This window comes from Capsicum annuum, chromosome 2, assembly GCF_002878395.1.
Source record: "Capsicum annuum cultivar UCD-10X-F1 chromosome 2, UCD10Xv1.1, whole genome shotgun sequence".
Taxonomy (NCBI): domain Eukaryota; kingdom Viridiplantae; phylum Streptophyta; class Magnoliopsida; order Solanales; family Solanaceae; genus Capsicum; species Capsicum annuum.
Genome location: NC_061112.1, coordinates 74,499,861 through 74,571,949, shown reverse-complemented (window position 1 = coordinate 74,571,949; position 72,089 = coordinate 74,499,861). Strand labels below are relative to the sequence as shown.

The 72,089-nt window shown below is 31.3% G+C and overlaps 1 protein-coding gene and 3 non-coding genes across 4 annotated transcripts; 1 reads left to right on the top strand and 3 right to left on the bottom strand.

Moving 5' to 3' along the window:
• Positions 1-33,370: 33,370 nt before the first annotated feature.
• Positions 33,371-33,474, bottom strand: LOC124896446. Its single transcript, XR_007052809.1, has one exon. It is a non-coding gene; the product is annotated as a small nucleolar RNA Z107/R87 (small nucleolar RNA).
• Positions 33,475-34,418: 944 nt separating this feature from the next.
• LOC124896444 lies at positions 34,419-34,525 on the bottom strand. Its single transcript, XR_007052807.1, has one exon. It is a non-coding gene; the product is annotated as a small nucleolar RNA Z107/R87 (small nucleolar RNA).
• A 74-nt stretch (positions 34,526-34,599) lies between these two features.
• On the bottom strand, positions 34,600-34,697 carry LOC124896349. The gene has a single exon (XR_007052708.1). It is a non-coding gene; the product is annotated as a small nucleolar RNA R30/Z108 (small nucleolar RNA).
• Positions 34,698-37,448: 2,751 nt separating this feature from the next.
• Positions 37,449-45,005, top strand: LOC124896190. The gene is made up of 3 exons (XM_047407713.1): positions 37,449-37,799; positions 38,031-38,306; positions 44,991-45,005. Exons 1-3 carry the CDS (start codon positions 37,449-37,451, stop codon positions 45,003-45,005), a joined length of 642 nt encoding a protein of 213 aa, XP_047263669.1.
• The last annotated feature ends 27,084 nt before the right edge of the window (positions 45,006-72,089 follow it).

Here is a 72,089-nt window from a genome sequence, read left to right as displayed (position 1 = left end):
CTAAAGCATTTAACATCCGTGTTTGTTCCAAAATAACGAACCCCAATTAATCAAGATTCATCAATATTCATTTTTATCAACTCCTAACATCTGACCCTAAATTATATTTTTTATCCACAACTACCACATGAGACAATTATCAACACATTAACACCAAACTCGTATCATAATCAATGGTTCGACATCAAACATTCACAAAAACATACAATCACATCAACAAACACATAATCATAATATCAATCCAATAAATTAAAATAAAATAGAGAGAGAGAGAGTTAAAGAAATGGTCCTTTTGATAATTAATTTTGGTTTTATAATAATGAGTTAAAGAAAACTCGAACTCAAAATCTTCAAATGGAGAGCCTCACCAACAAATAAATCCAATCAGTATCAAGAATCCACACCCAAATTTTGATTCAAACACAAATACGAGAAGAATATGAGAAACCCAAAATAAAGACACCCGAATCCACATAAAATACTGACACCAACATGAATTTGGATGAATTTTGGGGTAGAAACGGGATTGGTGAACCATCTAATCTTGCCAGAACAATAATGAATGGTACGGGCGGTGTTTATCAGTAGTTAATACGGTGAATTTACGGCGATAAACTCATTGACAACCATCAAACCCATCCATTTTTTCCTTCCATTCACACTCTCTCTGTTTATGCTTAATTTCTCTTTCAATTCACTCTCTCTCTCAATTTTTGTCTTCCCTATGTGTGTACCTTCCATGTATGTGAGTTTTTGTGTGTGAGAGTCTCCTAATGGGGAGTTATGTGCACTGATGAAGAAAGAATAAAAAAAATAGAGGAGCTCCCCTTTTTCCACAATTTGTGTCCCCTCTGTTTTCCCTTCTCCCCTTTTTAATTCTCTATGTGTGCATTGTTACTGTCTCTTTCTCAAAGAAGAAAGAAAGAAAGTCAATGTAGTTGTTGTTTATGGCATGTGGGGTTGTCAGGTAGTAGGTGAGATAAGGTACGGGTAGAGGATAGGTAGGGGGTATGGTATGTAAATGAGTAAAAATTATTTTTTGAAGGGACAAAATTATGTGTCTACAACTAGTGTTATACGATATATATATATATATATTAAAGTTAACTAAATAATAATTAAATCTAATATACCTTAAACTCTTGAAACATGGCTTGTTTAAAGACTATTGGAATGTCCCATCACTCGTGCCAATGATATGTAAAAAGTCTCATAACGCTCTCCCTTACAGCTTCATTAACTTCTTTTGACACAGGATACCACTTGTAAAAACATAATAAGTATGTAAGTTTAAATATTTTATTAATTAAAAAATAAACCTATCAATTAAAAAAAAAACTTATGAAGATCCATCAGGCTCGATGAATATTCTACCAAATATGTTCGTATCTCCAGGAATTAGACCAATTAAATCTGCATCAATATCTTCTTCTACAGAAGCAGGTGGAGGTGGAGGTGGAGGTGGATGTGGTGGTGACTTGATCATTTTGAAGTCACTAGTACACATTTCAAAACACTACACTTAACGATTTTCAAGTAATGAATTCACATTACAAATGATAATGCAAATCATTTTCAAGTCATGAATTGACATTTCAAGTGACAACACTAAATCAATTTCAAGTCATGAATTCACATTTTCAAATGATTGCACTTTACTAATTTCAAAACACAAGTTCATCTTTCAAGTAACTACACTAAACCATTTTCAAGTCACTAATTCACTTCTCAAGTGACTACACTTGATTAATTTGAAGTCACTAGTAGACATTTCAAAACACTATACTTAACCATTTTCAACTCTCTAATTCACTTCTGAAGTGACTAAACTTAACCATTTTCAAGTCATGAATTCACATTTCAAGTGACAACACTAAATCAATTTAAAGTCATGAATTCACACTTTCAAGTGATTACACTTTACTAATTGCAAAATACAAGTTCACCTTTAAAGTAACTACACTAAACCATTTTCTAGTCGCTAATCCACTTCTCAAGTGACTACACTTGATCACTTTAAAGTCACTAGTACACATTTCAAAACACTACACTTGACCATTTTCAACTCTCTAATTCTCATTTCAAATGACTAAGCCTAACCATTTTCAAGTTATGAATTCACATTTCAAGTGTCAACACTAGACTAATTTCAAGTTATGAATTCACATTTTCAATTGATTACACTAAGATAATTTCAAAACACAAGTTGACCTTTTAAGAACTACACTAAACCATTTTTAAGTCGCTAATCCACTTCTCAAGTGACTAGTACACATTTCAAAACACTACACAACCATTTTCAACTCTCTAATTCACATTTCAAGTGACTAAACTTAATCATTTTCAAGTCATGAATTCACATTTCAAGTATCAACATTAAACCAATTTCAATTCATGAATTCACATTTTCAAGTGATTACACTTTACTAATTTCAAAGCACTAGTTCATCTTAGAACTAAACTAAATTATTTTCAAGTTGCTAATCCACTTTTTAAGTGACTGGTACACATTTTAAAACACTACAATTAATCATTTTCAACTCTCTAATTCACATTTCAAGTGACTAAACTTAATCATTTTCAAGTCATGAATTCACATTTCAAGTCATAAATTTTTAGTACCACATTGCCAATCTAATTTGTCAATTTTTAGTTTAATTTGCTCTATGTAATGCTCCTTTGGGTAGGAAAAACAAACAAAATAGTATCTTGGAATGACACTCGACAACCAAAAGACAAACAAAAGAGAAGAAAAATAAAGTTGCAGTAGAATAATATTCTCCAACACCAGTGTATGATCTAAAATTAAAGCAAAGCAAATATTGGCAAAAATGTCCCGTCCAGTGACATACTAGTATAATGTTGATCCAGTAAATTCATTTGAAGCGTGGACAAAGCAAAACTCAAGCAGATAGCAGATATCAGCCATGGCCTTGCAGTTGCTGAGTACAAGCATCTGTACTAAATGATTCTTCATGGGAAAAATTGCTTTTTCTTTGTCATTATTTGTAGCTTTTGAATTCAAGACTCTAATTAAAAGCAAAGAAATTGTATTCATTTCACTCTGTCTTTTGATGGTATTTAAAGCATGATTCACCTTTAATCGCTACTCTAACTTTCTTTTCACTTTTTTCTTAATCATCTACTCTAAGTAACGATTCATCAAAATTGAAGTTTACTCATAGATATCAAAATTTATCTGATTCGAGTCAGGCCTTTACAAGATTAGTTCAATACTCGTTAGAAGTTTACCAGAGGTTATTTTATGTTAAATCCTAGATCATATATAGTTCTCTCCTATATATAAAAGTACATATTCCCCTCAAAAGCCTTCTTGAATATTTCATAAACACTTGGGTATTGATATATTGATTAAGATATCAAATATGATGTTTCTTGAAGCCCAAGTGATAAAGAGAAGATCATTATCCCCAAGAATAACTCGAAATATCAAAATATTGTTCAGTATTCTTGGCACTCAAATTCATCAGAAGAAGGCCTGTATTATACTACTTTCTAAAAATATGTCACTAGCAATCCACAAATCACGAAAGAAATTTAAGATAAAAAAAATTAAGAAAAATCATAAAATTATATTTACGTAATCTTGATAAACAAAATCACTTATTTATGTTTATTTTATAACTATAATTTATCATCAAATTATATTTACTTAATCTTGATAATCAAAATCACTTATTTATGTTTATTTTATTACTATAATCACTTAAATTGAAGGACAAAAATGTGAACCATAACTTCTTGATTGAAAATCCGCTAGAATTCCTGTGACTTGCCTAGAGAAAATATGGAATGTTTCTTTTCTCTAGGCTTGGTATTACATGGATTAAATTAAAAAATTATATTTTTTAAGGATTTTCGGTTTGATTAATTTGGATGATTTTTATGTATTTATTTTTAAAAATATTGTTTAGTGATTTTCTTTGAAATTTTACAAGATAGACATTGAAAAGTATAAAACACAAATTATTTAACAATATTTGATCCTTAGCATATGAACAGCAAGGGAATCAATTAGTATTAAATAACTGTCTACATTTTATTTTGATAACATGTTAGACGTGCGAATTTATTAATCTTATTGTCTTGTTGCATTATGCTTTTATAGGAAAGAAAAATGCCAAGATTGTCCTGTTGAGAGAATTTCAACAACAATAAGCTTTCCCACACTGAGAGAATGAGTACCACATTTTTTGGTCAAGAACTAATTCTTCACGTGAATCAAAAATGTTGAACTAGTAATCAGTGGCGGAGTCTGACTTTTGGTTAAGGGTGTTCATATTATCCCTTGGGCAAAGAACTGTTTAAAAAACAAAGTAAATAAAGCACTGCTGTACCTGCCAAGGTTTAAACCCGGGTTGTTGATGCAGAAATGCACACTCTTGACCACTGGACTATGTTTCTCTAGCTTGTCAAGGGTGTGCAACAACATGTATATAACCATAAATATCTATATTTAACCTATATACTCGAAAAAAAATTCTGACGAAAGGTGTTCATCTAACCACCCTTCGTCGGCTGTGGCTCCACCACTGGTAGTAATAGATAATTATAGATAGCAAAACTGACTATTCACAGAGAATACTTGTGACAGTCGCGGAGCTCACCGATGAAGAAAAGAGCGGTGGCGGTGGCTATTTGAGAAGGAGAGATGGTGGCGATGCTGTTTCACCGATGGCGGCGCTAGGCGGCTGCTATTGGGGGATGAACGGAGGGAGGTGGAGCAGCGACGGAGGTCGAAAATGATTTTATTTTAGAGAGAAGGTAGAGAAGAGAGGGTTTGTAGAGAGAGAGTGGAGAGGCGGTTGTTTTTTTTTAGAATGAAGGATTAGGGTTTTGTTTTTTTTAAAATGAAAAAAGTGGGTGCTTTGGATCTCAGCCGTTGGATTATTTTGATCAACGTCTGAGATAAAACATGATTAAAAATAAGATTAAAATTGAAATTTAATTTATGGCCAAATTAAGGTCAATTTTGACTGTAATTGACACCAATTGAGTATAAAATTACCTAAAAATTAAACACCAAAGAGAAATTGAATGGAATTGACTGTTATTTTAACAATAATAATAGTAGTAGATAATGCATTTAAAAATTGTGAGTGTGCGTATGTGAGAAATAATTTAATTAGTTTCTACTATTTCTATTTTATGTATATTTTCTTATTGTTTAAACCAAAAATCGAACCGTTAAGGACTAAAAATCAATAAACTAAAAACCAATAAAAACACTTTATTGATTTGATTATTGGTTTAATATGTTTAAAAATCGCTAACCGATAAACCAAACCGAACCGACCGATGCACACCGCTAATTTCAAGAAAAAAAATAGTGAAAATTGATTTTAATATTGACCGTTGATCAAATATGATGAATGATTGAGATTAAAATTGAGGAGATGAGTCAAATTGGGATTAGAAATTGGGTTAAAAAAGATTGAATTGGAGATTTCGATTACGTTAATACAACGTATTAATATGATGAGTTATCGGTTAATTAGCTTCATTATTATAACTTCAATAGTGTATTATTATCTCGATCATATGATGTTAATGTATTTTTCAAAATATTTAGATATATAGATTCAGTTAGCTAGCTTTTAACTATTATATACATCACTATACGAGAGATACGTATTTATTTATACATACATACATATATATATATATATATATATATATATATATATTTGATTGACTATCAACTTTGTAATATGTACTATATACATCATATACACGAGTATATTACCTCGTAATACAACATATTTTATTTCTACTCTAACGAATTATCATTTAATTTAGCTTACATTATTATATTATAACCTCAATAATATATTATTACCTTGATCAATCGATCGTATGATATCAATGTATTCAATATATATAGTTGATTGACTATAAACATTACAATATATACTAGATACATCACATACACATATATATTACCTCATAATACAATGTATTTCATATATACAATGATAAATTAACGTTTAATTTAGCTTATGTTGTTATATTATAACTTCAACAACATATTATTTTCTTGATCCAATCATATGATATCAATGTATTCAATATATAATTGAATACATTTAATTTTTTTTAAATATAAAAATTATTTATTTAATAGTAAACTAAAAATATCAAATATCGACAGACAGTGTCATTTTCATAAAGTTAATTTTATTTATTTTTAAAAATATGAAAAAATAAAAAGATATTTAAAAATTGTGACAAATAACGTCGCTTTTCTATAATTAATATTTTAAAAATAAATAATTATAGCGATGTTGTCCGTCGATTTTAATAAAAATAAATTAAAATAAAATTTTAATTTAAAAAGCGACGGACAACGTCCCTTTTCAAAAAATTAATTTTTATTTAGTTTTAACAAAAGAGACGTTGTTCGTCACTTTTTGTAAAAAATAAAAAAATAAAAAAATATTACAAATTACGATAGACAACGTCTCTTTTCTAGAATTAATATTTTAAAAAATAAAAACTATAGCGACGTTGTCCGTCGCTTTTAATAAAAATAAACAAAAATAAAAATTAAATTTAAAAAGCGACGGACAAAGTCACTTTTTAAAAAATTAATTTTTATTTAGTTTTAACAAAAGCGACGTTGTCTATCGCTTTTCGTAAAAAATAAAGAAAAATTAAAAATTATTACAAATTGCGACGGACAGCGTCGCTTTTCTAGAATTAATATTTTAAAAAATAAAAATTATATAGATGTTGTCCGTTGCTTTTAATAACCAAATTTTAAAATTGACGGTCTACGTCGCTTTTCAAAAAAATAATAATTATTATTTTTAAATTAATTACGACGCTATCCGTCGCATTTATTAAAAGAAATTATAAATTATTTTTTAATTAGTTGTCACAATAATCCACAAAAAAAGCGACGAATATTAAGACGTTGTCTATCGATTTTAATAAAAAATAAATAAAAATTAAAATTAAACTATAAAAACGACAGATAGTGTCGCTTTTTTTGCGTCGCTTTTTGACCTTTTTTTTAGTAGTAATGTTTCAAACAACCATTAAAGAATACATAATTACCAAGTAAATTGACAAAATATTGTAATACTTAAAGTAAGAAGTGTGCAACATGCCTTTTTGACAGATGAAATTTGAGAAGAACTTGAATTTAAATCCTTGAAAGTTGAACTTTGGGAAAGAACCCTTATCTGGTGTTCTTGACGGTTTCAGAGAAGAGTAAATCATGTATTTAGCTTAAGGGATGAGGAAAAACACATTAGTATTAGTTGTAGGATGATTTAGGACATAAATGACTTGTTCGCCCTTAAAAAACTAAAGAGAAACATCAGTTTTAGCGACTCTAGAAACATAGGTGTGCTATGCCCTTAACGCGGAGCATACAGGGCGTGACATTCTCTTATCAAGGAGCATACAGGGCGTTCCACGCCCTTGTTATGTACCTTCACTGATTCGATCACAAAAATGCTCATAACTTTTTGCTCGAGTATCCGATTAAGGAAATCAGATGCATTAAAAAGAAGACTCAATTGCCTTTCATTTGGTGGGTCTTGAACTCCAAAACTCAATATATTCTAGAAGTTATATACATATAAAAATGACTCTTGTAGGATCATATATCAAAATTCAGTCGATAACAAAAGTTCTCAACTCAACTTTACTCTAAGTGTTCCCTATGAACATTCTTCACATCGAAAGCACTTTACACACTAGGTAAATGATCATGACACTTATATTTACACAGAAATATTTGTGTTCGTATTTATACAAGTAGAAATGACGGTTCAAATTCTAACTTGAAAACATAAGGTGTTACACCTTAGACACTACATGAGTTATAATAGTAGTAAGGATTTGCTTGACTTTGTACTTGTATGTGAGTTGAAATAGCATTGAGAAGATATATAGATCGCGTGTCACGCCAACATTGTTATGCAGATCGGGTGTCACACCGATACTGGTATATGAACTAAGCTCATTCTTTATAGATCATAGCTGAGCATCCTTGTCGACTCTATTATCTGTGTAAATTTTTCATGCATGAAATAATCATTTCATTTGTACTTATAATTGCAATGATATTATTAAAGAAATCTGCCTAAGTATAATTAATATGCTCAGGATGGCTAGTTGTTATTGGTTCGATTTCGCCACAAATGTCCTCAATATTACTCATAAGAGGAAGCTCGAAGTCCTTATTGCAAATATAACCTCCCTTAAAATTGTTTACAAAATCTGAAAAAAAGATTTAAAAAACATATATTAATGATGTAAAGAAGAGATGGCTTAGCTTAAGGAAGAAGGAGATCGACATGCAAAGACAGAAGCCCCGGCTGTTGAGCTTGATCTTTTATAGAGTCCTCATAGCCACTCTTCTTTCTACATCAATTAAAAGTATAGATCATAAAATGCAATAAAGAGAGAAAATAAAAGATAAGTTTGTTGCTGCTTCTTGTGTGTAAGGTGGGGGGGGGGGGGGGGGGGGTGGGGGGAGTGTTAATTTTTCGAGGTTTAACTAGGGTTTCTAGTTTTTTAAGATGGAGAAGCCGAAGCTCCTTAACTAAATAAACTTATTAGATTATTTATTGGAAGTTATAGCAACTCTTTTTAGTTTTCAGGTTATAACAACTTTTATTTTTAAAAAATCAAATAAATATATTTTTATAAATTTTTTATTTTTTTAAAAAAGCATATCAAAATCATTACAGAAAAGGAAAATATAGATTTAACAACTTAATTGCAATATTTCTTCCTTAAATATAGTTAAACTTAAATAACAATATCTCTTTCTTAAATATAGTTAACAGTTACTAATAGATACCAATCACACCACTATTTTCTCTTTAACCATTTTTTCTCCATTTTTAAATAATCTAATTTCTTTTCCACCTTCATATATTCAGTTTTTTCTTGTTTCTATCAGAAATTATTATTTCAATAAAAAGCTTCCATAAGTTGTTGTTGTTTCATACAACGTTTGAGTATTTTTATTGAAAAAAAAATATTCAATATTCTGTCCATCACATTAATCCTTTGTCCTAATGCAGCTTTCAAGTTTGTCCACCACATGTTTGTTTTAATGCCTAAATGAACTGAAAGGACAAATTCTGAGTCCTCGTCTTCGTATTCGTTGTCGTTCTTGGTTGTTGTTGTGTCTTCTTGTTATTGAATAGAAGAACAAAATTCTTCCCAATTAATTATGGGGTTGTTGTTGTCATTTTTTGTTGTTTTTTGCTGCAACTATGTGTAATAAATTACGTTGAAATCAGTTTATATACTTATTTCATACTTACATAATACTTTTATGTTGAGTTCTTAATGTATTAAATTGATATTAAAATTGGTATAGATGAAGTTTTGCATATATCATATTTGTATTGAATGAGTTTTATGAATGTAACAATCGATAAGAAAAATTATGTTTTCTGTTACATAACCTTTTTAGTGTATGTAATGGATATTACATGAAAAACTATCAATGTAAATATTGAAAATAAATTAATTGATAATTGTTTGATGTCAAATAATTTTTCGTTGCAATGAAAAAATAATCAGTATTAACCATGATTGATATTGATGTTTGCTTTCTGGCAGAAGAAGATAAAGAACACTGTATAAATACTATGTTAAATACCAAAATTAAACTTTATTCATACCAACAATCTTATAAAGACAAAGAGTAATGAGCACCAATAAAAATTAAAATACAATATTCATGTCAAATGTTACTAATTGCAGAATCGAAAAATGTATAATTTGATGTAGTTGATATCACATTTAATACCATCTGATGCGATTTAATTCATGTCAATTTCATTCAACGATGTAAAATACGAAACAAATGTTAAAGTAACATAACATTATATAAATACTACATAAATACAAAAAATAAACTTTGTTCATACCAACAATCTTAGAAAAATAAACAGTAATGAGCACCAAAAAACTAATTCAAATTATTAACTATCATAGAAAAACAAACAGTAAATAGAAAAAATGATTCAATATCAATTTTATACCAATTTAATACAGAAAAAAATCAAATATTTGCAAAGGACGGTGACAATTCAGAGTCTGATAGATGAGGATTGAGTTCTGCATCAGGTAAATATTTACAGATTTGATATTCTTGTGAACCAAAGACGGTGAACAAACTTCATGCAGATACCTACAGAGGATTCTTATTTTAGCAACTAATCAAGAAAATTGAGAAGAAGAAGACGGAAACATCAGTATATTAAACATAGTAGCTATACAATGGCTGACAACGTATGCTCTGTTCTTTTAATGTGCAGATAATAAATTATCTTCTTGCATGTTACACAATGGAATCGCTAAATGTTTATCCTTAGAAAAATCCCTAATGAAGAAACAATACCCTCCTCATTAATCCTTTGTTCTAATGCAGCTTTCAAGTCTATCTACCACATGTTTGTTTCAATGCTTGAATGAACTGATAAGTCAAATTATGAGTCCTAATCTTCGTATTTGTTGTTATACTTGATTGTTGTTATGTCTTCTTGTTGTTGAATAGAACAATAAAATTCTTCCCAATTAATTATGGGGTTGTTGGTGATGTTGTCATTTTTTGTTAGTGTTTTTTGATGCAACTATGTGTAGAAGAAGAGCTAAAAGTGAAAAAACAACACTTTGAGGTTCAGAGAGAAAGTGTAAGAGGTTTCTTGTTCTCGTTGGGACAATGAAAATAGCTAGAATGAATTGGGGAGATTAAGGAGCAAGAATTAGTAGAGGTAGACTGCATAATGAGAGGTAATATAACTTGTCATAATTATCCAAAACTTTAATTAAGAGTGATAAATGTTAAATGCTAAAAATAAGATAATAATATAAATAGTAAATATTAAAAAAATAATTTTTGAATATTTAATTAAATTAGATTTTCTAAAAAGTTGCTATAGCTTGTAATTATTTCTTTAGTCTAGTAATTATTGAAAAGTTTTGCTATAACTTGTAATTAACAATCTAATAAGTCTATTTGACATAATTTTCATATTTTTCTCTGGGCTGAATATATGAGAGTCCAATAAGTATTAATGGATCAAATCTCCTTTAGAGGTTAGGTTTGCATGAGATTTACTTTTAGGGAAAATTATTTAAAACTACAACATAAGTTTATATTATTACATAAAATTTTAATTATTAAAAATAATTATAAAAATCTCTTTTTAATTTCTTTTCTCTCCAAACATCATATACATATCTCACCTATCTTTTTCTTACGTCTAATGCTCCTCAAAAAGTGTGTACAATCAAGGAACCTTAATCAATTGGTTTTCAAATTTTGAATTTACAAACTTGTTATTCTCAAATTGCTCAATATCAATTTTTTTATAAAAATAAACCACAATCGTCGTATCTCACTCATCTCCGATCGGCAAACCCCACCAACCCCGTCTCTTTACCTTCATTGTTGCTCAGTGAGGAGCTCCAACTCTGATGAATTGGAGCTAACCTCAACAGACCAACAACCTATCCGACCAATGAGATCTAATAAAATTCCAAAAGTTTCTCTTCTCCGATGAGCTTTGAAAATACTTAGACAATTGAACATTGATGGAATCCCAACGTCAAATCAAAGACAAGGAAGTTACAACGTTAAGTCAAATGCTTCAAAATCACGTATCGAAATAAGTTTTTATCTTAATCCATATATATAAATATATTATGTATATGAGTGGTTTAAACAGTGAAGGTATTAAGTAATTTATAAGCTGATACATATTATAGGTATATAGATATATGGCATTTGACATTGTAGAGAGCTTTTATGTCACACCATATACATAACTATGTTATCCATATGTTTGATATAGCATTGTTGGGCTGTTTTATTTCAAAATCATATACATAACAGAGTTATATATATGCATGCCATACAAATTGTTGAGTTGTTTTATTTTAAATCATATACATAACGTTGTTATGTCTATGTTTAGCCTAAACACTAATAGGTTGTTTTATTCCAAACTCATATACATAACAAAGTTATGTAGATGAATGCCATACAAACTGTTAAGTTGTTTTATTTTAACCCATATACATAACTATGTTATGTATTGACATAACATATATATAACATAGTTATGTATAGGATTTTGTTAGACCTATGTGATGTGTTATTTCAATCTATATACATGGTACACTTATGTATATGGAAAAATGTTAGTCCTTGCTCATCTGTAGTATCAATATTGAATTTTTTTTAAAGTTTTTTGCATATTAAATTAATATTGATTTACAGTATATATTATTACAGGAGATAAAATACACCAAAATGCCTCAACAGTATTGGAATGTTCATCTTTTTAATTTTTTTTTTTTTTTTTGAGAAATAACAAAGCTTTTGGAATAATTGGAAATAAATGATTGGAATTGAGCTTTTTTTATCGACGTAATTGATTTGGTGTTTCAAAATTTTAAAATTAAAAAGTTGTTACTGAATTTAAGAGATTCACTAAACAAATCTTCATATATATGGTGTTAGTTGCGTTCATAATTATAGGAAGTCGCGTTATTTCCTTATATAACGTTAAAACTGTTATTAGCTATGTATATGGTAGTGATGTATAGGGGGTTTAGTTATGTATATTAAAAATAAAAAATTGAGAGGGAGAAAATTAATTAAAAGAATCCGGATAGAGAATAATTAAGAAGTAAAACACTGAGATTTATGTTATTTTACTTACTTTTACGCGTCAATTTCAGCAGAAAATTAGATAAAATGTTTATTGAGTTAATTTTCTTAAACAAAAAGTAGTCCACTTACTCGGGGGTTTGGGCCACAGGTGACAAAAGAGTTTCAAAATGAGGTGTAGGTGACACAAGTCTTAATAATTGAGTAGAGGTGACAATTACTTAATTATGGTTTAAGAAAGTTTTAAAAATTTTAAAATAACCCACAAGTTTTTAAATTTATACTTTGATCCAAATATTAGTTAATATATAATGGGGAACGAAGGGAAAAAATGCGCCTTTTTCTCTCTCCTCATCCGTTGTTATTTTCTCTCTTTGCGATATTTGTTGTTCATTGTTGATGTTGCTTTATTCATCATCTTCTGATTCATTATCATCATCTTATACTTCATTAGCATCTTCATATTCTTCTTGTTAACCATTGTTGTTGTTGTTGTTGTTGTTGTTGTTGTTACCCCAACTGCTGCTCTTTGACCAAATTCTTATGTCACATTTTATTTCGTAAATCACTTTCAACTTTGGAATTAACTTGAGAGGAAACTTTGGTAAGTTAGATTATGTTTTTTAGTTGAATCTGGGTAACTGCTTGTGTGTTGTTTTTTCAACAATAGCTTGCACGCGAACATGAATGTAATATAAGAGCAATCTGTTTAAACAGATCTATTATCTGTGGCAACATATAAATTTTCTGTTATAACAGTAGACTCATGTTGGATTCATGTTTAAGGGTTCTAGGTGCCCGTAATATGAATCGAATAGATGGATATTCTATTGCACCAGATTAGTAATCTGTTTCAACAGATAAAAAATCTGTTTCATCAGATTACTAATATATTTCGAACAACAAAATACAGCTCCTGTCACACACAAAACCTAACAGAGAACTCATATGTTCTTGCTATTGATACTGGAATCAAATTATTACTTAATTATAGACATGTCATTCGTTAAAAAATAGAAATAGACAGCACGAAAATTAAATAAGAAATAAAAAGTCAAGTGCATCAAACATAATTTTTTATAAAACAAACGAAAAAAATACATAGATAAAAGAAAAAAAAAGCTTAATCATTATTATCATCATTATTATTTGTATGGCCAGCCGGCCAATTTTCAACGGGCAGCAGCAGCGCCCTCCACAGCCTGCAGATCTCCCGCAGTATCCTTACTCTGACGGCGGCAGACTCCCAATGCAGGTCATGAACCTCCTTCTGCAGTTCCCTCAAGCGTCTCGTAAAATAGCGACATCACACACTGGATCAGCCATATCAAAAAAATGCTTAAGTTGACAAAACACACACGTAAAAATAAAAGTAAAGAAAAGAAATAATTCGAATGTAATGTAATACAACGTATATTTACACAAAAATTAAGAAAAAAACATACCAGAGATAGGAAAAAGCTATCAAGTCCTTGAAGAGAAAGTAGTTAAAGGTGTAACAAGAGCAAGGAATAAATAGTGTGTAGTAGAACGAAAGATTGAGTAACGAGGGACCTATTTATAGAGGATTGAACTTGAATGAGTTAGGCAAAAAATCGCAACTGTTCACCTCCATTTATTAATAACATTCTTGATTACTGTAAAAAGTTATGACTTAATTAAATTAATCAATATTATGATAAGTCATGACTTTTCAGTTTTATTATTATTAATAATTAGTTCTTTCCAGGAATCATTTTTTTTACATTGAGTTGGACAACAGATAATATAACTGCTGCATTAGATAATTCATCTATTACAACAGATATATCATTATTTGCAACAAATAGATAACCTGTTGCATCAGATAATATATCTGTTGCAACATATAATTTATATAGTTTTTTTAAAAAAATATCTTCATGAAATCCAACTTTTCTAACTTTTTAATTATATAAACTAATAAAGCAGATTTAAAGGCACAACTATTCACCTCTATTTATTAATGACATTCTTGATTACTGTAAGAAGTTATGATTTAATTAAATTAAACAAGATTGTAAAAAGTCATGACTTTTCAGATTTATTATTATTAAAATTATTAATTCTTTACAGGAACTATTTTTTATTTACACTGAGTTGGACAACAGATTATATATCTGTTGCATCAGAAAAATCATTTGTTACAACAGATATATCATCCGTTGCAAGAAATAGATAACCTGTTGCATAAGATAATATATTTGTTGCAACATATAATATATATATTTTTTAAAAAAATTAAATTATCTTCATGACATCCAAATTTTATGACTTTTAAATTATATAAATTAATAAAGCAGATTTAAAGGCACAACTGTTCACCTCTATTTATTAATGATATTTTTGATTACTGTAAAAAGTTATGACTTAATTAAATTAAGCTATATTGTGATAAGTCATGACTTTTCAGCTTGAAGCTTTATAATTATTAAAATAATTAGTTCTTTCCAGCAACCGTTTTTCTTTTACACTGAGTTAAACAACAAATTATATATCTGTTGCATCAGTTAAATCATCTGTTACAACAGATATATCATCCGTTGCAACAAATAGTTAACCTGTTGCATCAGATAATATATTTGTTGCAACATATAATATATCTATCTTTTTAAAAAAATAATATCTTCATGACATCCAAATTTTTTGACTTTTTAATTATATAAATTAATAAAGAAGATTTACAAACAAGAATATTTCTGGTGATTTTTTACGGTTTAAATTTTGTTTAACATTTATTTCCTTATTTTTTTCTGTGAAAAGACATGACTTAATTAAATCAAGCTGGTGGTGAGTTTTTTATTATTGTGACAAGTCATGACTTTTCAGCTTATTAAATTTAAACAACTTTTTGCTCAATTTAAAAATCGAATGCACCTGGTTTTCAATAACCGTTCCGTTTCTTTAATAACCATTTTTATTAATTGAGTTATGGCATCAGATTGTATATCTGTTGCATCAGATAACCCATCTGTTTCAACAGATATACCATCTGTTTCTATAAATTGACCATCTGTTTAAGGAGCTTTTTCTTATTTCTTCTAACTGATTCATCAGTCGCAACAGATGAGGAATTTGATGCATCAGAAGCGTTTTTTGTTTTTGTTTATTGAATGTGTTTAGACAAAAGTCACAGTCACGACTATTCATTAACTTTATTCTTAAAAATCATATCATCATATATCTTAATTAAATTAATCCAATGCCCCGAGGTTGAAGGATGCAAAGAAAAAAAGAGAAGCAATCCAAGAGCAAAAATTGAGTTTGGCCAAGAAGTGTTTAGAAAAATCTATTGCTCTCAATGAAATTGAATAAACAGATAACTAGCAAGTTACAATAGATGCCACAACTGATGGAAAAGCAAACTAATAAATCCATCTGTTGCAACAAATTGTCCATGTGTTGTAAGTTATCTGACAGAAATAAAATATTGTATTTAGATCCTTTTTTTTAATTTACATATTCGAAAAGTCACCAGTTTTATTTAATTAAGGGATATGAACAGTCATGCCTTTTTGTTTGACTAAGTCAAGTCACCACCACTTCCAATTCAATCATTTTGTTATTGTGGTCGTTAAGCTCAGTATAGAGCTCTTGATCTTTCGTGAGTTTGTCAATGAGGACCACTCACTCACTTTTTTTCTTTCTTGGCAGTTTTCTTATAATACTCCTCTTAGTCCTTCTTAGCTCTACGCAAGGTAAAGGAGAAGTATGGAAGGTTCTCTTTGAGTTTTTCCAAGGCAAACGCTCTCTCGGCTGATAAATCCTATGTTGCAGCATATATGGATAGTGCAGCACTTAACGCAGAACAATTTTTTGGTAGAAGCAAGTCTTGAGAAGACATAATCAGTAATCTATTGATATCAGCTTTTGCTATGTCAAGTAGTTCTGTTGATATCTTGTCTTCTACGGAGAAGATTGATCAGAAAAAAACCAAGTGATTTAGATCGTTTAATCTATTGACTAAGCAGTCTGGTGGTTCAATAACAGCAGATGTCTTGTTTTCGGTATTAGCTAATGATGGGGAGATTCTGCCTTCCTTACCATCGTGAAAAGAAAAAACACTTAAAATTAGATGGAGTATCTCTACATAACGAAACAAGATGAACTAAATCTAACATTCAGTTTTTTCTTTCTATTCCCCTCCCCTTTTTATCTTCTCACCTTTGTCAGATCTGAAATTTTTCTGTTTTCAGATACTTGATAATGCCTTGGAAATTGCTTTCTTTCTCCACTTAGCCTTAAACTCTAATGGAGTGAATGAAACTGAAATCCTCTTTGATCGTATGACACTATTGTTAGATATCAATTCCTTTATATCAACAGTTAATGCATTAATAGTATTAATCACACCATCATGTTTTGCCTTGCACTCTGCACATTTGCATGCACAAGAAAAGCAAGGAGGGGCAAGATTGATCATTCTTCTACCATATAGAGGACAATATATCCGTCATGCAAAAGTCCAGAAATGCTTGCCACAGTGAAAGTCTGTAGAAGGCATGACAAATAAACATGAGAAACATCCGCCATTAAATCTTAACAAGGTATCAGAACCATATTCATGGTCCCTCAGCCTTATTAGTTTGGACCTACCAAACTCAACTATAAAATTGCAAATATCTGATTTGAATGATCTATGACTAATTGGTAAAAACAGCATTCACAAAATCAGTGTACTCTATATTTGTTTTCACGATAATATTATCAGTAATACATACCTCCCACATATGAAGTGCTTCCATCTGCATGCAGCTTATTCCTCCAAATCTATCTTTACTGCAGCCTCTTGTGATGGTCAGCCAAAAGTTGATCAACTTTCATTTTCTTTTATATCTACAAAGAAGAAGGAAAAATTTTCAGAAAGAAAATTATCCTTCCGTTGCAACAGATGTAGAGTATGTTGCATCAGATGTGGACTCTGTTGCGTCAGATATGGAGTCTGATGCAACAGATATGGAGTCTGTTGGAATACATAGCAACCTTGAGGTGGTTTGATTTGTTCCATCAGTTGCTCCGTCTGTTGCAACATCAACAACAACATAAACTACAAACAACAAATAAAAAACATCAACAACAAAGAAAACAACAATATTTGTTTCAACAACATCATCAACAACAAAGAAGCATACATCCTATGTTCAAACACCATCAACAACAAGGGACGGACCCACATAGAGTCCTCCGGGTGTGCGAGCATAGACTGAACTCGTATCAAACTTTATATATGTATATGGAAATAAAGAAAAAACGTATATAATCTAATCAGTGAGAACCCATAGTAAGAGTTGTTTGGTTAGCTTAGCTGTTGTTTATGGGTGCTTAAGGTTATTTATTTCTTTTGGTCTTGAGTTCAATTCCCACTCAGCACATATTTTTTTAATTTTGGTAACCAACTCTTCTTTCTTATTCACTTTAAACTTTCTTTTATTTTTTTCTCCCTTACTCCTTGTGTTGATTGTTCGAACTCCACTATTTTTAAGCTAAGAAGCACCCACCGCCTAAAAAACCTGGATCCACCATTGTCAACAATACCACACCACAAGCTCCAACAATGCCAACCCCACCAACAACATCAATAACAGCATCAACAACAAAGAAACAAACAAAATACATAAAAAAATGATATTGCCAATAAGGATTTTAAACTTCTCCCAACAGATGACTTTTTTTCGCATCTTATAATAAAAATTCTCGGTTCGTTTATTCAACAATTAAAAGTTCCTTCAAATTTTTTAAATAAATATGATATGGAAAAATGGTAATTAAATAAAAAAAGATGTAAATAACTTGGAAGAAGAAGATGAGAATGAAAGAGCAATAGTAAATCATATCATACCTTAATGCCAAAAGGGGGTCAAAACAACAATTTCAGTCGAGGAATCTAAGATATGGATATCGATCGGTTTAGATCCGAACAAAAATTTATGAGAAAGAGGAGAGAAAAAAAAGATTGTGATAACCCTAAAGAGGATAGAAAGAAAAAAGATAAGAGATTTAGGACTGAAGGAGAGGAGAGGAGAGATGAGAGATAATTCTAATTTTTAGATGTACTACCCTTAATAGTTAATGACTAAACAAAGTGTATTTATTCAAATTTATATTTTCAAAGCATAATTAATAAGGCTAATTTGGTATAGTAAAATAAACCCTAATTAATATTTTCTTAATGGGAGTGCCAAGTCAATATGAAACAGAAGAAGTATTAGGGGTTTCAATATTCATTAATTAATATTCACCAATAATTTGAGGGGCACGAGGAAGAAAACAGATGACATTGAAAAGACAGGACAAGTCTACTCAATGAGATTTTTGAGTTATCCAAGAAACATTTTTTACCTCCTTTAGTAGTACTACTACTTTATCTACTCGGACAGTAGCTTGATTTAAAATTAAAAGAAAAAAAATATTTTCAAAAAGATATGTCGTCTGTTGCAACATATTTAAATATTTGTTTGAGAAATCCCAACAGCTCAGTCATCTGTGACAACAGATGGAAATGTCATTTGATAACTAAATCAGAAACGTTATCTGTTACAACAGATATCAATATCTGTTTAAAAATTTCCAACAGCTCAGTCATCCGTCATAACAGATGCAAATATCTATTTGATAATTAAATAGAAATGTCATCTGTTGCAATAGATATTGTTATCTGTTTGAAATTCTCCAACAGCTAAGATGTTTGTTGCAACAAATTTTATTGTAATTGATTCAAGAGGAACTAGGGATGAAAGAATGAGCTCCTCATAAACTTAATATTATGATTAATAATAGTACCTACATCGATCTAGGTGTAACGAGGGATGAATGAATGAGCTCACAGGATCAACTACAAATTCAATTGAGTCATTGCATTTGCATGGTGTTAGTATTGCATTCATCCCGACCCGAGTCGTCGATCGATCACTTTGAGTTGAAATGTGTTCTCACTAGGGGTGGCAAATGGGCGAATTGAATTAGATTTGGAAGGGTTAAATATGGATCGAGCAAAAATAGTTTGGATTGCAATCCGCCCATATAAATATGGGTAAATATGGATTTGATCAAATATGACTTGGGTAAAAATGGTCTCAACCCACTTTAACTCCTAAATAAAAAAACTTAAAATTTCTATATCATATCAACTACTTTTTTTCATTTTTTTGTAGTTTTTTCTCTTTAATATGTAGCCTCTAGTTTTCTTCTTCTTTTTTTTCATTTTTTTGTTATTTCTTTTTTTTTTCTCTTTCTTCTATCTCTACCCTCTACCCTTTGTTTCTCTTTTTTTTTTTTTTCCTTTTCCTTTTTAGTCTCCTTTTTTTCTATTTTTTATTTTTTTTGTTTTTACTTCTTTCACATTTTTTTCCTTTTTAGCTGTATTTTATGTTTTATCTTTTTTTTTTATTTTCGAAGAACATGGTTAAGTCGAATACAAATTATGGATAATGACTAAAATATCGTAAACACTCAGTATATTTATTTTCACCATCATCTTTTTTCTTTTTCCCTTTCTCCTTTTTCATTATTTTTTCTTTTTGATTTTTTTTGTATTTTTTTTCTTCAATTCTAACTTTACGCTTTTTTCTCTCTTCTATCTCTAAGCTCTACCTCTCTTTCTACTTTTTTTTTCTATTTTTAGTTTCCTTCTTTTTTTTATGATAACGAAATACCATAAGCGCATATTGATTTATATTTGCCCAACATTTATAATTCGAGGGCTATGTGGATCCTCAGCCATATATATTTTAGTCTCAAGAAAATATAACTAATTCATATATCTTTTTTTGGTGTTTTATCCGGTGTTCGATGCCTGCATTGGAGCCCTGACTAATCTGGATCGGGGGTTGCAGGGCCCATTAAGGTGGAAGCGCTCTCAACAGAGTTTTCTCCATAACCAGGGTCGTACCATCGACCTCTGGTTAAGGGTGGAGCAGCCCCATTCACTGCACCATAACCCATGTTGATTTTAATTCATATACTTATTTGTATATAAATACAAATGATAAATTGCACATATTGACAACTAAACTATTCAAATAAGAAATTTATATTTCTATATAAAATGCAATGACAAAAAAAAATGAGGACAAGAATATAAAAAAATAAGAAAAATGACAAAAATGACGAACCAAGAATGAAAAAGGGGAAAGAGGAAATACAAAAAAAAAAGAATGCAAAGAAATAAAATTTAAAAAGAAAAAATAATGAAAAAGAAGGAAGAAAAAAAGAGTAAGAAACGAGAAAAAAATAAGTGGAAAAAATGAAAAAGAAAAAAAAGTAAATTAAAGGAAAAAAGAAAGGAAAAAATATTAAATTAAAGGAAAAAGAAAGAAAAAAAAAAGAAAGAGAAATAAAAGATAGAAAAAAATAATAATAAAAGAGTGAGACTATGGATTATATTTAATTGATAAGAGATGTTATGAATTATATAGGCTAAATGAGATAATTAGAAGCTTATATTTATTAACCTATGTAGGTCTCAAACGAATACCAATGATGAATTAAGAATGACAAAGGGGAAAGGGAAAAAAAAAAGAATACAAAGAAAAAAGAAATAAAAATAAAAAAATAGATGAAAAAATGAGAAAGAGAAAAAAAAAATTATAAGGAATGAGTAAAAAAATAAAAAAAAATGAAAAAGAAAAAAAGTAAATTAAAGGAAAAAAGAAAGAAAAAAAGTAGAAGAAAAGAAACTAGAAAAGAAAAAAAATGAAACTTTAAGCATAGGTGGGTGATTTCTATGTTTAAATGGGTACCCATATTTTATCCATTTTATCCATATTTGTATGAGCTTTTAAAATGAGTTGAAGTCCATAATTACCCATTTGAAATATGAGTGATCTAATTCACTAATATGGATTAAATGAACTCTTTTTACAAATATGGGCTGAAATTGCCACCCCTAGTTCCTATTAACTTAATGTTAAGATTAATAATAGTACCTACATTGATCTAGGTAGAATACAACTTCAATTGAGTCTTTTGGCAATTGCATGACGAAACGGTATTGCATTCCTCCCGACAAGAGTTATCGATCAATCACTCTGAGATGAACCAATTCTTACTACCTCGTATGTTCAACTAATACATTAATTGAATAATACGGGACTAGGGGTTAGTTGTCATAGGGTCAACTACAACTTCAATTGAGTCTTTTGGCAAATACATGATGAGACGGGACTGTGTTCCTTCCTACATGATGAGTCGATGGATCACTCTGAGCCAAACCGATTCTTACTACCTCATATGTTCAAATAATACCTTAATTGATTAATCTAGGACTAGGGGTGAGTTCTCATAATGTCAACTACAATAGATGACAGCGCCTATTTGATAATTTACAACAGAAGGGTAAATTGTCGCAACAGATGACTTAATCTATTTGATAGTTTACAATAAATTCATAATCTTTCATAACAAATGACTTAATCTGTTTAATAGTTTACAACGGATGGGTAATATATTGCAACAGATTACGTAATCTGTTTGATTTGATCCAACAGAAAAGACATCTATTGCAACAGGTTGAACATTTGTTTATATATAATTCAATTGAGTTCATATGTTAGAATAATACCTTAATTGAAAGTGAGTTCTCATAGGGTCAACTACAACTTCAATTTAGTCTTTTGGCAATTACATGATAAGACGGTACTGCGTTCCTCCTGACCAGAGTCGGCGATCGATCACTCTGAGCTGAACCAATTCTTACTACCTCATATGTTTAACTAATACCTTAATTGATTAATATAGGACTAGGGTACTAATACCTTAATTGAATAGTCTAGGACTAGGGGTGAGTTCTCATAGGGTCAACTATAACTTCAATTGAGTCTTTTGGAAATTGCATAATGAGACAGTACTGCATTCCTCCTAACAGAGTCATCGATCAATCACTCTGAGCCGAACTGATTCTTACTATCTCATATGTTAGACTAATACCTTAATTGATTAATCTAGGACTAGGCTACTAATACCTTATTGAATAATCTAGGACTAGGGGTGAGTTCTCATATGGTAAACTATCAATTAATCTAAGACTAGGGGTGAGTTCTCACAGGGTCATCCACAACAGATGGCAGCGGCTATTTGATAATTTACAACATATGGGTAATCTGTTGCGACATATGACAATCCATTTGATAATTTACAATAGATGGATAATCTGTCGCAACAGATGAATTAATTTGTTTGATACTAATTTACATGAGATTCGTAATATGTTGTTACCTAATCTAATTGATAATTTACAATAAATGAGAAATATGACGCAACATGTTGAATATTTATTTTTTACAATTTCAATTTAGTTCATATGTTAGACTAATAGTACCTAAATTGATTAATCTAGGACCAGGGGTGAGTTTTCATAGGGTCACCTCCTAGAGTACTCGATCAACTACAACTTCAATTATTTTTATACAATTTCAATTGAATTACCCTTTTGGCAACTGCATGATGAGAGGGTTAAAAATTACACATATATTTTATGATTTTAAAAATAATTAAGATCAATTCGGACCAAATTAAATGTGTTTGTTTGTTTGTTGGCATTGGTTGGTGGTGTTTGTGGTGGTGGCTGTTGGTGTGTCGATATTCGTGGTGTTTGTAAAGTATTTTTTTAAAATCTATGCATACATCAATTGAAATATAATTTTTATTTTTCTTTGTCTGTAAGTAAAACATGTCTCCCAAAAGAAAAGAAAGTAAAAGTGGATCAACGTCTGACCACTAAAAAAAAAGGCTACAGTATAGAGGGATTTAGAGGAGCTTCCTGAACAATCTCAGTCAGGGAAAAGTGAAGCTGGGGAGAGATGTGAAAACAACATTGAGGGAAGTTGACAAGGGTCCGAAGATGGTGATAAAGTAAATAAAAGTGAGGAAGAAGAGGAATTGGAGAGTGAGAAAGAGAAAGAGGATAATCATCAACATGATGATAATGGATCACCGAGCAAAGAGCAACACCAATATTAAGAAGGCTGATCTCTTTAACCTTCAGGATGATGCAGTACGTCTTCTTCAAGTAAAATAATTCTACTCAAAGATAAGAAAGATATTGAATAGATGTTATATTTGGTGCAATAGATGTTATATCTGATGCACTAGATGGGACATCTGTTGCGACAGGATATATCTTGTATCAGATTACCCATCTATTTCTTTGGTTCTCTGAACCCGACTCCTAAAAGATTAACCATCTACTGAAAATTATGCAACAGATGTTTAATCTGATAACATATTGTTCATATATTGCGATGTATAGATCATCTGCTGCATAACAAATTACCCGTATTGTGCAGCTGTTGTAACAGATGATTGATATTTTGCATCAGATTATCCATATGTTGATCTGTTTCTTTGAACCAGACTCAAACGAATTTTAACCGTAGACTGCAAACTATGAAATAAATAGGTGATGACTTTTTATATTACTCTAGGTCATGTTGATACTATTGCAGACCCAACGGTGGATTTAATAAAGAAGGAATTGGCTGGAGCAACAGCCATAAGAAGAGCAGTTAGGCAAGGCCAGCCTAATGTTGAGGCTTTTCATGACCAACCTTTTACTAAGGCAGATCCGGGTGCTTCTTCTGGTGGAGTTGTTGGTGTTGGTGGCAGGCATGCTGATGCTGCTACCACTCGTGATGATGAGCATGTTGATGCTCAAGAAAGAATAAATATGTTTGAAAACACCCTTTTTTTCCCTTACACAGATCCCTCTCACCCCTCTCCAGCCTCGTATTCTCGTTACGAATGCGATGAGTGCAAGGACAGATAGGATAAACTCTTTGAAAAAGTAGAAGCTATCTCTAAAGCTATCGAGGAATTCAAATCCAAGAGGTGTGTCATACCATCCAAGAAGGTGAGGGAGCCATACACTCATACAGCATTGGTTAGGAGAAAGAAAAGAGCTATTAGAGACGTACTCACCACTCAAAAATCAAAAGAAATTGCAATTCCTCCCTCTCCAAAAGTTGTTAAAGTTCAGGGGCCAATCAAGAAGGTGGACATATACGCGAAACTTGGCGTCGAAGAGAAGAGGGATCTGCGATAGGCCAAGCATGCCAAGCCAGGCGCACCAGATTACCCCAGGCTTCCCTTTTCCCCCAAGACTTTCAGACTATGACTGATATGCGTATGCCGTACAAGGACAAGGCAAGTTTACTTTTCCTAACCTAGCCCTTCAAATCTACATCATGAAGAAAAATCTACTCAATAGATTTCACATCTGTTGCAACAGCTGGGTATACTGGTGCAATTGGTAGTGGTTCTGATGTAACTTATTATCCATCTGTTGCATAAGTTGCGTTGGATTATTGATTCAGAGAACCCTATGCAACAGATGGACCATCTGTTGCATGTTTACAATTACTAACCTATTTAAAAATTGACTTCTTATCTCACAGAATGTTGACGTAATTCTCTGCCTCATAAGGAAAAGGCAATTAACTACCGGGAAGCTTATGACGCTGCCGATAGGATAATGGACCTTAACTTCAGCAAGAAGCTTAAGGATAGGTACGCTCAACTCAATGAAGAGGCATCATCCCTTGGCGTGATACTTGATTTCCTAGTTCCTACCTTGGTCTTGGATGAAGAAGAAATGTTAAGATATGTTAGAAAGAACAAGCCAAATCCACACGGCAAGAGCTGGACTGAGGTAAAAAGGATTCTTGCAGCTATTAGCGTGAACGACATGCATTATCGAGCTGTTGAGATACTAATCAAGGAGGGAAAGATCAATGTTTATGACTCCAACGCACCTCTCATCGATGATTTCGATCTTTTTCTCCTCGTGGAGCCACTGATGGTGTTGTTGCCCATCTTGTTAAGAGAGCATAAGCTGATGAATCATTTGTCAAAGGAAGTGTTGATGAAGAAATCATGGGATTTTGATGGTCGAAACAGGGGAATGATCCTTCCAAAAGATGATGCCGCTAAAGCGAGCGACTCGCACGCTCTTACACACATCGAATATTTGCTGACCGGCACAAAAATGGCCGAGCCAACGACTTTTCTGTGCGACAACACTATGGCAAACCTGCAAGAGGTGGGGGCTTATGGGGTACTAACTGGACGCTTAAAGCCTGTGCATATAGAAGAGCCAGTGAAATAGAAATTTTTAATTTCAAGTCACCCTTCACTTTATTACATGTACATGTAGTGGAAATAATTTTTTTTGATGAAAGTTGAGTTTTTTATAATGCAATAGATTAGATTATCAATCTGTTGTACAATATCTTTAATCCGTTCTGGCAGATAGTTTATCTGTTGCAATAGGTTGGTCATCTGTTACATTACGGTGATGTTATTTCTATGAATAATCTAATAATCTAAGTCTAATCTGTTGCAATAGTGGGAAGACCTGTTTGATAATTTCTAATAGATGACCTAAATTTTACAACATATGCCTAAATTTTTTTGATATTTTCTAATAGTTACCCTTGAATATTCATGTGTTCGACAACACCAAACCAGTAGCAAATATACACACCACCATAAAAATTTCAGCAATTAGGCTTGAATATCCATGTTCCCAACAACACCAAACCAGTAGCAATAACGGCAACAATTTAGTATCTTCTTGCTCAATTTTGTTTCTCTTCAAAAACCCTAAATTTGTTCAACAAACCTCAGATTACACGATTTGCTTATGAAGGGTGTCGTTCTTCATACCAATCAAAGTAATTGCATCCACCCAATTTCTATAAAAAAAAAGAGAACACAATTACAAAATAATTACAAGTCAATAATTAATCAATTAATTAAATAAAAAAATATTACCTTTGAAATCTTACAAATAAAAAACCTACGACCCGAATTTTGTTGAGTCCAAGAAGTCTTTAACTAAGCTTCATGACCGCACCTACAATATTGAAAATCTTTATCACAAAAAACAGTGGAAGATGTGATCGGCATTGTCAAGCTCAGTTGGAAAAAAGGAAAGAAATAATTTGAATAGATAAAAGAAGATGACGATGAAGAAGAAGATTTGGAAATTTAGGGTTAAATTTTAGGAGGAAGATGAATATATAAGATAATGGGGGAGAAAAATGACCGTTGAGGGCCAAGTGACGGCAAGTCAGCGAAATGTGTCAGACTGACACTGACACATTTGATGCCTATTTTATTTTACGTGTTTAAAATGAACACTGTCTACTTGATGCCTATCATATTTTAAGTGTTTGAACTGAACACCGTCGATGGATTGCGCATTTTTTATTTCAATTCAATTCACTTTAACCTTTTTACACGTAGTGGCAATTTTTTATGTCCAACGAAAGTTGAATTTTTATAATGCAACAAATTCTCCATCCTTTGTAATAGTTATCCTACCTGTTCTGACATATAGTTTATCTGTTGCAATAGGTTGGTCATCTGTTGCATTATCTCGATGCTTTTATCTAAAGTCCATCTATTGCAATAGTGGGAAGATTTATTTGATAAATTCCAACAGATCACTTACCTGTTGCAACATATGTCTAAATCTGTTTGATTTTTCCAATAGATGTGTCGTCTGTTGCAACAGATACATTATCTGTTGCAATATTTGAATCTAGTATTCCTTTTCAATTAATAAGTTCAAATCTAAGAAATTAATAAAATTCGTAGATAAAATAAAATAAATTGAAGCCTTCATAAATTAGCTGACATAAGTCAATGAATAAATGAAATGTAAAAAAATTATTATGAGTACAGATCTCAACAAATACATTAACAACAATTTAAGTATACTGCCAAGGATTGCTTTGATTTGACAAGCTCAAGCTATAAAGATCTACTCAGTATGGACAAGTTGTTCTTCATTCAGTGTTATGGAATTCGACTTTGCTCATCGTGGATCTTTATTGTCATTTACGTATGGTTTTTGCACTTTTTCTTCTCCATATTTCCATAAAAGAGTAGCATATTGTCAATGCTGTTCAGCAGTAGCTTCTTCTACATCCACCTGGAAAGCCAAAATTAGTCAATGCTAATCACGGAGATACAACAAAACAGAAAAGGATAACTCATCTCTTCTAGTAAATCAAACAAGTTTTTCTCCCATTTTAAATTGTCCCAAACAAATTATATTTCTATTGCAATAATGAATCAACGGTTGGGATAAATTTCTACATGAGAAAGACACTGTGTGATAATTTCCAATGGATGAACCATCCGTTACAACATATAAATCATCTATTGCAGCATATAGGTAGTTTGTTGGTAAAATTAAAAGCGGTACGAAGAGCTATTTGATTTTCTAAAATAGACGAGACATATGTTGCACCAGATAAAGTATCTTGTGCAACAGGTTAGTCAACTGTTGCAATAGATGTATATATCTGTTTGATAATTTTCAGCAGATATGTCATATGTTTAAACAGATATGTGTTTGTTTGTTTTGTTAGTTGGACGACATATAATATATTCACCTTCTTCAGCTTGTGCTACTCTCCTTTGAACATTGTACGTTGCTCAGTACAACACGCAGATAAAGGAGTTGCAATTTTGCTTTTTTGAATGCTTGATAATGCCCTGGACATCACTTTCCTTCTCCTCTTAGCCCTAATTTCTAATGGAGCGGATGGAAATAAAATCCTCTTTGATGGAATGAGACCCCTCTTAGATGTCAATTCCTTTACAGAAGCAGTTAATGCATTAATAGCATTAATCACTGCAGTCTTGACATTTGCATGCAGAACATTCGTTGGGAGAGGCAAAATCTGTATAACCAGTATGATCATACTCATAATAGTTTGCTTTAAATACTGTAAGAGGAACATCATTAGCACCAACAGCAGCACCACTACCACCGCCAAAAACTCCATCACCATTAAGACCATCAACAATAACAACAAGTCCACCCTCTAAAATTATTTTTCTTGTAATGGTTGTTGCTCCAAACAATTCTATTTTTATTTTGTCGATGACCTTAGGGTCCGATAAAATTTGTACAGATCGTAAAGTAAGAAAAAATGACATCTTCAACTTTCGATTGGTCGAAACTAGCACCGGATGCACAATCTAACATAAATCATGACATATATTAGAATGATGATTAGATCAGTCAAAAAAATCATTAATTAAAAAAAATTAATTATAATTATACTTACTGCATTCTTCGGGGGGTTGAAGAGATCAAGAAATTTTGCACTTTTATCAATTTTGGCCAACAACCATCTCAAGATTCTTGGACAGAAAACTCTTTCCTGGTAGTTCACTTGTTGTCTCAAATAACAAATGGCTTCAAACGCCCAAGCCTATAAAATAATGCCAATAAATCAAAACCATTATTGAGCCAAAAAAATGAATGATATCATAATAGAAGAAAGAAACATTTATCATGAAAGCCCATGAAAAAACATATAAGTTGACTGTGTTTGGTGCTAACGGAGTCAACAAATATTTGACAGTCATTTTGAAGCTTTCATACCCCCAAGGATAGTTGTTAAATGCCTCAAGATACTCGGAGAGCTTTATTAAATCAAGGCTTATATTGTTGTTAACGTCTCTCGCCCAAAGAATATTATGTACAAACTAAACCAAACACAATGATTGATTGTGCTTCTTTGAAAGTCATTTACCTTTCAACGCTTCTATCAAATTTTTGTTTTTGTAGCTTGGACCAACAATGGACACCAGGTCATCACGATTACACGACTTGTCTTTGCCTTTTTTGGGTGTGCGGGATGTTTTTTTGGGGTTAGAATAGGTATAACTTGAGAAGGAGGATAACATTTTAGTCCAGTAACTATGGCAAACTCTTTCTAACCAAATCAAATAGGCAAGCCACAGTAATTTATCCACACCTCATCCATCTTATCTTTGTTTTCATACATAAACCTATGATTGAGAAGTTCATATACCATTTTCATTTAGAAACGAGCATTGTTATCCTTCGGTAAATCAAGATATTTCCCAAAGTAGTTGTCCCTGAAATAAGCATCCAATTTTTATTCTCAAAGTATTTTTCTGAAGGCGTCGAAAGATTTTCCCATGGTTGACTTAACCACGAAATCACCCGTTAGCAACGACTGAGTAATCTCTTGCAACAATATAAAATATATCACTCATCTGTTCAGAAAGATGAATGGTTTGTGCAACAGATTATACATCTGTTGCAACATATAAATGATATGTCAGAGCTGTTAACTAACCTGCAGCAACGGCTGAGTAATCTGTTACGATAATATAAAACATATCACTCATCTGTTGAGAAAGATGAATGGTCTGTGCAATAGGTCACACATCTGTTGCAACACATAAGTGATCTATTGGAACAGTTATCAACCGTCAATATTGCTTAGATTTCTTTCAACATAGGGTCGTCTATCGCGGCAGATGAATGATCAGTTGAAAAAATTAAGTCTTGGACATTTCCTGTAGGAAGAGTTGATAGAATTTTATCTAACAGGAGGTTCATCTGTTGCATCAGATCATTAATCTGATGGTTCTTCCATTGTACCAGATGGTTAATTAGTTGCATCAGATTTTTTATCTGATGCTTAATTTGTTGCAATATATGGTAAAGCTCTTGCATCAAATAGTTCATATGTTGCATCAGATTATTAATTTGTTGTATTAGAATTGTAATCTGATGGTTCCTCAGTGCATCAGATGGTTGATCTGTTGCATCATATGATAAATCTGTTGCACCAGCTGGTTAATATGTTGCACCAAATGAGTAATCTGTCGGAGGAAATAAAAAATAGTAGCACGATGTTCTTCAACAAAAAACAGCAATTTTACTATTTTTACTAAGAACAAGAACAGAACAAATCAAACCAAATTGTCATTTTATCTTTATAAACACAAACAATAAAAATCAAACTTCACTTCTAAAAGGAAAGAGAAGAAATACCAGAAATTAGAGTTTTATTCAGACCACCTTTCAAATTAGTACAACAAATATTGAAATTGTTAACCAATACTATAAGAGAAGTTGGCTCAAGTTCCTCGTTTTCTTCAAAACTAAAAAAGTCATAAATTTTTACCTGTGAAAGAAGAAAAGGAACGATGAAGAATTCAAAGTTGTTGTGGCCGGAGAGCAAGGCTGTCCGTCGATTGAAGGTTGAAGTCGAAAAGGAACTCGAAGCCCAACTATTTGTAGTCGGATATTGAAGTCGCCGAGGATTGAAATGAGAAATTTACAGAACAGTTGGTTGGGAAAGAGTTGAGAGAAGCTGTCGAGAGATGAATGAGAGACAGGTTGATTGAATTGAAGAGGGGAACTCGAAGCCCAACTATTTATCGTCGGAGGTAGAAGTCGTTGGGGTTTGAAGGGAGAAATTTTGCAAAACTGTTGGTTGGGAGAGAGTTGAGAGAAGCTGTCGAGAGAGAGGAAAAAGTGGTTGATTTGGATTAAAGAAAGTTGTGGGTTGGGTTGATTTGTATTTTTGAAAAGATTAGAAAGTTTTAAAAATATTATTCAAGTCCACAATTAACTTAATCAAGTTTCCTAATAATGTTTGACCCTATCTGTTGGTCAAAGTCACCAATCCTTCATTCAAGACTTAAAAGACACTTTTCCTTCAATTTTCTCCATTTACTCTATCTCAAACGTCCATTTTCTTTCTAATTTTAAAAAGTGTTTTTTCTTTTTTGCTTTGCTATTTAAAAAAGAAAAAAAAAATTTAGTTGTTTTTTATTTAAATTTTTTTTATTTTCTAATAGTTTCACTTCTTTAGTGAAAGAAAAATATTTACGTTGTTTTATTTTTATTTATATTTTTATTTATTAAGGTGGGAACACATTATAATCAAATAAGTATCAATATCGATACATTACATATATATTACATAATTATTTATATAATATCGATACACAATTATACACCATTTGTATAATGTCAATACATTACATACCTATTTATGCAACATCGATATAAGTTAATACATGCATGTTTATACATACATGTTAATATAGTAATTATACAATATTTATACACGTTTATACATCATTTAAACAGAGTCGATATTACATAACTATTTGTACAACGTCAACACTTGTTTACACACATTTATATAATATTGATATATTAAATATATGCTACATAACTATTTGTACATCATATATACATGTTTATACATCATGTATTTGTACATCATATATACATGTTTATACATCATGTATACAATATTGTTACACGTTTATACTATTATACAATATCGATACACTACATATAAACTATGTTAACTATTTATACAATATTGATATATTATATATTAACTACATTAACTATTTATACAATATCGATACACTACATATATAGTACATAACTATTAGTACATTATATATACATATTTATACACCATTTATATAATATTAATACATGAAAAAAATTGCATGAAAAGTCCTTTTAAAAGAAAAGTGAAAAAGTTTTCCTTTCAATGAAAAAAATGAAGCAAAAAAGTAACAAAAAAATTATTTTTTTCTTTCTTAATTTACTGCTGAAAATAATAGAAAAAGGATGAAAATGGTCTAATGGCCATTTTAAGTAATATACAAAACTTGGTTATATTTATTGTAAATTTTTCATTTTTTTAAATATAAATGAAATTTTTTCTTTAAATAGTACACAGATATCTAACTTATTAAATTTAATGAAATAAATTTAATCAAATATTTTTAAATTTTACAAAGCTAATATTATGTTCATACGTTTTTAAAAGATTTTTAAAAATTCGCCAGCTTCATCAAGTTCTCGTGCAAATTCAATATTTTCCATGAAAGGTTTGATATACTATTGCACAAGAGTTGTTACACACTTTTATAAACAAGAACTAGTAGAACTATCCGTTCTTTGCGCGATTAAAAATATCTTATTCAATTAATGAAATGATCCTCTTTACTTGTAATATAATATAATGATAAAAATAGGTTGTGCACACCTAAAAAATGACCCTCACTTTCCACAATTATATATTCCGAGAAAATTACATATATATCTTCTTTTGATTTTAATTTGTACATCATTTTTGAAACTCCAAATGTAAATATTTTATTTTTATTTATCATATCTATTATGCTTTGATGTTTTTGCTTGTATACTTTGCAATAGGCACGTATTCCATCCGTTTCATTTTACGAGTCCCAAATTGATATCACACAATTATTAAGAAAACTATGATCTATAAAGTAACTTTATCATTTAACCCCTTTTAATTGTATATTATTATCAATTTCAATATTGATGGATGACTAATATCAAAGTATTATTTATATTCTTAATAATATACTCTTTGTAATATTTTTCAAGAATGTTAATAATAAGGAATAATCAATTATACTAAGGAAATAATAAGAAAAAAATTTATCTTGATAAGTAAAAACAGAGAAGTAAAATACAACAATAAATTAGAAAATTTGAGATAGAGAAAAATGGTACTAAGGGAGTAGTTGAGTTGAATGTAGGAAAGGAAGCAGAGGCTTCAAATCTGAAAACCAAAAACAGAAAAATCAACTGACCAAACGCATGGCCGCGGACATAACAATAATTTAAGACAACTACAAAATCATTGCTCCACAAATTTCAAATACAATTATTGTAGATTTTATACTAAATCAAGAGTGAAAGATCATTCAACAATGGCAAATTATTTTTCAATTAAACTCTACCAGCAGTTTCCTCGTTATGATAAAAATTCCAAAGAAAAGAATTCTTCATAAAAACAATTACTCGTCTTTTTATAAAAATAAATATGTTAAAAAAAAAGTCACTCAGTTCAGCGAGGTAATCGACATGCAAGCAAACTCTAAAAGAGGAGCCTGCAATCCGGTCTGTTGAGCTTGAATATTATGAAGTCATCATCGTGACACTTCTTCCACAAATAAATTAGAGTAAAAAGAAAATTAGAAAACGTGTAAAATTAAAAGAAATAAAAGAAATTGCTTAATCAAGTAAGAGCAGATCAAGCTATCAAACATTATCTTATACGTAAATACCATTGATCACATTTTGTATTCCATGCGAAATTGGTTTTTATGAAAATGTTTCATGTAAAACTGAACAATGAAACTACAAATCCTTGATTTATATTATAACTACATAGTAAGAACTCATATCAAAACATTAAAACTACAACTTGACAAAAGATAATTAACTATTAGCGATTATTAAGGAAAAGCAATTAAAATTCAATTAGTGGTAACTCACAACAAATCTATAGAAGGATTTCCAGATCACAAATCCATACCACAGAAAATGCAATCATGAACCAGGAATGTCAAAGAAGGTACATGTTAAAGCTAAGCAAAAGCACTCAAAGAAAACATTTTCATAGGAAGCGATTGAACTTCGAAAGGTATGACACAAGCCACCATATCATCATCAGAACGATAATCAATTTCATTCACAACCATAACTAGTTGTGTCCAAAGGTGTCCTAAGATTGATCTGTGTCATCATTTGACTTATGGCAACCAATAAACTAAGAAAAATGTTGCAAAAAAAAAAAAAAAAAGAATATGTGCCACAAATTAAAAACCAAAAGTAAAACTTGAATTAATAAACAGTATGTGATTCAGTTGCAACATAAACATAATCACTTTTATAAAATCAGCCCAAGTGTTGGAATTAAAATAATTGCTTCATCATCATCACCATTAGAACAAAATATAAAACGGCAGTTTCATAAATAGAAAAACAAGAATAAAAGGTCATTCATCACCGAAATCAGAAGAGGGAGCTTAGATATCCTCATTATGATTTCAATTTAAAAAACCACTAAATAAGTTAGAAAAATAAATCAAAAGAAAAAAGAGTCACTCAGTTCAGCGGGGTAATCGACACGCAAGCAAACTCTAAAAATAGAGAAGCCTGCAATCCGGTCTGTTGAGCTTGAATATTATGGAGTCCTCACCGTGACCTTTTTTCCATCAAAAATCAATTAGGGCAAGAAAATGAAGAAAAATTAAAAAGTAGATCTGGGGGAGGAATGAAAATGCTCAGTGGTGGCTAGTTGTTATTGGTTCGATTCTGCCAGCAAGTTTCCTCAATGTTACTCAGAAGAGGGAGCTTGGAATCCTCATTGCAAAATCCACCTCCCCAAAAATTGTTTACAAAATCTAACAAAGAGATTTAAAAAGCATATATTAAAGATGTAAAGAAGAGATGGCTCAGGGAAGAAGGAGATCGACATGCAAAGACAGAAGCCCCTGACAATCCGGTCTGTTTAGCTTGATCTTTCAGAGTCCGCATAGCCACTCTTCCTTCTACATCAACTAAAAGTATAAATCAGAAAATGCAATAAAGAAAGGAAAAGGAAGAGGAGTTTGTTGCTGCTTTACTGTGTGAATGGTGTGGGGGCGGTGACTATTAATTTATAGAGGTACAACTAGGGTTTGTAGATTTTTTTGGAGCGGGGGCGGGGGGAATTCATAAATAGCAACTATAGAACCTTAATTGTAACTTTTTAACAACGCTTTTAAAATTATAAAAATAACAATATGTATTTTATATTTAAGCAAATTGTTGCTAGTTAAATACATATATAACAGAATATTGTGTTCCTAATATAATGCTAATCAGTTTTAGTTTAAAATGATAAAAAATGGTTCCATAATTTATGGAACAATTAATTGACAGATTTCCTTACCTTTTAAAATTCTTTTTTACATCACTGTTAAATTACAACAAATAATTCAAATTCAAATAATTTTTTTCATAAACAAAACTAAATTCAAAACCCAAAATTCATATTTAAATTAAAGAACTACTGGTTAAACGTATTTTTTTTGTGATCGACTAGCATTGTGAAGAACACTAAAAAAAAAAAACATTGCAACTACAGGTATTGTTAAATTGTTGAAGCATTTTTTTTAGAATTTCAAATTTGGCGTTGTTATTATAAAGTGTGAAAGTTGAGAAGAAATTGTAAAACGTTAATCTGAATTTTAATTTTTGATAAGCTGGTTTCGATTAAATTATTTTTGTGTGAATTCACTTTGGAGTTTTGTATTAGCGAATTGGTTGTTGTGTATACTACAAATTAGATATTTAATTTATTTTTTTACAATTTTGTGGTTTTCTACAATTTGAAGATGGGTAGCATTGTTGTTCTTGTTAAACATTCAGGAAGATGAAATTATGAGCAAGAATATGAACAGTACATGAGTGATGCAATATTATTGAGCGTAAACTCTACGTATGACCAACTGTACACGTTACTTGCTTCTCAAGTTGATGTTGATTTGACGTGCAAATACATTAAAATCGAATATCAATTAACAGATAGTGCGGAGAAAATACGTTTACGTAATGACATGGGTTTGAAGGTATATATTATGCAGAAAAAAGAGTTGAAGGAATTGAGTAATTTGCCTTTATATGTGAGTGTTTCTGATAGGGATAATTTCAGCAGAATTATAAGTTCATCATTGTGTAATTCGAAAAGTGTAAAAATGTCTGTCAGTGTGAGTAACGTGGGAAATACAAGTACTCAAAGAGCGTTAATAGTTACTCCATCAGAAGAATGTTTGAATGTATTTGAAATGGATACAAGTAGAGTTATTATCTCCGACCCACACCACAAACATATTGAGGTTGATCAAGTTTATATCTCAAAAAAGAGTATTAAAATCAGTTATGAAGGACTATTCAATTCGTGAAAAGTTTCGAACACTATCTGTAAGATCGAGTAAAACCTGATAAGTGTATTATGCATTTAGTTATTTGTTTTTTCATATGGTTAATTGTATTTGAGCATACGTATTTTTTTTTGCAGTTATACGTTGTTGTGCAGATTCGATAATTGTTTTTTTTTATTTCGTGCATCTGGTATCGATAAATCTGGAATGTTTAATGTCAGAGAATTTTTACCAAAACATACCTGTCCGATCAAAAATAATATTTATCCTAAATTGCATGCTACTAGTAAGTTGATTAGTGGTATAGTCAAACCAAAATTTAAATGCCACAAATGGAAATACAGTCCATCTGAAATCAGAAGTGATATGAAGGAAGACATGGGTATGGATTTAACATATATTATGTGTTCGCGAGCCAAGGAGCAAGCACTTGAAGAGTTAAGAGGGAAACCAGCAGCATCATACGGAAAACTACCTGCATACATTCATGTGTTAAGCACTAGTTATCCCGGTTCACATATAAGAATGAAAAAAAATGAGGATAATGAGTTTTTGTATATATTTATTGCACTAATTACCTTCAATTCTCGCATTGCAGACCTGTCATAGTTGTTGATGCAAGTCATCTAAGAGGACTGTCTAATGGAATTTTCATAGCAGCATGTACCATGGATGGAGCTGGTAAGATATTTAATTATAAATATATTTGATTTCGAATATGTGTCCAGCTGTATGTATTTAGAATATATATATATATTGTTTATGTAATGAGATTCAATTATTATTGCTGAAAGCAAATTGTATTTAAAATATACATATGTAGAAGTTTTAGTTATCCTCTGGAGTTTAGAATCTTTGCAGCTGTATGAAGTAATAATATAAATGTGCATTATTTGATTTGTCAAAAATCATGTATGGTTATATGAAATTTTTTAACATGCAGGACATATATTTCCTTTGGCCTATGGAGTTCTTGATTCCGAAAATGATGCTTCTTGGACTTGGTTCTTTGAAAATCTGAAGGAAGCATATAGTGAGAGAAGAGAAATATGTGTAGTTTCTGATAGTAATGCAAGTATCATAAAAGCTGTAAGTGAGGTGTATAATGATGTACCACATTATGCATGTATGTGACATTTATGGAAAAATATGAAAAAAAAACTTTAGAAAATCACATGAGGCATTATCTGATGTCTTCTACACAATGGCAAAATCATATTCAAAGATTGAATTTCACAGTTTAATGGAGAAGGTGGAGGCAGTTGATGTTAGAGTGAAGAATTACTTGAATTTGACGGGATACGATAAGTGGGCTAGCTCATGTGCATCAGTTCATAGGGGATGGACTTTGATATCTAACATTGCCGAATCAATTAATGCTGCACTAGTATCGGCTAGAGAACTACCAATATATGATTTTCTAGAGGAAGTTAGATTGATGTTTGGTAGATGGAACTCTGAAAACAGACAACAAGCATTGTATACTTTTACAGATCTTATTGGTAAGTTTCAAGAAATTCTACAACAGAATGAAGCGGAGAGTACACGTATGAAGGTATGATGAAATTTAACTCTTATTAAATATAGATATATTAGTTTTCTCATTTGTTTGCTGAATATATTTTCATATTAACATAAGAAATTAAATAAATTATATTATGAAATATAAATACATATGAATGACAGAAAAATATATATGTTGAAAAGGTCAAATACGTATGCAAAATTGTTTCTGATATAACTTTGAATTTTTTTTTGAATAATTATTTTTGTTTAATAATTTCAGGTTATACCTGCATCGGAATATATCTATACAGTCCACGATAAGGAGAAATGTTTTATTGTTTGTCTTAATGAAAAGAAATGTTCTTGCAATGCATTTCAGTTGAATGAGATACCATGTGTTCATACTTGTGAAGTTCTTGATAGGAAGAATTTTAAGAAGGAACTATATTGCTCTGATCTATACAAATCAAAAACAATCTTGAGAACATATGATGTTTCAGTTTATCCTCTACCACACAAAGACGACTGGATAATTCCAAATGAAATTTTGGTTGAGGTAGTTCTGCCCCCAAAATACAAGCGACCCCTTGGAAGGCCTGCAAAGAAGGATCGAGGAAAGTCCGGACGAGATATGTTTGGAAAGAAAAGTAAAAATTGTTGTAGTTCATGCGGATGTAAAGGGCACAATAGGCGTTCATGTAGGAAATACAACAAATGATAAGTCAGTTGATGTATTTAGTTATAAACAGTTGAAGTTATTTTTCCTTGAATAAAATATATTTGATTTTTACTTTTAAAAAAATATTTGACCTTATAGAAGTTGTTGTGCTTAATGTTATTGAAAGTTTTAGTTTTTCTTTATTAATAAAATATATAAAGTAACTTGTATATTATGATAATACATGAAATACATTGTGAAGAAATATATATATATATATATATATATAAATGGATGTCTATGCATATACATATATGCATATGCATGAAGAGTAAATACACAAATATATATGCGTTAAATAAATATATACATTTTCATTATGATTAAAATATATTTGATTTTTACTTTTAAAGAAATGTTTGATCTTATTGAAGTTTTTATGTTTTATTTGTTTGAAAGTTTTTGTTTTTCTTTATTAATATAATACATAAAAAAAATTATTTATGATAATACATGAAATACGGTATGCAGAAATACATATAAACAAAAGAACATCTATGTAAATAAGTAAATACATATGTGTGAAGAATAAATACATAAATACATATGCGTTAAGTGTATTTATATATAAACTTTATTTATGCTTAAAAAAATATATGATGTTTTTGAAGTTGTTATTCTTAATTTGTTGGAAAGTTTTTTTATTTTTTTATTAATAAAATACATAAAGTATCTTTTATATTATGATAATACATGAAATACATTATGCAAAAATATATATATACAAATGGATATCTTTATAAATACATAAATTCATATCTGTGAATATTAAAAACTTAAATACATATGCGATAAATACATATATACATTTTCATTATACTTAAAATACATTTTCATTCTATTTTTATTTATGTATATATGCATACTAGTAAACTAAACTAAATATTGTAATATAAACAGCACAAAAAATAAGTATCACAATAATTAAACATAGGAAAATATTGTCATTGATGATTGAATTAACATATGAAACATAAAATATATTCAACAAAAAGATCGTCAACAAAAGGTTTATTGTTATCAAAAACATCCATCTCAAAATAAAAGTCAAATATCATGTACTTCAGTAATTTCTGTTATCTGAATTTCCCTACGAGGCCTACTTGGTGCTTCATCATCACTTTGTGCCTTCTCTTCTTATTTTTTTTGTACCATAATGCCACAACATTGAAGCGTATCTCTTGCGGAGAAGATTTGGATCAAAGTCAACTTTTGGAACACTTCCACCAAATATTAGGCACTCGGCATATGTAATCATATATAACCCACAATCCCTGCATATATGGAAATTAATAAGTATTAGTATAACATGAGAATATATATATATATATATATATATAAAGAAATAATATGTATATTCAAAACTTACAAGATGCCACATGGTTGTTGAGGTAAATCTTCCATAATGTAAACATCAAAAAGATCATGCTTATCATTTAATTTGTAATTTGGATGATTGTCAATATCAATACCCTTCTTCTCATAGAATTTACATGCCAAAAGACAGTAAGGTATAACCTCAGCTAACTTCTCAAATTCAGCAAGCACAACAGAATCATATCCCAACTCAAGTCACTAAACTTAAATTTTCTAACTCACATTGTTCAAGCCTACTGATTCATTATAGCACAACTATCCCCATGAATACATAATCTATTTAATCTGAATATCGTATCCCAACTTGTCTGCTGCTAAACTCCTGGGTTCATGCTTCTAACTCTGGGTCACATGCTGTCATAGGATTTTGAGAAGGGATCTGATGACATATCTAAATCTGGGTTCAAGAATGAGTTCTCATGATCATGAATGAGATTCGTACAAATTTGGAACATAATTTAACTGATGGGATATTGTCTGAGAAAGCCCTATCTTTAGGACTTAATCTTCACTGTTTCTGTTACCTTGAAAGTAAGGTAAAGATGACATAAGGGAGCATGATGTGAAACAACATGGGTTCCTTAGAGAACCTTGCTATAGCACGATCTGAGACATGAAAGAAGGGAAACTGTTCCTAAAATATCTCATAGCCACCTGTACGTAAGTGTGGTGCATAACACACGCATGCACAAGACTCTACTAGATGCATCTTTCAGACTTCCTAGGACTCTATTGAACCTTAGGCTCTGATACCAAGTTTGTAACACCACAATTTTTCTAAACCGAAATGCTACACGGTGCTCATGACCCCGAAGGACCACAAGCTAACCCATGACTGATATCTGTACCTGTATACTGCATAATATATCATAAAATGCGGAAACATGAATATGAAAGACCATAAGGTTCGAACTGAATAAATGTCTAATAATAAAATGTCTGAAAAAGTTATAACAATACCAAAATAAGTCATAAATACTGAAAATAATGAGATCTGAATATCTCATCTGACATCTAGTCTGAAAGCCTCTAACTGAACTAAATAAGGAGTTGAAGGAATATGTCTCCAACTAACTCTATCTAGCAACTGAATAGTAAATGTAGCAATAATCATATCGTCCTCGAATAAGAAGGACTCACTGCAAACTCTGAACACTGGAACGCTACTGCTGATCTGGAGCTCGTGCCTCTGAACCTATGGTGTAATATAAGAGAAAACACCATAGCACAAATGCGTTAGTACGTCTGAATGTACTGAGTATACGAGTGAGGTAGGCTACATGCAAAGGGTTATATGCATGAACAATGCACACATGCATACATAACTGTAACTGAACTCATGGAGATACTAACTTCTGAGTTTGAATACTGACAACATGAGTGTACTGATACTGAGATACTGAATAGATGAATGACTATTTTTGACAGTTTGAATTATGAATAACTGGTCTGGTTGACTGTGTCTGAGAGTTCTGAAACTGAATACTGATATCATGAATTCTGATAACTAATATGACTGATACATGAGTTCAGAAAACTGATATAACTGTAATGATCGGCCTAACCGATGTAACTGATACTGAACGACTATATCTGACAGTCTAAGTTCTAATGGAACTATCTGAGTTCTATTTTATATGGAGTAACTGAATTTGAGATCAGTCCTATCTAACGGGTGATCTTTAAATCTAATAATTCTGATACTATTTAACTATAGTTGAGATCAGACCTGTCTAATGGGTGATCTTGAAGTCTATTTATAATGATAAGGATTGATTGTCTCTAACAGTACTGAATCTGTACTACTAAACTAAGTTAACTGTATCTGACAGTCCTGAATCTGTAATTAAAACTGTGGGATGTATTCATCTAACCGACATGCCCCAAGCTAAGCTGACTGGGGTCCAATCTCTGCCCTGACTGGAAGGGTGTCAATACCGCGTCACTGGTAAGGACAACATGTGAGCAACCCTCATATAACAGGTAAATTTAGTGAGAACGGTGGGAATCCTCATATAACAGGTTAAACCACCTCATCTACCCTCATATAACAGGCTGCGATGTCTCAACCTATGCTGGTTACATAATTCTGAAACTTAGGAATTGCTTCTAAGGATCTCAGTTCTAATCTAGCGGGTGAGTCCCCATCTCTAGGATCACTCGGTGTTGAATCCTACTCCCATCTGAAAGACACTGAACTAAATAACTAGCTTGAACTGAATAACTGAACTGAACTTATTAGCTGAACTGATACTGATTAACTAGATTGATACTAGTGGTATTATTTAGCGGAGCTAAACTAAGTTTACTGGATTTCGATGAATGAAGAAATGTACTGAGTTCTGAAGACTGGTTAAAAGTACTGAAATTACTGAGATTGACTTTGGATGCTGAGGTTATAGATATTACTGAGTACTGAGATCACTGAGATTACTGAACTACTGAGATTACTAGGGTTTCTAGACTTTCCTGAGTCACATGACTAACTGAATTCTATAGATCATGGCTTGACTGAGAGTATCATGATAACATGACATGGCTCTAGGCACATAACTATATTTTTGGGTACGAATACCCCTAGGACTCGATGGAAGAAAACAGACACAGCATGACTGACTTGATAATAAGATTGGAGTCCACAATTCATATTGTCATAAGTAGAGGATATTAAACTTCATGTATTTATTCAACATCTCAAACATGGTAGGGGAAAGCATGGATATATTTCATGTGCATAATTCATATCTCCATTATCATACATACTTCATACCACAATAACAACAACACATAAATAGCATTGAAATCCATATTGAAGTGTATGGCTAACATGGACTTGTCATTTAGATATCATGGAATCATGTAAATATGAATTTCTAGCATCCTAGGCATTTTATCAAACACCTTGCATGCATTTTTTAAGGCATAGGTGGGTTTCATACTTGTATCATATCAAACCAACCAAAGTTCATGTTTTTCAACTAACCATTCACATATATTCCATGAAAATACCTTTAGATATCATCTTGAAACTTAAACAACAATCATCAACAAGTACATGTTCATATCACCACAAAAAGTTTATAAAATAACATTTAAAAGCATGATTCTTGAGTCTATGAATGAATTGAATCCATAGATGAACACTATGCATTTCTTAGATTAAGAATTCGTGAAGATTGATGGCGAATGTCCTTGAAATAGACTCTTCTATGAAAACCCTAAGGCTTGTTCTTGAGAGTTTTGATCTTGAGAGAAAACCCTAATTTTGTGGTTGAGAATGTATGAGAGAGCTTTTTGAGATATTTACTAAAGAGAATGGAAGATAATACACTCCTTGAGGGTTATAAGTCGTGGGAAGTGAAGGAAAAAGAACAAAATATCCTTACTAAAATAAATTTCCAGTTGCTGAAAATCATAGCTGACGATATTTTTGACAAGTCGTCACAAATGTGGTAAGCTACCACGAATGTCGTCACTTAGGAGCTGGTTTCTGCCTAAGCTGACGACCTTCGTGATAAGGTGTCACAAATGTGGTGAGCTACCACAAATGTCTTCACTTCGGAGCTGGTTTCTGCCTAAGGCTGACGACCTTCGTGATAGGGCATCACAAATGTGGTAAGCTACCACGAATGTCGTCACTTAGGAGCTGGTTTCTGCCTAAGGATGACGACCTTCGTGGTAGGGCGTCACAAATGTGGTAAGCTACCACGAATGTCATCACACAAGAGCTAGATTATGCCTAAGGATGACGACCTTCGTGTTAGGGCATCACAAATGTGGTAAGCTACCACGAATGTCGTCACACAGTTTCCAGCCTGACATGCTGGAGTAAAATAGGAATAACTCTTTGCTCCGATATCAGATTTAGGCAAAATTGGTATCGTTGGAAATATAATTCAATTATCTATCTGTTGATAGGTCATGATCTCAAAAATTCAAAGTATAATGAGATATATGCTCATTTGAAGTTGACTATACCAATATCCTTTTCAAGAATTCAATCGGTAAGGAATGTTTTGATTCGTCTGATAGTTGGGAGTTATTTGAAGCCTTAATATACACCTAACCTACTCATAAAACTATAAAATAACCATGATGTACTATGCATGATCTTGGTACATGGCTCTAATAGTGGTTTGAATTTTTCGGGGTATTACATGCTTGGACTTTATGTTGATAGGAATGAATATATGATCAACTGTATGACATGGAACAACAACATGCATACGGAGTCCACTTATGTACTCATTCAAATGGTATTCCTTTCCACCAACATTAAGAGTTGGATCATCAATTGAATACACAGCTAACACAACTCTTACAATGTTCATGATATTGCAGTCAATTGTGCTATACATATATGAGCTATTTGGTTCATACTTGGATTTCTTTCTCAAATAGTACAGGAAAAACTCAATTTGCTGCATAAAATAAAATATGATTTGTAAAAGTAACTACCCAAAATTAAATTTTCAATGTGTAAGCCACTAAATGTATGTACTCAAGTACATATGTATCTGAAAATATGATATACTGTATAGGTATATAAGAAAATACATATTGTACATAATCAGTATAAGTAATTATAATATAAATATGTAACTTACCTCATCTGACCATGACTGTCCAGAAGTACCCATAACGTAGAACCAATTCTTGTCTTCAACTGATAGAATACCAAAATTCAAATCTGATATCTTGGACTTGTTTTTCAGATAATGTTCCCCTTTGTTGCTTCTGTTAATTGATTAAATATACTACTTACTAATAAACAGAAAATGTAAATGAATAATATAATTAAGTCGTAAAGTACTTACTTCTTTGCATGATATTTGAGAAGGTCTACTGAAAGCCACGTCATGAACTTATTGGTGACCTTAGTGTCTTCAATATCAAGAATTGGATGAGATACAAATGGATGCTTCTGTTTGAATTTTTTTGTCTGCACTTCTGTGCTTTCTTTATAATTACAATAAAATGGAAAAAATAAGTAATAAATTAAATAGAGAAGTTTGGTATATAAAAAAAAAAGTTAAAATCACAAACCTTCTGCTGAACCAAATTTCGTAGTGAATGGTGATTCCTTGAATTTAGATGGTCTCTTAATTCTTGAAACATTCACAGGAGTTTGTTCTTTATTTGCAGATGGATGAACAATAATGCTTCTTTTCAAATTCACATATTTGTTAAGACTGGGTAGCAACTCATTAGGAATTATTACTTGGGAATCACGTAAATCTGGTTAAGACTTCCCTTCTCCAAAAACTGCTTCATAGGTGTGGACTTCTGAATTAATTCGTTCATCCAATATTGGTTTCTCACATTCAGCCATTGATGTATTTTTAATTATTTTTGCAGCCGCTTCATTGTTCTGTTTAAAATATACACAAATCTTTTAAAATTGATACAATAACAAAGAAAGTAAATACAAATTATGCAGGAATTAAGCATACCTTTGAATCATCTTGGACTCCCAAATTTTGTTCTATGAAATCAAGATTGATATTTTTAAGCACCTCATCTGGAAATGTATTTTGTGAATCTGAAAATTGTGCTTCACCCACACTTTCATCAACAATTTTTTTGTTCTGTTCAACATGTTGAAACATATTAAATAACATCAATATTTATTTAGAAATTAAAATACAATATTAATTTATTCATCATACCGTTGAATCACAGATATTTCTTGCTTCATGCACGGAGGTATTAATTTTGTCCTTTAATAAAGAAAACAATAAAACATTGACAATATTAGTATTCACCTATATTAACATACATCATAAAGATAAGAATCAAGAAATTACCAAAACAACATCATTATCCGCATTATACAACTCCATAAAATTGGTGCTTTGTTTTCTGTGATCTCTTTAATAACCTGTTCGTAAACATAAACAATGATGACATGTATAGTTCATATATCTAAATAGAAATTTCAATAGTATTAAAAACTAATATATATATGAATGAAAATAATTTACTTACCAACGTGCCTTCAGGACTCTTATCAAAATCATGATGTAACATTGGTGTGGATTCATTGGGTGAAGTATCCTTATCAGTTTTATCCAATTGTGGCTTGACGATCAAAATTAATATAACATTTGATTAGTTTTGAACTACATATGTATATCTGAGTGCATATGTATTTATTCAAATACATACTAAATTTTTTTTATATTTATTTAACAGATAAAATATATTTAAAACATCAAATGAACACAAAATTACTTACCAATATGCCTTCAGAATTCTTATTAAAACCTTCAACAGTCATTGGAGTTGATTGATGTGGTGATGTATTCTTATCACCTTCCTCCATTTGAGCTGTATCACAATCTTTATCTTTTTCTTGTTTCTTGTCGTTGAAAAAATATAAATACATTTGATTAAATTTGTATTTATCCAAATATAAACACATTCTTAATATGTATTTACTCTAACCTAAATACATATTAAATTTGTATTTATTCAACATAAATACATATGTTTGTATTTGTTCAAACGTAAATATGTATTTATTCAACTGTAATTATTTAAACATAAATACAAACTAAATATGTATTTATTCAAATGTAAATACATACTAAATAAGTATTTACTAAAACCTAAATACATATTAAATATGTATCTAATCAAACATAAATACATATTGAATATGTATTTATTCAAACAAAAATACATATGTTGTATATGTATATAACAAATCAGTTGTACTTAACAATTATTCTTTATAAAACTAAAATTTTTGTACCTTCATCTCATTTATTGAATTAATTATTTGATCACACCTATTCCGAATGTCATTAAACTCTTTGCGAACCTGAATTCAAAGAATTGAAATCAGATATGAAAGAAACGAAAATACCAAAGTCTTAAGCATAAATTACCTCATCACGAAACTTCTCAAACACTTTCTTAGAAAGAACATCATCTTCGTCTTCACGATTAAAAAAAGACATATCAGGCGACTGAACTGGAATGTCTTTCCTGTTTGAAGGTACTGTTTCTTTTGATTGAATAGCCTTGAAAATTGGTGTCTTCATAGAAGACATCTTCATAGAAAAACTTGGAAGAGTCCTTTTTGGTGTATGCTGATCTACACCTTTTGATTGATTCTTTAATTTTTTCTTGGCAGGTGAATTTGACGAATCACCCTGATTTTTTTTTGTTAAAAGCTGGTGTTTAGGTGGAGGATCCTGAAAATCATCATCAAAATCAACATAATCTTCTTTATGACTTCCATCTCTATGGAAAACCTTCTTTGGTATCTGAAAGGTTGAAATTTCCTTTTGTGTCGGCTCAATGTTCTTGAAAACAACCTACAACATATATGATAACCAGTTAACCTTGACAGTAATGCAAATCATTCACCCACTATTTTTTGTAAATTAATACATATGAATACAGTAAATATATTTACAACATAATCAGAACATCACATAAAACAGTATATTTTCAAAAAACTAACCTTATCATTTGAATCATTAAACAAACTTTACATTAATGATTCATATCGTGGGAGAATAGCATTTGTCTTCCAATTTAGAAGACGTGAAATTTGAGAATCCACCTTGGAAGCAACAGTACGAGGGACAGCAGAACAACACTCGTACAACCAAATCTGAATTGCAAGTGGCATTCCATGAAGCATGTAAATCTTTCCTGTGGGTTTCAACTTTTTATTCAAACTTTTTGCTAATTCTTCATATGCAACCAATCCCCAAGGATAGTCCCTGTAACGATCATTCTCGACCAAATCAAAATGGAGGCGTGGGATAATAACAATATCAACAGATGAAAGAAAAAATTCATGAATAAAATATAAATTAGCAAACTTGATCGCATCTTCGTCATTCTCGTTCCTCCATATTTTATCAGTAACAACAACAAATAATTCCTTCTTCTGAATAAATCTGGAAGTAGGAAATAATTCCTTCTTCTGAATAAATCAGAATCCATCAAAATACTGATCAATAAATTTGTTTGAAATGTCTTCATCAAACCCAAAATCATCCCTGTTTGAATGACAATTCAAACCAGTTACTATAGCAAATTCTCTAAGACTAAAATGCAGAGTTGTGCCCTTCGCACGAATTACTATGTCACTTGTTGAACTTTCAATAGTCTCTAGTGACATAATGCATCTCCCTAATTGCGTTTGCACAGTACAATTCATTTTCTTCATGAAAACACCAAAAATACTATCAGTACAAAACTTCTTGAATTGATTCTTCGTTAGCATTGCCTTAATACGATCTTCAATGTCATTGACCGTATGACAACCGATATATGGTGCAAATTTAGGCAATACTCTTGCCATATATATTTTATCGTGTAAAACCTATAAAAAAATAAAAATAAAATTATATGTCTAAAAAGGCCAAATATGTATTTATACAAATACATCTTCAAAGTTGGATTACAACATAAAAATAAAAAATTAGCATATGAATTATATGAATACATCATTGCTAGAAATATAAGACTTATCTAATGAAAAATACATATACAAATACAAATTATCTAATGAAAACATATACAAATACAAATCTTAACATTATCAAATATAATATGTTACACGAGACTTAAATACAAAAATACAGATTATCTAATCAAAACATACACAAAAACAAATCTTAACATTATTAAATACAATATGTTAAAAAATACTTAAATACAAAAATACAAATTATCTAATGAAAACATATATAAATACAAATATTAACATTATCAAATACAATATGTTACATAAGAGTTAAATACAAAAATACATATATTAAATATCTAATACATAATAAATACAACTCTAAAACTTATAAGTAACAAATCCCATAAATTTTCAGAATTACATATCTATAACGTAACATATATACACTACAAATTTCATAACTTGATTGTAAGCTAAAATAAGCACACAACTTCTTAATTGCATATATGAAATACATATATTAGCATATTGTACATAATCTATAAAATATTGCAAATGCAACAATACCTCCTCAACTTTCTCTTCTTCAAATGACGAGTCATAACCAGATGAAACCGGGCTTGAATGAGATTTTTCATCTGGCTTTCTCTTTTTCCCTGTTTTTTGATTTTTTTTAGATTTGGGGGACAAAGATTCAATCACTGCTTTCCGTTTCATTATTTCAGTAGACTTTTGAGGATCGTTTCGCTTTTTCGATCTCAACTCTTGTAAGTTAAGACTTCCCTTTGGCTGATTATTACAAGAAACCAAGTTAATGTTTTCATCTTGGGTTAAACCTAGGCTAAAAGATGGTATTTCAACAAAATTCATAGAACAATTTGCATGATTTGACATTATAGCGGTAAACAAGAAAAAAATCAACACACGAAATTAAACCTACAAAAAACCCCAAATTAAACACAAACAATTTTATGTTTCAGTTTATGACGAACAAGAAAAAAGAAGAAGTCATAAGAAAAAATTAACATGCATTAACATCAAAATCACTTACCATAAAAGGTGGAAACAAGGTTTATCAAGATTTGGGGAGAAATTTTTGAATTTTGAAAAAAAAAATAGCTGAAGGAGATATTGGAGGGAATTGAATCTTTGTTTTTGCGTGAAAAGAGGTACACAGAAGGTAAAGAGGCGTGAAAAGCGTATGGTGAGAAAAAAGAGTGGATGTCACGCGTTATTTAATTACAAAGGTAAAATAATGCTACATTTGCTAATAGTTGTAATTTTGGGAAACTATTGCTATTACTTGTAATTATTGTCTTAGAGTTGTTAGTTTATGTAATTTTTCCTATTTTTATCAGCCATTGTAAACTCTGTGGGTCAATTATTGAAATTTAGTATCCAATTTCACTATCATTCTAAGTTAGAACTTGGCCTCCTTGTAATACCACCTTCAAGAATGAAAACAATAGCTTCTCAACTTCAAATCACTCCTTAAAGGCTAGTACTCACATATTATTGACTGATGGTTCCCTACAAGCACAACAATTTGAATATAATTATTTGTTTGAGGGAGTATATACAGATGCCAAAAGTCCAATCTTAAATCAAGCAAGAAGTTTACTAAACAGATACAATATGTAAGTGAGGAAGAAGGATAAGAACGAAATTAGTAAGCTATTATAAGAGACGTTGTGACCAAGTAATTATTCCTTTAGGGTAAATTAACGACCTGAAAAAAAATTGATGAAATATATGAAATTTGTGATTTTGTGTGATTTGACTGTTTTATCCCTCCCCGTAGTTGCATTATGATATTTCTGGGGTGTGGGAGTGATTTACATAATTTTTGATGCATTTTGGTATCATTTATGCAATATTGTGGTTTTTGATGGCTTTAAGAGCCTTATTATGGATTCAAGTGGTTATATTTTGATCCGTGCAATGGATGGCCGAACGGACTGCACCAACAATTCTGAAATATTGATTTTAGGCTAGGTAGACCTTGAGTTTGGGTCCTGGTGCACCCGAGCTCATTTCGACCTATTGATCGGAAAGTTGAAAAATTGAAAAGTTGGGTATGGGACCCACATTTAGTCAAAACGACCTCGTATAGAAAATCCGACTTTGCCAGAAGATCCAAAATGTTGATTTTAGTGTGTTAGCATGTTTGGTATGATTTTACAACTTTTAAATCTCATTTTGACCCTCGATTTAGAAAATTGTGATTTTCGATTTTAGGGGTCAGTTTTGTGAAAACGACTTTTTCTAAAAAATCTGGTATCGCCATCGCGTCTGGAACGTCGAATTTAGTGTGGTTTCATAGTTCGTTTGCATAAAACAGACTCTGAATGAATTCCGAGCACCCCGTCGAAGTTCATTTCGACTTGGAAAAAAAAGACTGCACAACTATTGCAGAAAAATCTATAATATATAGCAGATTTTTCACTCTTTTTGGTCTATTTTGCTCATTTTTTATCTTGCCTCTTGAGAGTTAAACCCTAAATATTTTGGGAGCTTAAAAGTGAAGTTTGTGAGAGCTTGGGAAGCTAGATTAACACCTATTTCTTGATTATATTACGGATTTAAGGTAAGAATTCACCCCTTTTCTTATTAATTTCTTCATTAATTTTCAAAAACCCAAAATTCTTATGGCATGATTTTAAAACCAAATTTTACTCGTTTTCTCTTGAATAATACCTTATCTTATAATTACTAGTTTTTCATTAATGTAGCTTTCAAAACAACTCCGATTCAGGATTTTAACCCGAATTTCAAATATTTTACCCGGTAAAGCTCAAAAATAGTTTTTCTTCGATTTGAACCTCGTTTTTTACTCGATTTAACTTGGGTTTTCAGCTGTAGGTTCCTAAAAACATGGAGAACATGTTTTTGAAGTAAATTTTTGATTTTCTCTTTTTTTTTTGGAAACCCATTTTGGGGTTCTATTTTGACCTCAAACCAAAAGTAGTCAATATGGGTGTCGTTGATTTTTTTTTTATGCATAAATTTTATATTTAATATTTCTAGTAAAGTTTGGAATTTTTCTTAAAAGGTAAGGTTGCGGGTTCAGGTGTAGCGGCTCGATTTTGACTTTCGAGGTAGGTTATGGCTTTACTCTTCAGATTGGGCTGGGTAGTAAATGATGGTATAAAATGCATGTTAAGAATGAGAACTAATCATGAAAAATGGCTATCTATGTGTTGTGCCCGTGTGGGGGCCTATATGTGATGTAATTATCGAAATTGAAATATTATGTGATATGTTTGACCGTGTGGGGTCCTATGTGACATTGATAGCCTTGAATGCATGTGAGTAATTGTATTGTATTGTTTAATGTGGCACCATTGGTGTATTGTTATTATATTCATACTTTATTGGCATATGAGACATGTGAAAATTAATGGATGAAATGAAAATAACGAGTGAATATTGGCTTATGTGGTTGTGGAAATGTCTCATTGTGGTTGATTGTGGAAATACATCATGTGGTTGGTTGTGGAAATACTTATTGTGATTGATTGTCAGCATTACATCTTTATATCATATTCATTCATGAAACATTGGCACCACTGTGGCAACATATGAGAAACACTGGCAACTCCTTTTTAAAAATATTGTAACACCTTATAAAACTCTTTTCGAGGGATATGTCAGAAAAGAGATATGACATATGTGGATTGTATATGGGTTGATGAACCCCCCATGGGTCCTACGTAAGGAAGCTTTAGCTCCGTAGGTGTACACGGGGATTGTGCGACGATCCCGGAGGTTGTGCGACAACCTCGTGCATCATTATCATCATCATCACCATCATTATTATCATATATATTGCACTTACTTTATTGTGTTTATGTTGTGTTGTATTTCCTTATTGACTTATCATCTATGTATTTGTCTTACCTTCCTTTACTTGTATTTGATGATCTTGTATCTACATGTTCTCTCTTGTTCTATTTATATGTGACATAATGTATACTTGGGTTCTATATCTTGGTGTGTTTTTGTAATATATATGAGATATACTAGAACTGTTAGTGCAAGCGGTGTGGGCTACCGTTGTGGGATATTTTCTGATTGCAGGTGACGTGCCCTTAGTGTATATTTTGTATTCTTTATTTACCCCTTTGCTTGGTTATCCTATGATACCTACTGAGTACAAGTGGACCTTACTCATGCCTACTGCGCCCTTTCGATGCAGATCCTAGCTCGAGTGCGCCTCAACTTACTTGATTTGGGCGATTGTTGGAGCTTCCAAGGTAGCGGTTGGACATTCATGCGTTCGAAGTTCACCTCTATCTTTCTATACTAGTTATGTCTTTATTAGTATTTGGAGACAGTTATTATTCCTTTGTGGTTATTTTTCTGATGTATTTGACTCTTGGGTTGTATTAGTAGTTCTTACACTATTGACACCTAGTTTTGGGTATGATTGGCAGTTTGGATAAGTTTTTTCTGCATTGTTATGATTACTTATATGGTTCAGCTTCATTATTGAAGCCTTACCTTGGGGTATTTCTGTCCTTTTCTCTATTCATATCAGTTTGGATGATAGGCTTACTTGTCAAGGTACGCCGCGACAAGTGCCATCATGACCCTCATTTTTTGGGTCATGACAAATTGGTATCAGAGCAGCAAGGTTTCATTGGTCTTAACGGTGTAAGAACAGGATGTCTAATAGAGTCTCACGGATCGACACATAGACATCCGTATCTATCTTCTAGAGGCTATAGGACGTCTTTTGGAAACTTTCCTCATTTTATTCCTTATCGTGCTGATTCTTTCATACATTTTATTCTGAGTTATGTTTCACTCTTTCTACGTGAATGGAGTTACTTATACCTCTTATTAGTTGAGAGATGCAACGACAGATTATTGGATATCATTTGTTAGTTGTAGGCTTGTTAATACTCCTGAGTTGTCAAGGGATCAATTTGTTGATGCCTTTCTGGAGTGATTTATGCCTTTTAGTTTGAGAGATCGTATGTGGGCTGAGTTTGATAATTTAGAGCGGGGCTCCATGACAGTTTTTGAGTATAAGGCATGTTTCTATACTCTGTCCAGATATTTCTAAGATAACATTTCCACCGAGTATGAAAAGATTCAAAAGTTTATGAACGGTTGGGTTGTCTTTATTCAGTTGGCTATGTCTCAGATGGTTGTATTTGGGGCTTCTTTTCAGAGTATTGTGGATCATGCTAAGATGACAGAGGGTATTCTTGGTGCATCTCATGGAGGCGCTAAGAAGGCGCGATATTTTGGTATGTTCAGGAGTCAGACCTCTTGAGGTAGAGATTTTAGAGGTTCTCGTGGATACCATGGTAGGCCAGTACAGGTGATTTTATAGAGTTCAACTGGTGGATCTTCTATCTCTTGTTGAGACTAGTCGTAGAGGTTGCTATGTGTGTGTGAGATTGGCCATATGGCCAAGGACCATTCATGCCATGTGTTTAGAGCTACTCCTATTTCAGCTGTGAGAGGTTAGGGTTCTACCAAATACAATGAGTAGAGATGGTAGAGCCCGTGTTGGTGGTTGTGGGGCTACTCAGCCAGTTGGTAGTCGTGGATAGTGTTATGCTATATCAGTTAGATTTGAGGCGGAGGCTTCAGATATTGTGATCGCAGGTACCACCTCATTTGTTTCAGACCTGCATCTGTATTATTTAATCCTGAATTGACTTTTTCCTATGTGTTTGCGTATTTTGCTTGGGGTTTTGATTATGTTAGTGACCCTTCTGCCATGCTTATTTGTGTATCTACCCTGGTAGGTAATTCTTTAGTGGTGGATTGGGCGCACTGATCTTGTGTTGTGACTTTTGCTGGGCGTGAGACTTTGGTAGGATTGCTTGTGTTAGATATGATCGATTTTGATGTTATTTTTGGGTATGGATTGGTTGGCTCCTTATCTTGTTGTCTTAGATTGTTTTGTTAAAACTGTGAATTTAGCTTTAGTTGGTGTGACAAGGATAGCTTGGAAAGGGTACGCTTAATTTGGGTCCTAAAAGGATTATATCTTATGTTCAGGCTCCTAAATTAGTTGAGAAGGGATGCTTATCTTAGTTGGCTTATATTCGTGAAACAAGTGTTGTTTTGCCTCCTTCCTTAGATTTTGTTCATGTTATCCGTGAGTTTATGGAGGTGTTCCCTACGGACTTGCCTAGTATGCCTTCGGATTGAGATATTGATTTTATTATTGATGTTGAGTCGGGCACCAAGCCCAGTTCTATTCCTCCTTATAGGATGGCCCCAGCACAGTTGAAAAAACTAAAGGATCAGTTGTAGGAGTTGTTGGATAAGGGATTTATTTGACCTAGTGTTTCACCTTGGGGTGCCTCTGTCTTGTTTGTAAAGAAAGAGAATGTGTCTATACGGATATGTATTGATTATCGACAGTTGAATAACGTGACGGTTAAGAATAAGTATCCTCTTTCTCGCATTGATGATTTATTTGATCAGCTTCAGGGTGCTACTGTGTTTTCGAAGATTGAATTGCGGTTCGGTTATCACTAGTTGAGGATTCGGGCTTTGGATATTCCAAAAATAGTTTTTTAGGCTAGATATGGTCATTAAGAGTTCTTGGTCATGTCTTTTGGGTTAATCAATTCCCCTGCCGTGTTCGTGGAGTTGATGAACTAGATGTTTCAATTGTATCTCGATTCCTTGGTGATCGTATTTATAAATGATATCTTGGTTTATTCCAAGAGTGAGGCTGAGAAAGAGGAGAATTTGTGGATTGTGTTTTAGATATTGAGGGATGAGAAGTTGTATGCTAAGTTCTCTAAATGCGAGTTTTGGTTGGAGTCTATTTCTTTCTTCGATCATATGGTGACTAAGGAAGGTATTATGGTTGATCCAACTAGGTTGCAGCGATTCATGATTGAGCTAGACCTACTTCGCCCACCGAGATTCTGAGTTTAATTGGCTTAGCCGGGTATTATGAGTGTTTTGTTGAGGGTTTCTGTTCCATTGCAGCTCCATTGACCAAGTTGACCCAAAAGAAGATTTCTTTTCATTAGTCTGAGGTTTGTGAGGCGGTCTTTACGAAGTTGAAGGATTTATAGACTTCAGCTCCTATTTTGGCTTTGCCCAAAGAGGGCATGGGCTTTATTGTCTTTTGTGATGCTTCAGGTGTTGGGTTAGGTGTTGTGTTGATGCAGAAGGTCAAGGTAATTACGTATGCATTTCGCCAAGATTGAAGCCTCCTGAGAGGATTTATCCTACCCATGATTTGGAGTTGTACACAGTTGTGTTTGCCTTGAAGTTTTGGAGATACTACTTGTATGGATTCCATTGTGAGATCTCAGATCATTGTAACCTAGGTACTTCTTTATTAGCGAGATCTTCTTAGGAGGCAGCGCTGTTGGCTTGAGTTGCTTAAGGATTATGACTTGACTATTCTGTACCATCAGGGCAAGGCTAATGTGGTTGTGGATGCCTTGAGCTAGAAGTCGGCTAGCATGGGTAGCTTGGCGCATCTTTTGACCCAAGAGAGGCCTTTGGCCTTAGAGGTTCAGTCTTTAGCTAACCAGATTGTTAGACTTGATATTTCAACAACGGGGCATGTTTTGGTATTTATGGATGCTAGATCTTCTTTGATGGAGCAGATCCAAGCTCATCGGTTTGATGATTTTTGATTGAGGTCGATTTGAGACAAGGTATTAAGTGGAGAGCTGAAGGAAGCCTCGATTGATTTAGATAGAGTTTTGTGTAATAGAGGCCGAGTTTGTGTGTGGAAATTGGGTGACTGGATTAGGTTGACCTTGGAGGAGGCTCATTGTTTCAGATATTCTATCCATCTAGGTGTGACTAAGATGTATCATGATTTGAGGCAGAACTACTGGTGGGGTGGTATGAGGTGAGATATAGTGGATTTTGTGGCTCGTTGCCTATGTTGTCAGCAGCTGAAGGCCGAGCATTTGAGACCTGGTGGTTTGCTCCAGAGGTTACCTGTTCCTGAGTGGAAGTGGGAATGTATCACTATGGATTTTGTGGCTGATTTGCCTCGTAAATTTCATGGTTCTGACAGTGTTTGGGTCATCGTGGATTGATTGACCAAGTCATCTTATTTTATTCCGGTTTAGGTCTCATTCAGTGTTGAGAGGTTAGCCCCTATCGTTATTCGTGAGATTGTGCGTCTTCATGGTGTGCCGGTGTCAATTATTTTGGATTGAGGTTTTGTGTTCATATTTCACTTTTGAAAGACTTTTCAGGTGAGTTGGGTACTTGGGTCGATCTCAGTACAATGTTTCACCCCAGACTGATGACAGTCAGAGCGGACTATCTAGGTTTTAGAGGATATGCTCCGCGCGTGCGTGATGGATTTTGGTGGCCAGTGAGAGCAATATTTGGCTTTAGCAGAGTTTGCATATAGCAATAGTTACCATTCCAGTGTTGATATAGCTTCTTTTGAGGCATTGTGTAGTAGGTGTTGTCTCTCTCATGTAGGCTGGTTCGATGTTTTAGAGGTAAGACCTCGAGGTGCGTACTTTCTTCGTGAGTCTTTGGATAGAGTTTGAGTCTTTTATGATAGACTTAGAATGGAGTGCACTATCAGATCCGAAATATCGATTTTAGGCTAGGTAGACCTTGGGTTCGGTTCTTGGTGCACCCGAGCTTATTTCGACCTATTGATCGGCAAGGTGAAAAATTGGAAAGTTGGGTGTGAGACCCACATTTAGTCGAAATGACCTCGTATGAAAAATCCAACATCGCCATCAGATCTGAAATGTTGATTTTAGTGTGTTATCATGTTTGGTATGATTTTACGACTTTTAAATTTCATTTTGACCCTCGATTTGGAAAATTGTGATTTCGGGGGTCAATTTTGTGAAAACGACTTTTTCTGAAAAATCTGGTATCGGCATCACGTCCGAAACGTCGAATTTAGTGTGGTTGCATAGTTCGTTTGTATAAAATAGACTCCGAATGAATTCTGAGCACCCCGTCGAAGTCCATTTCGACTTAGAAAAAAAAGACTGCACAGCTATTGAAGAAAAATCTGCAATATATAGCAGATTTTTCACCCCTTTTGGCCTATTTTCCTCATTTTTCATCTTGCCTCTTGAGAGTTAAACCCTAAATATTTTGGGAGCTTAAAAGTGAAGTTTGTGGGAGCTTGGGAAGCTAGATTAACACCTATTTCTTGATTATATTACAGATTTAAGGTAAGAATTCACCCCTTTTCATATTAATTTCTTCATTAATTTTCAAAACCCAAAAATCTTATGACATGATTTTAAACCCATATTTCACTCATTTTCACTTGAATAATACTTTTATCTTATAATTACTAGTTTTTCCTTAATTTAACCTTCAAAACAACTCCGATTCTGAATTTTAACCCGGATTTCAAATATTTTACCCGGTAATGCTCAAAAATAGTTTTTCTTCGATTTGAACCTCATCTTTGACTCGATTTAACTTGGGTTTTCAGCTGTAGGTTCCTAAAAACGTGGCGAACATGTTTTTGAAGTAAAGTTTCGATTTTGCCCTTGTTATTCGAAAACTCATTTTGGGAGTCCATTTTGATCCCGAACCAAAAGTAGTCAATATGGGTATCGCTGATTTTGTTTTGATGCTTAGATTTCATATTTGATGATTCTAGTAGAGTTTGAAATTTTTTGTAAAAGGTAAGGTTGCGGGTTCAAGTGTAGCAGATCGTTTTCGACTTTCGAGGTAGGTTATGACTTAACTCTTCAGACTGGGCTAGGTAGTAAATGATGGTACAAAATACATGTTAAGGGTGGGACCTAATCATGAAAAATGGCTATCTACGTTTTGTGCCCGTGTGGGACCTATATGTGATGTAATTATCGTAATTGAAATATTATGTGATATGTTTGACCGTGTGGGGTACTATGTGACATTTATAGCCTTGAATACATGTGAGTAATTGTATTGTATTGTTTAATGTGGCACCATTGGTGTATTGTGATTATATTCATGCTTTATTGGCATATGAGACATGTGAAAATTCATGGATGAAATGAAAATAACGAGTGAATACTGACTCATGTGGTTGTGGAAATGTATCATTGTGGTTGGTTGTGGAAATATATCATGTGGTTGGTTGTGGAAGTACTTATTGTGATTGATTGTCAGCATTATATCTTCATATCATACTCATTCATGAAACATTGGTACCTCCGTGGCAACATCTAAGAAACACTGACAACACCTTTTTAAAAATATTGTAACACCTTATAAAACCCTTTCCGAGGGATATGCCAGAAGGGAGATATGAGATATGTGGATTGTATATGGGTTGACGAACCCCCCATGGGTCCTACGTAAGGAAGATTTAGCTCCATAGGTATATACGGGGATTGTGCGATGATCCCGGAGGTTGTGCGACAACCTCGCACATCATCATCATCATCATCATCATCATCATCATCATCACCATCATCATTATCATATACATTGCACTTACTTTATTGTGTTTATGTTGTGTTGTATTGCCTTATTGACTTATCATCTATGTATTTGTCTTACCTTCCTTTACTTATATTTGATGATCTTTTATCTACATGTTCTCTCTTGTTCTATTTATATATGACATAATGTATACTTAGGTTCTATATCTTGGTGTGTTTTTGTAATATATGTGAGATATACTAGAATTGTTAGTGCAAGCGGTGTGGGCTAGCATTGTGGGACATTTTCTGATTGCAGGTGACGTTCCCTTAGTGTATATTTTATATGCTTTATTTACCACTTTGCTTGGTTATCCTATGATACCTACTGAGTACAAGTGGACGCACTCATACCTACTGCGCCCTTTCGGTGCAGGTCCTAGCTCGAGTGCGCCTCAGCTTACTTGATTCGGGGGATTGTTGGAGCTTCTAAGGTAGCGGTTGGACATTCATGCGTCCGAAGTTCACCTCTATCTTTCTATAGTAGTTATGTCTTTCTTAGTATTCAGAGATAATTATTATTCCTTTGTGGTTATTTTTCTGATGTATTTGACTTTTAGATTGTATTAGTAGTTCTTACACTATTGGCACCTGGTTTTGGGCATGATTGACAGTTTGGATAAGTTCTTTCCGCATTGTTATGATTACTTATATGGTTCGGCTTCATTCTAGAAGCCTTACCTTGGGTTATTTCTGTCTTTTTCTCTATTTGTATTAGTTTGGGTGATAGGTTTACTTGTCAAGGTACGTCGCGACAAGTGCTATCATGACCCTCATTTTTTTGGGTCGTGACAGTAAAAATACAAACACATCCTTTTGTGAGACAAATACAAATATAATATAATCATTTATATAAAGAAATAATATAAAGAAACGATATTTTAAGAATAGAACAAAGACTAATAAATCAAATGGAAATAATAGAAACTACAGAATTACTAGAAGCAATCATTATTTCAGACTTTTTAAATTTAGTAAATTGCATAAATCATATATGTTTGCTAAAGTGTAGATTGGAAAGTATTAGATATTGTGTAGACTATAGAAATTTTAGAATACAAACAACTAGAAAACAGTGTAGTAACAATACATCCTCGTTAGGATAAAGAATAGTAGTGTAAAAATAGATAATTTAAAGAAGCTAGAATATTTCGATCTAACAATCCCAGCTAAAAAGAAATACAGATATTTTTAAGACAATTCTCTTATTAGATGTAATTTTAACAATGGAGAACATACATTACATGGAGAAAGTCCACAATTAAATACCATTACATTTTACAATAAACCTAGGAGAAAAAACTCAACAAGAAAATACAAAAACATTAAAAACTCTAGAGATATTAGAAGACCTGCAAAACAAATAAAAGAAATTGTTAGATAAAATAGAATTAAATTTTGATTTCTTAAAGATCAACAAGAAGAATTAGACAAAAAGTTTAAAATTTTAATTAATAAATTCAAAGGTAATTTGGAAAATCTTGAAATAAGGCTAGTATTACAAGAGGTACAAAAAGAAATTAATAAAATAAAAAATATAATACTCTTATGAATGATATACTTCAAGATGAACTTTATCTAGCAATATTTCAAAAGGCAAGGCAGAAGCCTCATCATCCCAAGACTATCTAAAGACACTAATGAGCAACACTCATTTCAAACCACTTACGATGCTAGAGCAGCCAAAATTAGATTGAATAATTTTTGGACCCCACAACTTGGTATGTTACGAACCATCCAACTTAAATTTTAGATGAAGGCCATAAGTACAGGTGGATAAGACACAGATATGTCTACCATAAAATTTATGGATAACATATAATAGAAGAGATAATAGTTATTTTGTTTCAGTCCTAAATGCATTAAGTTATTATTTTACTGAGAGAAATACTACTAATAGGTTTAAATTCTATGTTGTTCTGAGAGGATAGCAACAAGGCATGTTCCATACTTGGATAGAGGTAATGGACGCCTTAAAAGATTATAAAACACCTCTTTATAAATGTTTTTATGACCTCTCAGAGACTTTAGACTATGCCCGGAGAAATCTGGGCCCAAATTATTTTATTACTCCAGCTTTAAGACCAGAAACACAAAAAATTCCTCAATATAATACTAACAAAGAAACAGATAAAATTATATTTTGTGATCATTGTTCCTCTATGACCGATGTTTTTAAAAGACTGAATCAAGCCAATGGAGTTTTAAGACAAGATAATAAAAACCTTGTAAACAAAAGGACAGATGTTAGAATATATAATTATTTTGCAAGACTGTCTAAAAATTCTTCATTTTGAACTTTTACAGCAGACTCAGCCAATTTATGAGACCCAGCCAAAGAGTTCTCCATCTTCTTTAAAAATGGAAAAACCCACTGTATCGGGTAATGATACAGCTAGTCCAGCTCAAACGGTAGCTGATAAAGACTTCTCAAATCCGTTAATGGGTGTGCGTTCCCCAATGAATGTAGAAAGACCTACTGTATCGGGTAATGATACAGCTAGTCCGGCTCAAACGGTAGCTGGTAAAGACTTATCAAATTCGTTGACGGTTGACACTTTGCCAAAAAGTGTAGAGAGAATACTCCCAGCTAGTTTTAAAATCACAGGTACTCAGACAACAGATGAAAAAAGTTCTTAGAATAAGAAGGGATTTTCATTAAGAGAAAAGAAAAATGAAAAAAAAATATATAGAAAAAATAGTAGTAGACTCAATTAAAAAGTTGTTAGCAGAACAATTGCCTAAGGAGATAGCAATGAATCCAGAACTACCAGAGCAAAGACCCAGAATTTCTTTAATTCCAAAAGAAGAGCCAAGATACCTAGAATTGGAACAAGACTGGGATTATCAGACAAAGATAGTGATGAGTATGAATGAGAATACAACTCAGCCATGGATCAATTTTCCCAAGACCTAAACGCAGACAATGATTCAGGAATGGAGTTTGACTCAGAAGCTTTACACAATTTGGATACGTAAGAAATGACGATATCTACAAAAGATAAAATAACAGACGTATGCAATATTAGATAAATAAATAGATGGAGAAGAATTAAAGAAAGATATTAGTCGTCGGGCCCACCCAAGTTGATAAAGTCTTGCTAAAGTCTTTAGAAAGGATTTGAAATCCACAAAAAAGTTAAGCTTTGAAGTCCACAAATGCCTATAAATACCCCCCTTTATGGAAGACTAAAACATGTACCAAAGAGAGAAAAAAGCAAGAAAAAATAAAGAGTGAGAAAGTTCCTTAGTTTTCTTAAGTTCTTTAAGTTTATTAGTTTCTAAAGTTTGTAAGTTACTTAAAAAAAAGAGTGAGTGAAAAGTTTTCTTAGTTTCTACATTTCTGGTAGATGTCAACTTTCAGGGGACTCCCGAAAGGGAAACCTCACTTCTTCCTTAAGACATGTAAGTAGTAGTTACATAGATCTTTGTATTTTTCTCCCAAGTTTGTAAATTATGTTTGAATTAATCAAGTTTATATTTTCTTTCACATGTGTTTTATCAAGATCTGGATTGCCGACGATTTTTCGCCAGTTTTTTTGATCTTGTAAGTTTGTAAATTACTTATACAAATACCCTCAGTATATGGTTATTCTCTCAGTATTTTAGCAATAAAGATGGATTAATCTATAAAGTCCTAGGGACTTGAAAAGTCCGAAGAAGATTAAAAAGGACTGTTGTTATTCTTCTGGGGTGTGATTAAAGAAGATATTGCTAAAATACCTAAAATTGAAGAGAAAGAGATGAACAGGGTATAAAAAAAATCAAAAAACTAAAAAATGCAAAAAATAATTTATTTTGGGAGAAAATATACTTAGATCTTTATGACTTGGACACTTACACTGGACTAAGGATAACGAAGGAGGGAGTACTGAGTAGGACTTTACACCATATTAAAACACAACTGCGCTAACTCTGCTTTAATAACATAAAATTACTTAGCCGCTTTAATAACTTTCTTTAATAATTTACTTTCTATATTTATCTGTCTATAAAATTATACTAACTATATCCACTTGTCGATATATTATATTATAATACATATACTAAAGAATAAATATATACATATATTTACTAACATATATATATATATATACTTATACTTAATATACATATATTCACTACTTATATATATACTTACTAACATATATATATATATATATATATATATATATACTTAGACTTATATTGCTTATATATATAAATACTAGTTCATATTTTTTATTAGCTTTGTTTATATATTATATCTATCCGTCCTGTCAATTATTATTGTTAATATCTATTATCTGTTTATTATATTCTCAATTACTACTATATTATTATTACTATACCTACATATATATATATATATATATATATATATATATATATATATATTATTATTATTATTATCTATTTGTCTATATATCTGTCTATATTTTAACCACTTGTCTATTTTATTGGTATTAGAGCTATAAGATTCTGGGAGACCTTATTATATATGTTTTCAAGAACTAAGAAAAGAAGGCCTAGACCCTACGAACGTGCTGCCTTTTGTAATATTGCTAGATAAAGTTCATCTTGAAGTATATCATTCATGAGAGTATTATATTTTTTATTTTATTAATTTTTTTTTGTACCTCTTGTAATACTAGCCTTATTTCAAGATTTTCCAAATTACCTTTGTCTTTATTAATAAAAATTTTGAATTTTTTGTCTAATTCTGCTTGTTGGTTCTTTAAGAAATTAAAATTTAATTCTATTTTATCTAACAATTTCTTTTATTTTTTTTGCAGGTCTTCTAATATCTCTAGAGTTTTTGATATTTTTGTATTTTCTTGTTGAGTCTTTTCTCCTAGGTTTATTATAAAATCTGTAATGGTATTTAATTGTGGATTTTCTCCATGTAATGTATGTTCTTCGTTGTTAAAATTACATCTAGAATTATCTTTAAAATATCTGTATTTCGTTTCAGCTGGGATTGTTAGATCTAAATATTCTAGCTTCTTTAAATTATTTATTTTTACACTACTATTCTTTATCCTAACGAGGGTGTATTGTTACTACACTGTTTTCTAGCTGTTTGTATTCTAAAATTTCTATAGTCTATACAATATCTAATACTTTCCAATCTACTCTTTAACAAACTTATATGATTTATGCAATTTACTAAATTTATAAAGTTTGAAATAATGATTGCTTCTGGTAATTCTGTAGTTTCTATTATTTCTATTTGATTTATTAGTCTTTGTTCTATTCTTAAAATATCGTTTCTTTGTCTTATTTCTTTATATAAATGATTATATTCTCTTTGTATTAGTCTCGCAAAAGGATGTGTTTTCATGTATTTTTACCCTAAAGGAATAATTACTTGGTCACAACATCTCTTATAATAGCTTATTCTTTTATTATGATTAGATATGTCAATACTAATTCCCTGTATTTCCTAACTTATTTCACTTACATATTCTTTGAATAATTCTGATTGTGATGTGTCTATTCATTTTAATAAATCTAAATAAATACTTAAAAATATTTCTAGTTCTTCTTTCTCTGCCTTTCTTCATTTAAAAACCAATATCTTAGTCATCTATCATTAGCAAAAGGCTGTCTTTTCATTTATTATTATTATTATTTCTAGTCTTAAGATGTTTTATTAAATGATATTCTAATTCGGATATTATAGTAATTAGTTTATCTAAGGTTATAGGATCTTCTTTTGTAGTACTAAGTCTTTTATATTCTATGTATAAACTATATAAATTATTTTTGATTTCTTTTAATGCTTTTGTATTTTTAGGTGGTGTATTCATTAAGCCAAATAAATCTTTTCCTCTTATTATTTCACTATGGTTTCTTACTATGAAATCTGTTGACCTATGTCTTGATGTAGATCTTTTAATTATTTCTAATTCTAATAGCTCTTTTATTTGTATTTCAAAGTCGTTAAAGTCTTCATTTGTAGCCTCTATAGATGCTGTTTTTATAGTATATTCTGGATTAATTATTTCTAATTTGCAGGTAATTTGATTGGAGTCCCAGTGTTGCAAGGGTTTTTCTCCGATTATCTCTAGCTTATCTAAGATTTGTATTATTTTTTCTAAGTCTTTTTGATCTTTTATTACTCCTATCTGTTGTATACCCTTCTTAAAATTGTATAATTTTGTATCCATTTATATTAATATATAGTCTTATTCTATTTCTTCTACTATTAATAAATCTTGTAATTCTTCATACATTATTGCCTTTTTATTATAATTACATGTACAATTTTCTCCTTTATCACATTCTAGTGACATTTCGGGTTTTATTTGATCATTTGAGCTTTCGATTCTTTCTTCTGTCTTATGTTTAAGGAAACAATATTTAGTTAGCAGGGGTTGTGTCTGTACTAGTGAGTGAGTGATATTACAAGCGAATATTACCAAATTTTTCGTAACAAGACATCCACCATTATTTTGCATCATAAAATCAAATCCTAAGACAAAGTCTGCTTTTATGTTTAAGGCATTGATGATTTAACAGAGGCTTTAGATTATGCCAGACCCTATGGCATGGAATAATGTAATAGACATATGGAAAAATGTATAGTAAAGTCTCCTAGAATCTTTGGGCTTTGATACCAATAATAATAAAAGTCCATGTAAATCCCATGTTATTTCACTTAAATATTCTTTGAAAAATTCTGATTGTGATGTTTCTAGAGTTGCTAATAAGTCTAGATAGTTACTCAAAACTATTTCTTCTGCTACTTTGTCTGCCTTCTTTTTTATTTATTTGTTTAAAAGCCAATATCTGAAATGTATATCGTTAGCAAAATAATGTCTTTTCATTTATTATTATTTCTAGACCTAAGATGCTTTATCAATTCGTACTCTAAACCGAATATTATGGTTATTAGATTATCTAGTCTTCTCGCATCTTCTTTTGTATTATTTAGTCTTTTATATTCAAAGTATAAACTATACAAATTATTCTGAATTTCTTCTAATGATCTTGTATTTCTATGAGGTGTGTTCATTAAGCTAAATAAAAAGGATACATGTCTATCAAAATCTTATCTACCCATAGTTCTATCCTCTCAAGACTACTTAAACAAATTACTAAGCAATATTCGTTACAGGCCACTAACAATTGTGGAGCATCCAAAAAGTTCAAAAAGAAAATACAAAAATATTAAAAACTCTAGAGATATTAGAAGACCTGCAAAATAAACAAAAGAATTTGTTAAGTAAAATAGAATCATTTCCGGTAGCTCTCAAGTTTTCAGGGGACTCCCGAAAGGGAAACCTCACTTCTTCCTTAAGACATACGAGATCCATAGATTGTCGATCAAGTATATCTGTCGTTTGTCCACCCTTACATCTGGTCTTTTTACAACAAGATACCTAGAGACACTAGATACTTAACCGGTATGCAAAGAGTACCAGTAACAACAGGAAATTTACCAAGATATAGAGTATTCAGAACGAACTAGTACTCCCTCCTTCGTTATCCGTAGTTTAGTATAAGTGTCCAAGTTATAAAGATCAAAGTATATTTTCTCCCAAAAATAAAATATTTTTGCATTTTTTGATTTTTTGATTTCTTTTTAAACAAAAAAAATAAAAAAGAGGGCAGACAAAGTAGCAGAAGAAATAGTTTTGAGTAACTATCTAGACTCTTTAGCTACTTTTAAAAGAGCAACTAAAAAAGATAGAAATAACCCCTCAAAAAGAATTAAAAGAAGCTAAAATAAATAAACCAAAACCATGGACCTAGACATGGGATTTACATGGACTTAGAATCGACATAACATATTACAATAGAAGGATAAGTTATTAAAAGAAACGGTGTGACCAAGTAGATATTCCTTTAGGATAAAATTAAGTAAAAATATATGAAAACACATCCTTTTGCGAGACAAATACAAAGAGAATATAATCGATTATATAAAGAAATAAGACTAAGAAATGAAATTTTGGAAAAAGAACAAATATTAATAAATCAAATAGAAATATTAGAAGTTATAGAATTATCAGAAACCATTATAATCTCAGACCTTATACCATTAGTAAACTGTGTAGACAGTAGAAATTTGTTTAAGTGTAAATTAGAAAGTATTAGATACTGTATAGACTACAGAGATTATAGAATAAAGACCATTAGAAAACACTGTATTAGCAAAATACCTTTAGGATAAACAATAGTAGTGTAAAAATTGATAATTTAAAGAAATTAGAATATTTAGATCTACCAATCCAAGCTGAAAAGAAATACAGACATTTAAAAGATAGTTCTCTTATTAAGTGTAATTTTAACAACGGAGAACATAAATTACATGGAGATAATCCACAACTAAATACTATTACAGACTTTATAATAAACCTAGGAGAAAAAGTTCAAAAAGAAAATACAAAAATATTAAAAACTTTAGAGATATTAGAAGACCTGTAAACAAACAAAATAATTTTTTATGTAAAATAGAATTAAATTTTGATTCCCTAAAGAACCAACAAGCAGAATTAAACAAAAAATTCAAAGTTTTAATTAATAAAGACAAGGGTAACCTAGAAAATCCTGAAGTAAAGCTAGTATTACAAGAAGTATGAAAAGAAATTAACCAAATAAGACATATAATACTCTCATGGATGATATAATACAAGATAAACTTTATCTAGAAATATTAAAAAAGGCTGCACAAATTCAACCAAATCCCAAAGGATTATCAGATCGTCAACCCCAAGGAAAAATAGACTCTTTAATCAAAAAACAAAATTATATTATAATTTTATTACTATTAGAACTTAATAAAAGCATAAAAGAAGAAAAACAATGAGACAATCAAGATAAAACTATGGAAAAATTAATAGAGCAACAATCAAGAACCAGATGCAGAAAGTATGTATAGATTTTTAGAAACATTTTTAGGAGAAAGAACTAAAGCGCTTTGGGAAACTTATAAGGCAATATTCCCACAAGACTTTCAAGAATTAGTATAACTAGGCTTAAATCCATACAATTTTGTAAACAAAGTACATACTCTACTAACAGGAGAAGATCCCAATAGTGGATTAGTGGTATTGCAGTTAAAAACCCTAATAAATTTAGAATAACTAAGTATTAATAATTGGTCAAGGATTAAAGAATTTCTAAATGATTACTTTTATTATTGTACAATTAGTGGGGGCTCGTTTGATCAAACTCTAGGAGCTAGATTATTTAATAAATTACCAAGGGCTCTAGGAAGAGAGATAGAAGAAAATTGGTCCAAGAGAGAAGGAGTAATACAAAACCCAAACAACCCATGGTCAATAGGACAAAGAATACACCATGTATAGGATGTATTACAAGAAAAATGTACAATTATACAGATACAAAAACAATTAAAAAGAAGTTATACAGATTTTTATAAAAACATATATACTGCACATGATTATGACCAAGATTATAAAAAGAAGAAATATAGAAAGACATATAAAAAAGACTATCATCCCAAAAAGAAATATTATTAAAGAAGATCAATTGCAAGGAATCCATACCTAGATAAGATAAATATGTAAAAAAATATAACACTAGTAGAACCTACAAAAATAAATTAGAATGTTTTACCTACGGTAGCATAGAGCACTTAGCAAATACTTGTCCAAAAAGAATCAATAATAGATCTAGAAATGCACAATTAATAGAAGATGTAAATGAAAATTTAATAAATGTAGACGAATATATGTTAGATAATGAAAGTATATACTCTATTAGAAGTATGGAAGCCTTTGAAGAAGAAATAAATAAATCTAATTCTTTAGATTCTGGAGAAGAGAAATTTATAAATGAAATAGGATTAGAAAAGACAAACTCAAACTATTATGATTTAGTAAATTTGATAGAAGAATGTGAACATGAATTTGAGGAAGGAAAAGGATTAGATAGTAATTAGTGTTGTTTTGGTAAGTGGTTTCCATGTAAAAACAAAAGGGCAAAATGTAGGAAATGTTACAAGGAAGGATGCATAAAATGTATAGAGAAAACATCAGAAATCTTAGAAACTCAAAAATCAACCCATAATTTAAATAAATTTTACAACAAGGAACCAATAACTAGAACAACAGAAGATCGAATATTAGAATTAGAAGAAAGACTAAGAAAATTAGAGATAAGAGTGTATAGTAAAGAGATAATTAGAGAAGAAGATTTAGTAGAGGTAGAATTATTAAATACATTTGTTGAAAATAATAAAGCTAAATAGAGAAAATCAATGAATTTACCATTTGAAGGGATGGTATGTAATGAAGAAAAGAAGATAAGTACTGTCAAATTTTATCAAGAATAAAAATTCAAGACTGAGAGTTTAAGACATTAGCTATAGTTGATTCAGAATGTACAAAAAATATTTTAAATAGTAGAATTTTACCATCAAAATTAATTAAGAAATTGTCAAAACCTCAACTATCCATGCAAATGGACGGACCCTATACTACCTATACAGACTATATACCAAGACCTAAGGTAAGTTTTATTAATACTTGTGAAAAATTCTACCAACCATCATATACACTCAATAAAATACTAGTTAGAGATTTAAACATAAAAGCAGACTTTGTCTTGGGATTAGATTTTATGATACAAAATAATAGTGGATGTCTTGTTATGAAAAATTGGGTAATATTTGCTAATAATATCACTCATTCACCAGTGCAGAAACAACCCCAGCTAACTAAATGTCGTTTCCTTAAAGACAAGATAGAAGAAAGAATCGAAAGCTCAAATAATCAAATAAAACCCACCCAAAATGCCACTAGAATGTGATAAAGGAGAAAATTGTACAAGTAATGATAATAAAAAGGCAACACTGTATGAAGAATTACAGAATTTATTAGTAGTAGAAGAAATAGAAAAGACTATACTTTAATAGAAATGGATACAAAATTATACAATTTTAAGAAGGGTATACAACAGATAAGAGTAACAAAAGATAAAAAAGACTAAGAAAAAATAATACAAATCCTAGATAAGCTAGAGATAATCAGAGAAAAACCCTTGCAACATTGGGACTCCAATCAAATTACTTGCAAATTAGAAATAATTAATCCAGAATATACTGTAAAAACAACATCTATAGAGGATACTAATGAAGGCCTTAAAGACTTTGAAATACAAATAATATAGCTATTAGAATTAGGAATAATTAGAAGATCTACATCAAGACATAGGCCAACAACTTTTATAGTAAGAAACCATAGTGAAATAGTAAGAGAAAAAGCTAGAATGGTAATAATTACAAAAGACTAAATGATAATACTGTTATGGATGGGTATAAGTTACCAGACAAAATAAAATTAATAAATAAAATACAAGAAAGAAAAGTATTTAGTAAATTTAATTGTAAATCTGGATATTGGAAGATTAAAATGCATAAAGATAGTATAGAATGAACAACTTTCACATGTCCAGAAGAAAATTTTGAATGGCTGGTCATGCCGTTCGGATTAAAAATGGCTCCTCCAATTTTTTCAAAAAAAAAAAAAATGGATAGTATTTTTAGAGACTATAAAATTTTTGTATTGGTTTATGTAGATAATATTCTAGTTTTTAGTAATAATATGAGAGAACATTTAGGACATTTACAACAAGTTTTTAAATTATTTGTAGATAATGGAATATTAATAAGCAGAAAGAAAACGAAATTATGTAAAAATAATATTAATTTTTTAGGAGTAGTTATTCGAGATGGTAGGATAAAATTACAATCACACATAGCTAAAAAAGTCTTAGAAAGCCAGATAGATTAGACAAGATTAAAGATTTACAAAATATTTTAGGACTTTTAAATTATGCTAGAGTTTTTATTAAAGACTTAGGTAAAGTACCAGGACCGTTATATTCTAAAATAGGATCAACAAGCCAAAAAACCTTTAATACTGAAGACATGAAATTAGTCCAACAACTTAAAAGCATGTTACAAGACATCCCAGACTTAATTACCATTAGAAACGGATTATTTAATAGTTGAGACAGACGGAACCCTTCAAGGATGGGGAGCAATAATAAAAGCAAAGCCTAACAAACATAGTGATAAAAAGGATGAGAAAATATGTACTTATTCAAGTGGAAAATATAAAGAAAAGAGTAAATTAAATAGCATAGATGTAGAGACAAAATTAAATAGCATAGATGTAGAGACACTAGCAGTAATTTACGGTTTGAATAGTTTTAAAATTTATATATTAAATAAGCCAAAAATATTAGTTAGAATAGACTGTGAGGCTATAGTAAAATTCTATCAGAAAATAAAAGAGAAGAATAGTAGTAAAAGGAGGTGGTTAAATTTTCTAGATGCCACTTCAATTTATAATATTATTTTAGAACATATTAAAGGAAAAGATAATAACCGAGCAGATTAGCAAAGTAAACTAATAAAAAAAGACAACTAACAATTTTTGTTTCAGTATGAATACAGGCAAAGACAAAGGAAAGGCGAAAGCCTCATCCTCTTAAGACTACTTAAACAAATTACTAAGCAAAACTCGTTACAGGCCACTAACAATGTTCGAGAATTCGAAATTAGAAAGTCTTATCTTCGGACCTCACAATCTAGTCAGTTATGAGCTATCCAATCTGACTTTCAAACTAAGACCAGATGTAAGGGTGGACAAACTACAGAAATGCTTGATCGATAATCTATGGATCTCCTACAACAAGACACCTAGAGACATTAGATACTTTATTTCAATTCTAAATGCTCTAAGTTATTGTTTTACTAAGAAAAACAACACTAATAGATTTAAATTTTATGTTGCTCTCAGGGGAAAGACATAGGGAGTATTTCAGACATGGATTGAGGAAATGGATTCTGTAAAAGACTATACAACCCCTCTCTATAAAGGCTTTGATGATTTAACAAAGGCTTTAGATTATGCCTATATAAATTTAGGGCTAAATTATTTTATTACCCCAGCTTTAAGACCAGAAACGCAAAAAATTCCTCAATATAATATTATAAAAGACACAGATAAAATTATATTTTGTGATCATTGTTCCTCTATGACTGAAGCTTTTAAAAGACTAAATCACGCCAATGAGATTTTAAGACAAGATAATGAAAATCTTGTAAATGAAAAGGGACAAATGTTAGAACATATAAGTATTTTACAAGATTGTATAAAAATTCTTTATTTAAAAATTTCATAACAGACTCAGCCAATTTATGAGACTAAAAAAATTCTAAAGAATTCTCCATTTTTTTTCAAAAATGGAAAAACCCACTGTATCGAGCAAAGATACAGCTAGTCCAGCTCAAACGGTAGCCGTAAAGACTTATCAAATCCGTTAATGGGTGTGCATTCCCCAACAAATGTAGAAAGAACTACTATATCGGGTAATGATACAGCTAGTCCATCTCAAACGGTAGCTGGTAAAGACTCATCAAATCCGTTAATGGCT

Bases quoted from the DNA above. Each gene is read 5' to 3' on its own strand.
- LOC124896190 (XM_047407713.1), top strand. From the start codon at position 37,449: ATGGCAAAATCATATTCAAAGATTGAATTTCACAGTTTAATGGAGAAG. The intron at 37,800-38,030 runs GTATGATGAAAT...TAATAATTTCAG, and splicing joins CGGAGAGTACACGTATGAAG to GTTATACCTGCATCGGAATA.